The sequence below is a fragment of the Dendrobates tinctorius genome, unplaced genomic scaffold, assembly GCF_039654945.1.
Source record: "Dendrobates tinctorius isolate UK_male_01 unplaced genomic scaffold, ASM3965494v1 ptg000203l, whole genome shotgun sequence".
Classification (NCBI taxonomy): domain Eukaryota; kingdom Metazoa; phylum Chordata; class Amphibia; order Anura; family Dendrobatidae; genus Dendrobates; species Dendrobates tinctorius.
In genome coordinates this window covers 20,888,491-20,960,579 of record NW_027361870.1, presented here as the reverse complement: position 1 = coordinate 20,960,579, position 72,089 = coordinate 20,888,491, and the positions used below count along the sequence as shown (strand labels likewise).

General features: G+C 45.8%; 1 long non-coding RNA gene across 1 annotated transcript; it reads left to right on the top strand.

Annotated features, from left to right (window-relative positions):
* The first annotated feature begins 16,259 nt into the window (after positions 1–16,259).
* On the top strand, positions 16,260–54,939 carry LOC141057216 (uncharacterized). The gene is made up of 6 exons (XR_012222010.1): positions 16,260–16,455; positions 34,632–34,711; positions 39,635–39,771; positions 50,446–51,186; positions 51,275–51,438; positions 53,606–54,939. It is a non-coding gene; the product is annotated as an uncharacterized lncRNA (long non-coding RNA).
* Positions 54,940–72,089: the final 17,150 nt, after the last annotated feature.

The window sequence follows — 72,089 nt, the reverse complement described above, 5'->3', positions numbered from 1 at the left end:
GGAAGCAGCACCCTCTTGCCCCAATGGATGCCAATCTGGGTCAACAACTGGGTCATCAATCACCTCCTCTTCTATGTCATGTGCACCTTCCTCTGTGTCAAAGTGTATGGTGGTATAGTGTACGGGAAGGGGCACCTGAGTCTCATCAGGGTCAGAATCTGGCTCTGTACACTGCGAGGACAATGTAGTGCTCTGAGTGAATGTACCAGCAGAATCATCCATCAGCGGCTGTGCATCAGTGCACTCCATGTCAGATTCATCTTGGCCTGGGTAATTCACCATTTCACTTGATAATCCAGGCATGGTATGTGAAAACAGCTCCATGGAGTAATCAGTAGTATGGCCTGCGTCATCCTTCAATCTTGGTTGGGGTGAAGGACACAAGGAAAGGTGTGGTTCATGAACATGAGCCTCCAATGACGACTCAGTGCTTTTACTTTTTACAACTGAAGAAGAGGAGGTGATAGAGCTGGAGGCTGAGTCAGCAATGTAAGACAAAACTTTTTCCTGATGCTCTGGCTTTAAAAGCGGTTTGCCAACTCCTAGAAAACTAAGCCTTCGAAGCCTTATGGAGCCAGACGATGACGCAGGCTCAACACCTCCTGCATTCGGTCCTATTTTGCTCTTGCCACTACCATCAGATCCACCACCAACACCATCATTACCAGCTGCCAACCCCCGCCCAATTCCACGGCCTCTTCCACCAGCCTTCCTCATTTTTGGTAGAAATGTAGACAAAATCCAACAAACTATATAGTAATGTAAAACAAGGTACAAGGTGTCTATAGGACAGGGGAGATTTTGAATTTCTGCACACACTAGTGGACACTGGACACTTTTGGATTGTGTGAGGCCCACTTAATATCTGAGCGCTATGTCACAGGCTCGATGGCACAGCTGTGACCAAAGTGACTAGAGGATAAGGGAGATTTTGAATTTCTGCAGACACTTGTGGACACTGGACACTTTTGGATTGTGTGAGGCCCACTGAATATCTGAGCGCTATGTCACAGGCTCGATGGCACAGCTGTGACCAAAGTGACTAGAGCAGGGGTCCCCAACCGCCGGTCCGTGGCCCAGCATCGGGCCGCTGCAGTGCCCTTGCCGGTCCGCGGACACAAGGTGAGCCAGGGGCGGTCAGTGGCATAGCGGGGGCTGGGGCGGCGCGCAGCAGCTCTTAGCGGCGGCCAGGGAGCGATCAAGCAGCTCCGCTGCCTGCAAGAGGGAATAGCAGGAGCGGAGCTGCAAGGACCCGTCCAGCTTCCTGCCCGCCGCCCGCGCTTCCTGTCTCTGGCTGACACAGAGAGGAGCGCGGCCGCTGCTGTGTCAGTGCGAGGAAGAGCGGGCGGCGGGCAGGTGAGAGGAGAGAGGTGGTGTCTGTGTGTATATGTATGTCTGTCTGTGTGTGTGTGTATAATGTGTGTACATGTATGTCTGTGTGTGTGTTGGTCTGTGTTTGTGTAGCCTGGCCCTGGAGGAGATGGGGACATGAGGAGAAGGCCATGAGGGGAGTGATGGGGTGAAGGCAATGATGGGGAAAGGGGAGTGATGGGGTGAAGGCAGTGATGGGGAGAAGGGAGTGATGGGGTGAAGGCAATGATGGGGAGAAGGGAGTGATGGGGTGAAGGCAGTGATGGGGAGAAGGGAGTGATGGGGTGAAGGCAATGATGGGGAGAAGGGAGTGATGGGGTGAAGGCAGTGATGGGGAGAAGGGAGTGATGGGGTGAAGGCAATGATGGGGAGAGGGGAGTGATGGGGTGAAGGCAATGATGGGGAGAAGGGAGTGATGGGGTGAAGGCAATGATGGGGAGACGGCAGTGATGGGGTGAAGGCAATGATGGGGAGAAGGGAGTGATGGGGTGAAAGCAATGATGGGGAGAAGGGAGTGATGGGGTGAAGGCAATGATGGGGAGACAGCAGTGATGGGGTGAATGCAATGATGGGGAGATGGCAGTGATGGGGTGAAGGCAATGATGGAGAGATGGCAGTGATGGGGTGAAGGCAATGATGGAGAGACAGCAGTGATGGGGTGAAGGCAATGATGGGGAGATGGCAGTGATGGGGTGAAGGCAATGATGGGGAGACAGCAGTGATGGGGTGAAGGCAATGATGGAGAGATGGCAGTGATGGGGTGAAGGCAATGATGGAGAGATGGCAGTGATGGGGTGAAGGCAATGATGGAGAGATGGCAGTGATGGGGTGAAGGCAATGATGGGGAGAGGGGAATGATGGGGTGAAGGCAATGATGGGGAGAAGGGGGTGATGGAGCACTTATTCAAAACCTATGGTGAGTTGAGTCACATTATAAATGTTATTTAATTATAAGTATGCACTGCTACACTACAACCGTGTCCATAGCCCCGCCCCCTTATGACCAAAGCCCCGCCCCTGCCACACCTCCATCCCCGCCCTGCCGGGCCATGGAAGAATGGTCTTGCTTGAAACCGGTCCCCGGTGCAAAAAAGGTTGGGGACCACTGGACTAGAGGATAAGGGAGATTTTGATTTTCTGCTCACACTAGTGGACAATGGACACTTTTGGATTGTGTGAGGCCCACTGAATATCTGAGCGCTATGTCACAGGCTCGATGGCACAGCTGTGACCAAAGTGACTAGAGGATAAGGGAGATTTTGAATTTCTGCACACACTAGTGGACACTGGACACTTTTGGATTGTGTGAGGCCCACTTAATATCTGAGCGCTATGTCACAGGCTCGATGGCACAGCTGTGACCAAAGTGACTAGAGGATAAGGGAGATTTTGAATTTCTGCAGACACTTGTGGACAATGGACACGTTTGGATTGTGTGAGGCCCACTGAATATCTGAGCGCTATGTCACAGGCTCGATGGCACAGCTGTGACCAAAGTGACTAGAGAATAAGGGAGATTTTGATTTTCTGCTCACACTAGTGGACAATGGACACTTATGGATTGTGTGAGGCCCACTGAATATCTGAGCGCTATGTCACAGGCTCGATGGCACAGCAGTGACCAAAGTGACTAGAGGATAAGGGAGATTTTGAATTTCTGCTCACACTAGTGGACAATGGACACTTTTGGATTGTGTGAGGCCCACTGAATATCTGAGCGCTATGTCACAGGCTCGATGGCACAGCTGTGACCAAAGTGACTAGAGGATAAGGGAGATTTTGAATTTCTGCTCACACTAGTGGACAATGGACACTTTTGGATTGTGTGAGGCCCACTGAATATCTGAGCGCTATGTCACAGGCTCGATGGCACAGCTGTGACCAAAGTGACTAGAGGATAAGGGAGATTTTGAATTTCTGCAGACACTTGTGGACACTGGACACTTTTGGATTGTGTGAGGCCCACTGAATATCACAGCGCTATGTCACAGGCAGAAATTGGCTAGTGTATCACAAACTACAAGGTGTATGTAGAATTGGGCAGAATAGGAATCTCCCTAGAGTGCAGGTCTGTAAGAACGGAACATGTCCTCGACTTATTCTCACAGAGTGACACACTGATAGCTTCACTATGGCTATGATAACAGCCGTTACACGGTACTGTGTGAGGAGCGTACACCGCTGTATGGTGTGAAAAAATGCACGCTCAGTACCTCAGCAGGACAAAAAAAAAAATTGGGATTGCTTTTAAAAAAGCAGTTTGCAGAGCAGTGGGTAAACAGCAATGCAGGAATGTCAGGAAGCCTTAGAAGGCAGCCCAACAACCAACACCACTGATACACCACAATATAGCCTCCCCTTGCACTGCACACACATTGACTGGTGTGTTGTACAGGCAAAATCGCTAGCAGCAGAGCAGTTTTTTTTTCTTCTTCCCTGCCTAACGCTCTCCCTACAGAATCAGCAGCAACCTCTCTCTATGCTAAGATCGGCAGAAGTAAGATGTCACTGTGGCTATGATAACAGCCGTTACACGGTACTGTGTGAGGAGCGTACACCACTGTATGGTGTGAAAAAATGCACGCTCAGTACCTCAGCAGGACAAAAAAAAAAAATTGGGATTGCTTTTAAAAAAGCAGTTTGCAGAGCAGTGGGTAAACAGCAATGCAGGAATGTCAGGAAGCCTTAGAAGGCAGTCCAACAACCAACACCACTGATACACCACAATATAGCCTCCCCTTGCACTGCACACACAGTGACTGGTGTGTTGTACAGGCAAAATCGCTAGCAGCAGAAGCAGTTTTTTTTTCTTCTTCCCTGCCTAACGCTCTCCCTACAGAATCAGCAGCAACCTCTCCCTATGCTAAGATCGGCAGAAGTAAGATGTCACTGTGGCTATGATAACAGCCTGTTACACGGTACTGTGTGAGGAGCGTACACCGCTGTATGGTGTGAAAAAATGCACGCTCAGTACCTCAGCAGGACAAAAATAAAAAAATTGGGATTGCTTTTAAAAAAGCAGTTTGCAGGAATGTCAGGAAGCCTTAGAAGGCAGTCCAACAACCAACACCACTGATACACCACAATATAGCCTCCCCTTGCACTGCACACACAGTGACTGGTGTGTTGTACAGGCAAAATCGCTAGCAGCAGAAGCAGTTTTTTTTCTTCTTCCCTGCCTAACGCTCTCCCTACAGAATCAGCAGCAGCAACCTCTCCCTATGCTAAGATCGGCAGAAGTAAGATGGCGGTCGGCGTGCACGCCCTTTTATACCCCCTGTGACGCCCACCAAAGCAAGCCAATCACTTGCATGCCCTTCTGAAAGATGATGGTGACCCGTGCCTATGTCATCACGTTGCCCACAGTGTCCGTGGATCCTGATTGGCTGAAAAAGAGCGCAAAACAAACTTTTGAAACGCGACTTTGGCACGTAAGTCGCCGACCTCGTGGCCGACCTCATCCTAGGGTCGGGTTTCGTTTCATGAAACCCGACTTTGCCAAAAGTCGGCGACTTTTGAAATTTTTCGACCCGTTTCGCTCAACTCTATACCTGAGTGCTGATATAGTTTTTGAAGCCTAGCTGCTTCAGGGCCTTTTTCCATATCAGCCTGTTGGCTTATGTCTTTTCAGGGTTTTTGCAGATTGCAGACAGCTCCTATCCTATCCTGTCCTATTTTAGTGAGTTTGTCACTTTTGAAATTTTTCGACTCGTTTCGCTCAACTCTTGTACGTTATACAGGTGAAATTGCAAGTGCTGTATATACATGAAAAAAGTTTTAATCTTGGTACTCACCCAGGTCCCTGAGATGGGGGGAGGATGAAGAGATGAGGCAAATCCTGTCCAGCCAGCGCTGGAGGTGCTTAGGACTCGGACGAATGCCGGGGATTGGTGAGGAGACCCTGTTCTCTGATGCTGGTACTAGCAAGTGTCAGAAAGAGAGAGACTCAGGCATCCTGTATGCGCCACGGCGGGTGCATTTTCAATTTACTTCATAGGCCCTGTGTGCGTACGCTCTCCTGCTTGCCCACACCAGTCACTGTGTGTGCAGTGCAAGGGGAGGCTATATTGTGGTGTATCAGTGGTGTTGGTTGTTGGACTGCCTTCTAAGGCTTCCTGACATTCCTGCATTGCTGTTTACCCACTGCTCTGCAAACTGCTTTTTTAAAAGCAATCCCAATTTATTTTTTTTGTCCTGCTGAGGTACTGAGCGTGCATTTTTTCACACCATACAGCGGTGTACGCTCCTCACACAGTACCGTGTAACAGGCTGTTATCATAGCCACAGTGACATCTTACTTCTGCCGATCTTAGCATAGGGAGAGGTTGCTGCTGATTCTGTAGGGAGAGCGTTAGGCAGGGAAGAAGAAAAAAAAACTGCTTCTGCTGCTAGCGATTTTGCCTGTACAACACACCAGTCACTGTGTGTGCAGTGCAAGGGGAGGCTATATTGTGGTGTATCAGTGGTGTTGGTTGTTGGGCTGCCTTTTAAGGCTTCCTGACATTCCTGCATTGCTGTTTACCCACTGCTCTGCAAACTGCTTTTTTAAAAGCAATCCCAATTTTTTTTTTTTGTCCTGCTGAGGTACTGAGCGTGCATTTTTTCACACCATACAGCGGTGTACGCTCCTCACACAGTACCGTGTAACGGCTGTTATCATAGCCACAGTGACATCTTACTTCTGCCGATCTTAGCATAGGGAGAGGTTGCTGCTGATTCTGTAGGGAGAGCGTTAGGCAGGGAAGAAGAAAAAAAAACTGCTTCTGCTGCTAGCGATTTTGCCTGTACAACACACCAGTCACTGTGTGTGCAGTGCAAGGGGAGGCTATATTGTGGTGTATCAGTGGTGTTGGTTGTTGGGCTGCCTTCTAAGGCTTCCTGACATTCCTGCATTGCTGTTTACCCACTGCTCTGCAACCTGCTTTTTTAAAAGCAATCCCAATTTTTTTTTTTGTCCTGCTGAGGTACTGAGCGTGCATTTTTTCACACCATACAGCGGTGTACGCTCCTCACACAGTACCGTGTAACGGCTGTTATCATAGCCACAGTGAAGCTATCAGTGTGTCACTCTGTGAGAATAAGTCGAGGACATGTTCCGTTCTTACAGACCTGCACACTAGGGAGATTCCTATTCTGCCCAATTCTACATACACCTTGTAGTTTGTGATACACTAGCCAATTTCTGCCTGTGACATAGCGCTGTGATATCCAGTGGGCCTCACACAATCCAAAAGTGTCCAGTGTCCACAAGTGTCTGCAGAAATTCAAAATCTCCCTTATCCTCTAGTCACTTTTGTCACAGCTGTCCCATCGAGCCTGTGACATAGCGCTCAGATATTCAGTGGGCCTCACACAATCCAAAAGTGTCCATTGTCCACTAGTGTGAGCAGAAAATCAAAATCTCCCTTATCCTCTAGTCACTTTGGTCACAGCTGTGCCATCGAGCCTGTGACATAGCGCTCAGATATTCAGTGGGCTTCACACAATCCAAAAGTGTCCAGTGTCCACAAGTGTCTGCAGAAATAAATTTAAAATCTCCCTTATCCTCTAGTCACTTTTGTCACTGCTGTGCCATCGAGCCTGTGACATAGCGCTCAGATATTCAGTGGGCCTCACACAATCCAAAAGTGTCCAGTGTCCACAAGTGTCTGCAGAAATTCAAAATCTCCCTTATCCTCTAGTCACTTTGGTCACAGCTGTGCCATCGAGCCTGTGACATAGCGCTCAGATATTCAGTGGGCCTCACACAATCCAAAAGTGTCCATTGTCCACTAGTGTGAGCAGAAATTCAAAATCTCCCTTATCCTCTAGTCACTATGGTCACAGCTGTGCTATCGAGCCTGTGACAAAGCGCTCAGATATTCAATGGGCCTCACACAATCCAAAAGTGTCCAGTGTCCACAAGTGTCTGCAGAAATTCAAAATCTCCCTTATCCTCTAGTCACTTTGGTCACAGCTGTGCCATCGAGCCTGTGACATAGCGCTCAGATATTAAGTGGGCCTCACACAATCCAAAAGTGTCCAGTGTCCACTAGTGTGTGCAGAAATTCAAAATCTCCCTTATCCTCTAGTCAATTTGGTCACAGCTGTGCCATCGAGCCTGTGACATAGCGCTCAGATATTCAGTGGGCCTCACACAATCCAAAAGTGTCCATTGTCCACTAGTGTGAGCAATAAATCAAAATCTCTCTTATCCTCTAGTCACTTTGGTCACAGCTGTGCCATCGAGCCTGTGACATAGCGCTCAGATATTCAGTGGGCCTCACACAATCCAAAAGTGTCCAGTGTCCACAAGTGTCTGCAGAAATTCAAAATCTCCCTTATCCTCTAGTCACTTTTGTCACAGCTGTGCCATCGAGCCTGTGACATAGTGCTCAGATATTCAGTGGGCCTCACACAATCCAAAAGTGTCCATTGTCCACTAGTGTGAGCAGAAATTCAAAATCTCCCTTATCCTCTAGTCATTTTGGTCACAGCTGTGCCATCGAGCCTGTGACATAGCGCTCAGATATTCAGTGGGCCTCACACAATCCAAAAGTGTCCAGTGTCCACAAGTGTCTGCAGAAATTCAAAATCTCCCTTATCCTCTAGTCACTTTGGTCACAGCTGTGCCATCGAGCCTGTGACATAGCGCTCAGATATTCAGTGGGCCTCACACAATCCAAAAGTGTCCATTGTCCACTAGTGTGAGCAGAAATTCAAAATCTCCCTTATCCTCTAGTCACTTTGGTCACAGCTGTGCCATCGAGCCTGTGACATAGCGCTCAGATATTCAGTGGGCCTCACACAATCCAAAAGTGTCCATTGTCCACTAGTGTGAGCAGAAATTCAAAATCTCCCTTATCCTCTAGTCACTTTGGTCACTGCTGTGCCATCGAGCCTGTGACATAGCGCTCAGATATTCAGTGGGCCTCACACAATCCAAAAGTGTCCAGTGTCCACAAGTGACTGCAGAAATTCAAAATCTCCCTTATCCTGTAGTCACTTTGGTCACAGCTGTGCCATCTAGCCTGTGACGTAGCGCTCAGATATTCAGTGGGCCTCACACAATCCAAAAGTGTCCATTATCCACTAGTGTGAGAAGAAAATCAAAATCTCCCTTATCTTCTAGTCACTTTGGTCACAGCTGTGCCATCGAGCCTGTGACATAGCGCTCAGATATTCAGTGGGCCTCACACAATCCAAAAGTGTCCATTGTCCACTAGTGTGAGCAGAAATTCAAAATCTCCCTTATCTTCTAGTCACTTTGGTCACAGCTGTGCCATCGAGCCTGTGACATAGCGCTCATATATTCAGTGGGCCTCACACAATCCAAAAGTGTCCAGTGTCCACAAGTGTGTGCAGAAATTCAAAATCTCCCTTATCCTCTAGTCACTTTGGTCACAGCTGTGCCATCGAGCCTGTGACATAGCGCTCAGATATTAAGTGGGCCTCACACAATCCAAAAGTGTCCAGTGTCCACAAGTGTCTGCAGAAATTCAAAATCTCCCTTATCCTCTAGTCACTTTGGTCAAACATCAAAAGAGTTGCTGGACAGCTTGTCCAGAGGGTCAAAAGATCACAGCGTGCTAGGCCGCAAAATGTCTGCCAAAGTAGGAAGAGTGCAGTGTGGCACTTTTTTGAACAAAATCCTCATGATCAGGCCAAGGTTATCTGTAAGAAGTGCGCAAAGACCTTTAGCCGAAGGAAAAATCTGAAAAATTTGAATACCAGTTGCATGCTTAGACATTTAACCAGCATGCACTTGCAAGCGTGGACACAACACCAAACCTCAAGTGCCACATGTGCAACTGATCACAACGAAGGTAGTCAGCAACGCTACATTGTTTCCCCCACTGTAAGCCCACCGGTTAGCACAGCAGCAAATGTTGAGGTGTCGTTGCAAGGCCACAGCAGTCAGGGAATCCCACTGTTATATCAACGAAAGACTGATTCTAGGCCATCAGAAAGAACAACAACTCCATCACCATCATCAACCCTCTCTCAGTCCGCCCTGTCCACCGCTACTTTCACCATATGCAGCTCTCAAGTCCAGCTCACCCTCCCAGACACTATGAGTAGGTCAAGAAAGTACTCAGTCTCTCATCCGCGTACACTGGGTTTGAACGCCCACATTGCCAAACTAATCTCGTTTGAGATGATGCCCTTTCGGTTGGTGGAAAGCACAGCTTTCCGCGAACTCATGGCCTATGCAGTACCACGCTATGACCTACCCAGTCGCCACTTCTTCTCTCGCAAAGCCATCCCAGCCCTCCACCATCATGTGAAAGACCGCATTGTCCATGCACTCAAGCAGTCAGTGAGCGGAAAGGTGCACCTCACAACTGATGCATGGTCCAGTCGGCATGGCCAGGGCCGTTACGTGTCCATCACTGCGCACTGGGTTAATGTGGTGGATGCAGGGTCCACAGGGGACAGCGGTGGTGGGACAGTGCTGCCTAGCCCACGGTATAGGAAACAGTTGGCTGTAGGCATTCGACCCTCCTCCTCCTCCTCCTCCAGAAGCGAAAGCTCGTCCACAGATCGCAGTCGTACGAGCACTCCATCTGCAGCTGCCACTGTTGCACACGATGTGTCCCCCTATCGAGCAGCTAGTGGAAAGCGTCAGTAGGCTGTGTTGCAGATGATGTGTTTGGGCAACAGACACACCGCCGAGGTGCTGGCCGAGTACTTGAAGCGACAAACTGAGTCATGGCTGGGCAGTGTACATCTTGAGGCAGGCAAGGTAGTTAGTGATAACGGCCGTAATTTTGTGGCAGCCATAGCCCTTTCAAAACTCAGCCACATACCTTGCTTGGCTCACACCTTGAACCTGGTGGTGCAGTGCTTCCTCAAAAATTATCCGGAGTTAACTGCCCTGCTCCTGAAGGTGCGAAGACTGTGCGCGCACATCCGCCGGTCGCCTGTACACTCCGTTCGTATGCAGAAGCTGCAGCGATTGCTCCACCTTCCCAACCACCGCCTCATTATCGACATTGCAACAAGGTGGAACTCCACCCTGCACATGGTGGAGCGGCTGTGCGAGCAGAGGCAGGCCATAATGCATTTGTGGGAGGATACACGGACAGGCACTTTGAGAGCAGACATGGAGTTGACAGGTGTGCAGTGGTCGAAGCTGAAAGACCTCTGTAAAGTCCTTCAGTGTTTTGAGGAATGCACACGGCTGGTAAGCGCAGACGACGCCATCCTAAGCATGAGCATCCCACTTATGCGTCTGCTCATGCAAACTTTGACGCACCTTAAGGACCAGGCTTCTGCAGCCAATGTTGATGAGGAGGAAGAGGAGGAGGGAATCCTCGATGACATTCAGCCATTGTCTGCTCAGTGTCCTCTCCTGGACGAGGTGGAGGAAGAAGAGGAGGAGGAGGAGAAGGATGATGGGGATGATTACTTAGGGGAGGAGGATGCATCTCGTGGGGCAAGTGAAAATGTTGGCGTGGCAAGTTCTGGTACAGGGTTTGTGCGTGACTGGAGGGATGTGGATTTGCCAGAAAGTGCTCCTCCAACCAGCACTCGCAGTGCATCATTGACACCAGGAACATTGGCCCACATGTCAGATTATGCCTTGCAGATCCTAAAAAAGGACCCACGCATTGCCAAAATGATGAACGATGACGACTACTGGTTGGCCAGCATCCTGGATCCACGCTATAAAGGCAAATTACAAAACATCATGCCACAGGAGAACCTTGATCTAATATTGGCTAATAAACAAGCAACTCTGGTAAATCGGTTGCTTGAGGCATTCCCAGCACACAGCAGCGGTGATGGTTCTCACACGAGCCGTACGGACCGGGGTCAGCTTGGCAGAGGTGTTCGTGGTGCACACAGCAGAAGTGGTGTTGGAGACAGGGGTTTCATGACAATGTTGTGGACTGATTTTTCAAGTACCGCTCACACAACTGGTAATACTGCATCGATGGAAAGTGACAGGAGACAGCAGTTGTCAACTATGGTTACAAACTACTTTTCCTCCCATATCGATGTTCTCCCACACAGGTCATTCCCCTTTGACTATTGGGCCGCTAAACTGGACACCTGGCCTGAATTGGCACAATATGCCTTACAGGAGCTCGCTTGCCCAGCTGCAAGTGTGCTATCGGAAAGAGTCTTCAGTGCAGCTGGATCAATCCTGACAGAAAAAAGGACCCGTCTGTCAATCCAAAATGTGGATGATCTAACCTTCATTAAAATGAACCACGCATGGGTTTCCAAGGATTTTGTCCCACCTTCCCCTGATGACACATAGGGTGACAGAAAAATGGCTTGCTTTGGTCCACCTCTTCCTGGGACTTGACCTATTTCACCTTTTGCATCAGCTGAATGTCCAACATCAACATATGCCACTTTCTAAAACTCCCTAACTGTGCTGCCTCCCCCCCCATGGCATGGGGTCACCACCTAGCGCACGACACCGTGCGAGTGCCGTTGCCCTGGACAGGCGGGTAGGCTGACTCTTGGGCGCGGGCACTGGCACAGGGTCCCTCATAGTGCAATCAAGTGTCTCTGACGGTGGTGGTGCACACCCGCCGTCAGACACACCGCCGTACTATGAGGGGCCCAGTGCCAGTACCGACGCCCACGAGTGGGCCCCCCTTGCTTGGGCAGGGCCCCAGCATTTGCAATCTTTACCTCTCCCTGCTCCTCCGCTGTGTAGTCTGGGCCGTCAAATCCATACTGTGCCTGACACCGTTTGAGCCTGCCTCCTGATGTATAGACATATATTTTGAATGTGTACGCTATCCATACATGTTATCTGGGGATACGGTACCCTTTCTAACCTTTGTGCAATCACGTGCAATCCATACTGGGCCTAACACCGTCTGAGCCTTCCTCCTGATGTATAGACATATATTTTGAATGTGTACACTATGCTATCCATACATGTTATCCGGGGATACGGTACCCTTTCTAACCTTTGTGCAATCACGTGCAATCCATACTGGGCCTATCACCGTCTGAGCCTGCCTCCTGATGTATATACATATATTTTGAATGTGTACACTATGCTATCCATACATGTTATCTGGGGATACGGTACCCTTTCTCACCTTTGTGCAATCACGTGCAATCCATACTGGGCCTAACACCATCTGAGCCTGCCTCCTGATGTATAGACATATATTTTGAATGTGTACACTATGCTATCCATACATGTTATCCAGGGATACGGTACCCTTTCTCACCTTTGTGCAATCACGTGCAATCCATACTGGGCCTAACACCGTCTGAGCCTGCCTCCTGATGTATAGACATATATTTTGAATGTGTACACTATGCTATCCATACATGTTATCCGGGGATACGGTACCCTTTCTCACCTTTGTGCAATCACGTGCAATCCATACTGGGCCTAACACCGTCTGAGCCTGCCTCCTGATGTATAGACATATATTTTGAATGTGTACACTATGCTATCCATACATGTTATCTGGGGATACGGTACCCTTTCTCACCTTTGTGCAATCACGTGTAATCCATACTGGGCCTGAGAACGGCTGGCGAGCTGTTAAGCAAGCTACAGCACCTGTGGTTTGCACACGTAAGTTTTTCATTTTTTCAGGAATGACGGTTAGGCCTAATTCCGGAACTGCAGTTGACCTGCACTTACTGGGAAATCATCGTTCGCGGGTAATAATTGTAATCACAGATCCCCATCACTAACGTTGTTCAGTGGGTTATCTTCACCTGTAAGCGACAAACGCTGGCCTTTTCAGTGTAGTGCACATGCAGCCACGGACATGTAAGGGCATGACACACCAGTTATTGGCCAATCTCATGTGCCAGAGCCTCACGTGTCCCTCTAGTAAGCCGGACTCGGACCGCGGGGCATGACGGAGTCTCGTTCGTTAACGGAATTAAGCTTGCAATGTGTGCATCTTTTCTGTAGCTTGCATGGTTGAGGTTTCCCAGGTGGAGTCGAATTAAACCGTAGGCTCCACTCCTGGTGGTGCCCTTCTGGACATTCCTTTAAGGTTCAGCTTTGCTACCATACTGCCCACGTAAAACAAACACTTTGCCTTCATGAACGCTGTTTGGAGGGTCATGACTCGTGGGAATAATGCCGCCCAATCAGTTAACCTGCTAGAGAGATCCTTTGTTGCTCCCAAGCATGACATCACACTCCCTAGGAGGAAGGTAATGCCACTGTGGCGACCGTACTCCTGGGGGCGACACAAGTGCACTGATGCCCAGCCACTGCTCGATGAATCTGCTGGTACATTGACCCAGACCACTACATTCCCCTCGCACGCTACACGGCCTGAATCTGACCCTGATGAAACTCAGGTTACCCTTCCCATATACAGTTCCATCTTACACGGTGACAAAGAGGAAGCTGCAGATGAAAGTGCAGGTTCGGCCCACCCGCCATCAGACACACCACCGTACTATCAGGGGCCCTGTGCCAGTGCCGTCGCCAACGAGTGGGCCCCCCCTGCTTGCTCAGGATCACAGCACTTGCAAGGTTGAAATACTGTGCAGTGAGATGGAAGATGGGGACGACGAGGAGTCCAGACTAGTAAAGGGATTCCCTAGCGAGGAGACTTATTTGATTGTTTTCAATGTTGGGACAGTAATTTTTGGGGAGCACTATACTCTGGAGAATGATAGATGGGGCCCACCATACACTGGAACATTCCAAAGGTGGACATCAGACACTGGAGCAGCATTTACAGGGCCCATTATACACTAGAGCATTAGAAATGGGGCCCATTATGTTTGGAGCATTATTTGGGCCCATAACACAGTGGAGCTTCATCCATGGGGACCAACATATACTGTAGCATTATGTGGAGCTCATCATATACTGTTTCAAACATTATATGGGACCAATGATTCTGTATGGAGAAATAGATGGGCCTCGTCATGAGATGTAAAAAGTGAAGTATTTTTCATTGTACTATACCGCTATTTCTCTGCCGTATCGGAGCATGATGAGTTGTGGTATGTGTTAAAGGGGCGCTCTTTCACCCAGGGCACATGAAAACCTGGAGCCAGCCCTCCCCCCCCACAACTTTAGCCAAATAACCCCCATTTTTCAGTGCGTAACTTGTATTATGAAGTTAATTAAGGTTGACAAGCTTAAGTAAGAAGAATTGATGCTTTTGGCATTCAAATGGGCACTGTAGGTGTGTTTCCTGTCCTCCTCTCACTGCCGACTTTTATTCCCCATTGACTTACATTGGGTTTCGTGTTTCGGGACGACCCCGACTTTTCCCTATAATCGGACGATCTTCCTCGACCCGACTTTTGGAAAAGTCGGGTTTCACGAAACGAAACTCGACCCTAAAAAACCAAAAGTCGCTCAACTCTAATATAGACTGCTGTATATACAATATATACTGTAGGTGCTACTGCTGTATACAATCACTGTATCACCTATATAATGTATGTACAGCAGTCTATGTACGTTAGATAGATGATACTGCAACTGCTTTGTATATATACGTTATATAGGTGATACTGCTGTATATATACTGCGACTATACAGTGCAATCACAGTATTATTATTTCTTTATATAGCGCCATTAATTTCATGGTGCTGTACATGAGAAGGGGGGTTACATACAAAGTTATAGATATTGTTAACAGTAAACAAATTTACAATGACAGACTGATACAGAGGGGAGAGGACCTTGTCCTTGCGAACTTACATTCTATGGGATAGTGAGGAAGAGACAGAAAGGTCAGTTGTGCAGCAGCTCTGGTGGTGATGAGGTGGCAGCTCAGGCGGTGGTGAGGTGGCAGAATGGTTATTGCAGGCTGTAAGCTTTCCTGAGAAGATGAGTTTTCAGGTTCCGTTTGAAGGATCCGAGGGTGGTGGATAATCAGACGTGTTGAGGCATGGAATTCCAGAGGATGGGGGATATTCGGGAGTAATCTTGGAGGCGGTTGTGTGAGGAACGAATAAGTGTGGAGGAGAGTAGGAAGTCTTGGGAGGATTGAAGATTATGTGAGGGAAGATATTGGGAGATTAGTTCAGAGATATAGGGAGGGGATAGGTTGTGGATGGCTTTGTAGGTCAGTGTTAGTAGTTTGAACTAGATGCGTTGGTGAATTGGGAGCCAGTGGAGGGATTTGCAGAGGGGAGAGACAGGGGAGTAGCGAGGAGAGAGGTGGATTAGTCTGGCAGCAGAGTTGAGGACAGACTGGAGTGGTGCAAGAGAGTTAGCAGGGAGGCCACAGAGGAGAGTGTTGCAGTAGTCAAGGCGGGAGATAATGAGGACATGTACAAGAGTTTTAGTAGATTGAGAGCTGAGGAAGGGACGGATTCTGGAAATATTTTTGAGTTGGAGGCGACAGGAGGTGGCAAGAGTATGTATGTGTGGTTTGAAGGACAGGACAGTTTGAAGGACAGGGCAGAGTCGAGAGTTACTCCGAGGCAGCGGATTTCAGGTGCGGGAGAGAGTGTGATGCCGTTTACCATAATAGATAGATCGGGTTGGGAAGATACGTGAGATGGGGGAAAGATAATGAGTTCAGTTTTGTCTACATTGAGTTTTAGGAAGCGAGAGGTGAAAAAGGAGGATATGGCTGATAGACACTCCGAATTCTGGACAGCAGAGAGGTGATATCTGGGCCAGAGAGGTAGATCTGAGTGTCGTCTGTATACAGGTGGTACTGGAAGCCATAGGACTTTATGAGTTGTCCTTGGCAGGGCCGGATTATAGGCAGGGCAGGCGGGGCTTCAGCCCCGGGGCCCCCACCACAAGAGCTTCTAAGGGGGCCCCCACCACATTCCTGCTGGCTGCTGCAATGGCACTCCATCTTCTCCCCACCTAAAAGTGAGTGACCGTGGGGGCGGCATTATGTGCTCTGCTACCAGCAGCATCTACAAGTAGCGTGAACGCTGGTGCTGCTGGTAGCGTGCAAAGGCTTGTGATGAGATCACAGGAGGTAAGGTGTCAGGGCCCCCGATCATGTGACCCCTGTCTCCTCCCCTCCTGTGACCTCATCACAGGTCCTGTGCGCACAGCACAGAGCACTGAGAGCAGCCATGTATGTGGAGTGCGGCTCTGCGGGTGGAGGTCGGTGCTGGAGGCCCCATTATTCTCTATGTGGAGTGCGACTCTGTGGGTGGAGGTAGGTGCTGGAGGCTCCATTATTCTCTATGTGGAGTGCGGGTCTGCGGGTGGAGGTCGGTGCTGGAGGCTCCATTATTCTCTATGTGGAGTGCGGCTCTGCGGGTGGAGGTCAGTGCTGGAGGCTCCATTATTCTCTATGTGGAATGTGGCTCTGCAGGTGGAGGTCGGTGCTGCAGGCCCCATTATTCTCTATGTGGAGTGCGGCTCTGCGGGTGGAGGTCGGTGCTGGAGGCCCCATTATTCTCTATGTGGAGTGTGTCTCTGCGGGTGGAGGTAGGTGCTGGAGGCTCCATTATTCTCTATGTGGAGTGTGGCTCTGCGGGTGGAGGTCGGTGCTGGAGGCCCCATTATTCTCTATGTGGAGTGCGGCTCTGGGGGTGGAGGTCGGTTCTGGAGGCCCCATTATTCTCTATGTGGAGTGCGGCTCTGCGGGTGGAGGTCGGTGCTGGAGGCTCCATTATTCTCTATATGGAGTGCGGCTCTGCGGGTGGAGGTCAGTGCTGGAGGCTCCATTATTCTCTATGTGGAGTGTGGCTCTGCGGGTGGAGGTCGGTGCTGGAGACTCCATTATTCTCTATGTGGAGTGTGGCTCTGCGGGTGGAGGTCGGTGCTGGAGGCTCCATTATTCTCTATGTGGAGTGTGGCTCTGCGTGTGGAGGTCGGTGCTGGAGGCTCCATTATTCTCTATGTGGAGTGCGGCTCTGCGGGTGGAGGTCGGTGCTGGAGGCTCCATTATTCTCTATGTGGAGTGCGGCTCTGCGGGTGGAGGTCGGTGCTGGAGGCTCCATTATTCTCTATGTGGAGTGCGGCTCTGCGGGTGGAGGTCGGTGCTGGAGGCTCCATTATTCTCTATGTGGAGTGCGGCTCTACGGGTGGAGGTCGGTGCTGGAGGCTCCATTATTCTCTATGTGGAGTGCGGCTCTGCGGGTGGAGGTCGGTGCCGGAGGCTCCATTATTCTCTATGTGGAGTGCGGCTCTGCGGGTGGAGGTCGGTGCCGGAGGCTCCATTATTCTCTATGTGGAGTGCGGCTCTGCGGGTGGAGGTCGGTGCCGGAGGCCCCATAATTCTCTATGTGGAGTGCGGCTCTGCGGGTGGATGTCGGTGCCGGAGGCTCCATTATTTTTCTATGTGGAGTGCGGCTCTGTGGGTGGAGGTCGGTGCCGGAGGCTCCATTATTCTCTATGTGGAGTGCGGCTCTGCATGTGGAGGTAGGTGCTGGAGATTCCCCATTACTGGGCAGAGGGGGCAGTAACCTTTTCAGAGCTGAGACTATCTTGGTGCTTTTTTGTTGTCACTTTCTAAGAATCATAGCATTTTGTTCCTTGTACATGTGACCCAAGTATGGAAAACAGGAAGTAACAAAACACATATTGCAATGTCCCTTTCCTGTCCCCACATACAGTATAATTTTCCCACAGTATCACGTCCCCACATACAGTTTAATGTTCCCACAGTATCACCATCCCCCCACATACAGTATAATGTTCCCCACTACCGTCACCCCCACACAGTATAATATTCACACAGTATAATATTCCCACAGTACTGCCATCCCCCACACAGTATAATGTTCCCCCAGTACCGCCATCCCCCCATACACAGTATAATGTTCCCCCAGTACCCAGTATCAGCCCTTGGTTTATGCAGGACTCTGCTGTCTGTGCTGGTTCTCATCGTCCTGGATGAGGTGAAGTTTTTGTGGGGTCAGGGAGGGTTTACAGGGTGGATATAGCAGAGACGTGTGTGTACAAGGTGTACGGAGCGGAGCCGTGTGTGTGTATGAGATGTACGGAGCAGAGCCGCGAGTGTGTGAGGTGTACGGAGCTGAGCCCCACGTGTGTGTATGGAGCGGAGCTGCGTGTGTGCAAGGTGTGTGGAGCGGAACCGCATGTGTACAAGGTTTGCGGAGTGGAGCCATGTGTGTACTGAGTTGAGCAGTGTGTGTGTGCAAGGTGTACAGAACGGAGCCGTGTGTATGAGGCATAAAAAGCAGAACCGTGTGTGTATGATGTATGCGGTGCCATACAAGGTGTATGGTGGGGAGCATTCATACCTCCCAGCGAGACAGTCCCGATTTTGAGAGAGATACTGCCCTGGCTGGGATCTTACTTTTCGTGCGGACACAGGAGTACACGGCGGAGCCCCTAGGAGCACTTTAAAATTCGCATGTGACGTTCCACCGGAAGTGACGTGCTAGAAGCTGACCGGAAATTAGGTAATTTCGGGAGGAGATTGTGACGGAACCATGGAGGCACTTTAGGGAATGCTTCAGATCCATCACCATGTCCTCCTCCAACAGCGCGGACAGCAGGATCGCCTTGAACTTGGGGATGTCGGCCATGTGAGCGGATCGTTATATTTCCTGCATCGGGAGGCTCAGGTGGGCACTACAGTGGGAGCCGGGCTGCTATAGTATCTTTATAGAATCTTTCTATCTCTGTTTCTTTATCTCTCTAATCTTTCTTTTTTTTTTTTTTTCCTCTCTCTCTCTCTCTCTCTGTTCTTTCTTCTTTCTTTTCTTTCTTTCTTTCTCTGTTCTTTCTTTCCATTCTTTCTCTCTCTCTGTTCTTTCTTTCTCTATTTTCTTTTTTCTCTTTTCTTTCTGTCACGCCTCCTCTCCTGTCACGCCTCCTGTCCTGTGGATCTCCTCTGCCTGCTCGCCGCGTTCACGAGCATCGTGCGCCCGCCGCCTGCTGTGTACCCGCCAATCAACTCTGCAGCGCCACGGTGATTAACCCCCTTGCCTCCAGGCTCCAGCTAGCTATATATTGATCGGGGGAGCTGTATGCGCGAGAGGGGAGCTGTACATTTGGGCCTGTATACCTGGAGGAGGGAACTGTATAAAGACGAAACATTGGAGAACTGTATAACCTTGGGGGGGGGGGACAGCTGCCTGTATACCCTTGTAGGGGGCAAGAGCTGTATACCCGTTGGGGGGGAGTTGTATTCCCATGGGGGAGAAAGCTGCCTGTATACCCTTGTAGGGGGCAAGAGCTGTGTACCCTTGCGTGGGGGGGGGGAGCTGTACTCCGGAGATAATACAATAGAGAGCATATTGTTATACAGTAGTTAGCACCAATTGCTGCTGGTGAAAACTTTCCCTTTCTGCATTTTTATTATTCCTTGGCTGTCTTAACATTGGGTTCAATAAAAAAAATGTGAGTAACTCTTTCTGTCTATAATTGGACTGCTTTGAGTTATCCTGGACTGTATCGCTATTGTAGTACTGTAAATCTGAATGTGGCAGAACAAGAATAGGAAGCATTTAAAGAAACCAGGATGGATGAACACAGAACTTAAGCACATGCTAAAAAGGAAGAAAAAAATGTTTATAAAATGGAAAGAGGGAGGCATATCTAAAGAAGAATATAATGCTGTCTGCAGAACCTGCAGGGCACAAATCAGATTATCCAAAGCTGAAAATGAATTGAGGCTTGCAAGAGATGTCAAAAGCAATAATAAAGGATTTTGGGGATATGTCAAAAGTAAAAGAAAAGTCAAAGATGCTATAGGGTTTTTACAGGATGAAAATGATGAAATGGTAAGACAGGATGTTGAGAAGGCTGAACTTTTAAATTCCTATTTTGCATCTGTTTTCTCACAGAAAGGAAATGTAACATCAACTGTTATTCACTGTCCTATTAAGGGAATAGAAGAATCCAGGATATCTATAAACAGAAAGATAGTGAGGAAACACTTAGCTAACCTAAATGTATTCAAGTCTCCAGGTCCAGATGAATTACACCCCAGAGTACTGAAGGAGATAGCAGAAGAAATTTTTGAACCCCTCTCTATAATCTTTGAAAATTCTTGGAGAACAGGAGAAGTGCCAGAAGACTGGAGAAGAGCAAATGTTGTTCCTATCTTCAAAAAGGGGAAGAAGGTGGACCCAGGCAACTATAGGCCGGTGAGTCTGACTTCTATACCAGGAAAGATCTTTGAACAAATTATTAAACAACATGTATGTCAATACCTGGATAAGAATGAAGTGATTAAACAGAGTCAGCATGGGTTTGTAACTAATAAGTCATGTCAGACTAACTTAATTTCCTTCTATGACGGAATCACTGATTGGGTGGATCAGGGAAATGCTGTAGATATAGTATATCTTGACTTCAGCAAAGCATTTGACAAAGTCTCTCATACAATCCTTATTGAAAAAATGACTAAGTATGGAATGGACAAGGCAACTGTTAGGTGGATTCATAACTGGCTTAGTGATCGGACCCAAAGAGTGGTCGTAAATGGCTGCACATCCAGTTGGAAGAATGTCTCAAGTGGGGTACCACAGGGCTCTGTCCTGGGCCCTGTATTGTTCAACATCTTTATCAACGATTTAGATGAAGGAATTGAGGGTAAACTGATTAAATTTGCTGATGACACAAAGCTAGGAGGGATAGCTAATACTAGAGAAGAGAGAGAGAGGATTCAAAAAGATTTAAATAAACTGGAGAAGTGGGCAGCAACTAACAGAATGGTTTTTAACAGGTAGAAATGCAAAGTACTACATCTGGGCAATAAAAATGAAAAAAGCATATATAGAATGGGAGGAATAGGACTAAGTGACAGCACATGTGAAAAAGACTTGGGTATACTAATAGATCACAGACTGAATATGAGTCAACAGTGTGATGCAGCAGCAAAAAAGGCAAATGCAATTCTAGGATGTATTAACAGAAGCATACAGTCTAGATCACGTGAAGTCATTATTTCCCTCTACTCCTCTTTGGTCAGACCTCATCTGGAATATTGTGTCCAGTTTTGGGCACCACATTTTAAAAAAGACATCAACAAACTGGAGCAAGTTCAGAAAAGAGCGACCAGAATGGTGACCGGTCTGCAAACCCTGTCTTATGAGGAAAGGTTGCAGGATTTGGGAATGTTTAGTTTGCAAAAGAGAAGACTGAGAGGAGACTTAATAGCTGTCTACAAATATCTCAAGGGCTGTCACATTGTAGAAGGATCAACTTTATTCTCATTTGCACAAGGAAAGACTAGAAGCAATGGGATGAAACTGAATGGGAGGAGACACAGATTAGATATTAGAAAAAACTTTTTGACAGTTAGAGTGATCAATGAGTGGAACAGGCTGCCACGAGAAGTGGTGAGTTCTCCTTCAATGGAAGTCTTCAAACAGAGGCTGGACAGACATCTGACTGGGATGATTTAGCGAATCCTGCTTTGAGCAGGGGGTTGGACCAGATGGCCCAGGAGGTCCCTTCCAACTCTACGATTCTATGATTCTAAGAGGATAAGATTAGATTGTACATCTGAGTGCTACAGTTCGCGCTCTACTGTTATGGCTAAAATGTTAATGATATGGGGGCCCCCACCAGATTTTCTGCCCAGGGGCCCCCACCAACCTTAATCCGGCCCTGGTCCTTGGCCAAGACTATAGATGGAAAAAGTAGGGGCCCCAGGAAAGAGCCTTGGGGGACTCCAACAGATAGAGGGCGGGGTGAGGAGGTAGTGTGGGAGTGGGAAGCGCTGAATGTGTGGTCAGAAAGGTATGAGGCAATCCAGGACAGGGCAAGGTCTTTGATGCCAAGGGAAGAAAGAATTTTTAGCAGTAGGCAGTGGTCAACTGTGTCAAAGGCAGAGGACAGGTCGAGAAGGAGGAGGATGGAGAACTGTCTGTTAGCGTTGGCTGTGAGTAAGTCATTAGTATTTTTGGTCAGGGCAGTTTCAGTGGAATGGTGGGGACGGAAGCCAGATTGGAGGATGTCAAGGAGGGAGTTTGATGAGAGGTGGGAGGAAAGTTGAGCATGGACATGCTGTTCAAGTATCACTTGTATAATGTAGATATACTGCTATATATACAATACATACGTGATACTGCTGTATATAATCACTATATCACCTATATAATGCATACACATCATTCTATATACATTATATAGCTGATACTGTGACTACTGTGTGCATATGATGTATAGGTGATATTGCTGTATATGTGAGCATGTTGCGGGATGCAGTGACAGACAGAAGGCAGAGCAAGAGTTAATAACTTTACTTTAACAGGGGAATATTCTATACAGGGAGATAAACAGTTAAGTGAAGGAATAAAAGGATCAATTGCAAAGGATATGCAGAGTTAAAGAACAATGAATCAGGCAGTTCTTGTGAACCACTTAACGTGTCAGAAGTTCCTCAGACTGTGACTCCTGCTGGGAAGTCAATAGCACCATCAACGGCTGGCGGGGTGCTTATCCAGGAAGGTCCTGTAGGCAAAGAGGATCTGTCTTCTGGCGACAGCGGTCGGTCTCAGATACCTTCCGCTGAGCCCCTAGTCCATAAGTTGATGCAGCCAAGTCAAGGCCGCAGCGCTGTCCTAGTCCAATGTAGACCGGCAAGTATCAACTGGCAAATCAGGGTGCAAGTGTCTGTCCCGTACCCAGTTTCTCTTATGTGGCACGTGCGCTGTACTCACGGACACAGAACGTGCGGCACTTTGCTCTCTGGTAGTCTCCGGGCACCCTGCACCTCTCTCTCAAGTCCCCACAGTTGGCAGCGGGGGTTAATGGACGCAGCCTGCGCAGCACCGGTACTCTGGGAATGGAGCACTCCTCTCAGCCTGCTGCACGCCATCTGTATGTACCAAAACTGTCTCTATGCCACCAGGACTGTCTGCTGCAGTCCATCGCAGCGCCGGCAGTTCAGGTGCGGCTGCTCGCATGCTGACGGCGGGGGCCTCTCTGCAGCTTTGCGCACTTTCTACCTCAGCTTCTGGACAAGTTCTCTGACTAAACACGCCCCCTCTTCCGGGGTCATGGGGCCTGTCCAGTTCCCTATTTCTTCACCCAGGACACAGGGAAGGCAGCCTCAACAGTTCCGGTCCCAGCAAGCAGGTACCCGCAGCCCGGTCTTCTCCCTTATATATATACTGCGACTTTACACTGCAATCACAGTATCACCTGCATAATGTAGACTGCTGCATATACAATATATAACTGATACTGCTGTATATCATTGCAGTTTCACCTACAGTCATATGTAAAAGTTTGGGCACCCCTATTAATGTTAACCTTTTTTCTTTATAACAATTTTGGTTTTTGCAACAGCTATTTCAGTTTCATATAGCTAATAACTGATGGACTCAGTTATATTTCTGGATTCAAATGAGGTTTATTGTACTAACAGATAATGTGCAATCTGCATTTAAGCCAAATTTGACCGGTGCAAAAGTATGGGCACCCTTATCATTTTCTTGATTTGAACACTCCTAACTACTTTTTACTGACTTCCTGAAGCACTAAATTGGTTTTGTAACCTCATTGAGCTTTGAACTTCATAGCCAGGTGTATCAAATCATGAGAAAAGGTATTTAAAGTGGCCACTTGCAAGTAGTTCTCCTATTTGATTCTCCTATGAAGAGTGGCATCATGGGCTCCTCAAAACAACTCTCAAATGATCTGAAAACAAAGATTAATCGGCTGATTTTATTCGCCATAAGCATGGCATGGAGCGGTACATCTCGATAAAGTCCCGCATGAACTCTTGCTTATCAGCCATCTGCAATAAAAAAAAGGATTATGTGAGAATGGCACAATACAAGTAACATTTGTTTTAATGAAAGGTATAAAAAATTAAAATGCGTAGATAGCCTACAACTTATAACCTATAACACAGGTAGGATCATAAAATGAGGGAGTTGGCCACGGCTGAAACTAAAATGGCTGCCCTACTAACAAAATGGTGATGGACAACAATAGTGTACACAGCTGGATAAAATGGTGGTGCTGGGCACGGCAGAAACCAAAATGCCTACCCAAAAAAACAAATTAGTGATGGACAACATCGGTTAACACAGCTGCATAAAATGGCGGCGCTGTACGCGGCTGAGACTAAAATGGCTGCCCCACCTTAAAAAAAGAATGGTGATGGACAAGTACAGTGTACACAGCTGGATAACATGGTGGTGCTGGGCGCGTCAAAAAAAAAAATGGCTACCCCCAAAAGAAATTAGTGATGGACAACATCGGTTAACACAGCTGCATAAAATGGCGGCGCTGTACGCGGCTGAGACTAAAATGGCTGCCCCACCTTAAAAAAATGAATGGTGATGGACAAGTACAGTGTACACAGCTGGATAACATGGTGGTGCTGGGCGCTGCAAAAAAAAAACGGCTACCCCCAAAAGAAATTAGTGATGGACAACATCGGTTAAGCTGCATAAAATGTCAGAGCTGGGCGCGGCTGAAACAAAATAAAGCTGTCCAAAAAAAAACAGAGATGGCCAACAACTGTCAACACAGCTTTGAAAAATGGCTATCGTGGACGTGCCAGAACAAAAACGGCTGAACCCAAAAAATCCAGAGATGGCCCACAAGTGTTAAGACTGATGGCAAACAAAAAATTTCATGGTGGGCGCGGCAGAAACAGAAATGTCAGAAAGATGTGAGAGCAGAGGGCGGTGGGAGGGAAACTACCAATGCTGCTGTATATAAAGACAGTTAAAAATAGTAAATATAAAAGAAAGTTCAAAAAATGATACACAATAAATATCGTTACATAGGATAAATCAATGCCTACCTTACAATACTGTATATAGATCCTGATGAAATCTGTAAATCAGGGCCAAACGCAACAGCGCCACAGAATGGATCGCCACAGGTCACAGGAGCTGCAAAGCACAGAAGAGTAGCTGGACGCAATATGGATCGCCGCTTGAAATCTGTATGCACCACCGCGCTCTGGAACAATTGAAGGGAGCGCTACTACGTTGTCCTTCTATTGCGCGGTCATCCAATTACCAAGCAGGAGAGCTGTGACAGGAAACTGTCATGCCATACACTGACCACCCATCTGTGCAGAGGGGTGTGGAAAAGGTTGTGCTCTATCACGCCTATCTAGGTCGGGGTCTCTTAACAATATATGCAGTGTGACAGGTCCCAACGACCGCCGAGGTCGTTATACAGATCGCTTATCGCTGATGTGTCGTTAATGAGATTTTCGTGTTTGGAAGCTAACTAGCGACCATATAGCGATGTACTAACGATCTCTGCCAGGTCGTGTCATTGTCGTCATCGCTGGTGCGATCGCTTAGTGTGACAGTACCTTAAGAGCCGGGTATTTGTTTCAAACCAAGTGCTACAAAACAAGTGCTGCACTTGTTGTCCATTCGAGTGAAACACACAAAGTGGGGCCCTAGAGAGAAATTCATTAAAAGTTCATGGACAAAGCCTGTTTGGTGGATCAAAACCACCATTGGTATCCCATAAAAGTGAACTCTTAACGCTCATCATGGGTTGGTATAGAAAAAAAAGGACTTATTTATTGTTATTGTCAACAACAAAATTACATGTGCATACTTACACAAGAAAGAATATTTATACAAAGAGATGCCATTATAAAGATACAAAACTAGCTAGTGCAAAGTGCCCAGGATTTAATCAACACATAAAAGTGCTGCACTTGTTATCCATCCGAGTGCAGTCAACACATAAAAAGTGCTGCACTTGTTGTCCATTCGAGTGTAATACACAAAGGGAACACTCCAAGATGGTCCGTTAGAAGTAAGTAAAGCCTGTTTATTAAATCATATACCTAGGGATGTGTGATTTTGCCGCCTAATCAGTGAAAATAAACGCCAGTCAGACACAGATCATTTAACCATGTCGATATAGATATAGTGGTGCGTAACGAAAAATCTTAAAATACAATCCCTGATTCATTTTTATCAGAGAATTCTACAAAACACCCCTATTATAAGGTATAGGGGATAATAGGCCCCAATATATAAGTACAATGGCGTACAAGTGATAACAAATACTTCATCATCTCGTATATGAAGATTCAATGTGCTAATAACCCTACAGGCTTGTACAAAAGATAACTCTATAAAAAGAAAATGTCTTAACAAGGCATATACATAATTCCCAAGCTCAGTGTTAGTGTTGTAGCCCATAATGAAACACAAGAAAAGGCCTGGTTGTTTAATGTCATGTATGGACAATAATATCACATGAACACTGCTCAGTGGATAGATTGAAAGTCCATCAGACTCAAAAAATAGCATCGTAAAAGTGTGATTTATACAATATTGAGTCCAAAATCTTCATCCTGAACTTTAATGCAAAAACTTCATCCATAACAGACTGTATCTTTTCCAGCTTGGCCTAGACAAAAGCCTGAAAATAAAAGGAGAGATCCATAAAAGAGCCAAGAAAGAAAGAGGAGGAAGAGGGAGGGGGGAGAAAAAGAGAGAAATGCATATATGCGCCCAGCAACTTGATGCTGCCGCGCACTGGTCCCTCAGAGAGGAGCAGTGGCATCTATAGCCTCCTATAGAAACCAGTGTAGAGCAATTCCTCATTGAGGCCGGCCGGTGAAAGGCAGCCCAAATCATAGATCCATCTAGCTTCCCGCCGAAGGAGTTCGTCTGTTGCATTACCCCCTCTGATATTGATATGTATCCCATCCAGGCCCATCACTCTAAGGGGAGCTGAGGAACCCCCATGATGGTCCAAAAAATGAGCAGCTACCGAGGTGATGGGTTTACCTTTGCCCTTATCGGAGCTGGCAGTTGATATATTTGAAAGATGTTGTTGCGTTCTGTGTCGCAATTCCTGCGTTGTCTGCCCAACGTAGATTTTCTTACATCCACAGATTAAAGCGTAAATCAGAAGAGACTGCGAGGCGGGATCTCGGGCCCGCGTCCACGCAGGCGCGATAAGAAAGACATCATGTGATGTCATAGGACGGGCAGCGCTAACTGCGAATGCCCAAGAAAAAATATTACAGCGCAGGCTCCAGGAAAAGAAAAGAACACAGAGGAGGCGGCGCCAAATTCGAAAGGAGGACATGACTGATAGATGTGAGGCGTCTGTGTCCGGGGGGGGGAAGACCTGCCCCCCGGACAAACTACAGGTATGATGGACAAATTTTAAAAACACTTATTTCTGCGGTGGAAGGGACGCCAAATAAAAGAGCCACCTTGACAGGATGCAGCATTAGTGCTGCACAAGGTGGCTCTTTTAGTTAAAAACGCCTGGGGGGGGCAGGTTCCCTTTAAGCTATTTGCATGGTCCCAATTGGTAGCTTTTGTGGCAGTTTAACTTACTTCACGGGGGACTAAGGCGTTTAGGTTAGGTATGTGTTAGGGGATTGCTCCCAGGATATATTATTATCTGACATACAGTATAATGCAACGGTGTATATATGTTGTACTGAGTGCCACAGGGTCTTTTTTGGTGTCCGGTGTAACACATCATTTTATTCATGTTTGTCTTTTAACTTTGTTATATTAATAAAGTAAATTTTATAATTTTATATTATAAAACTCCTATGGTTCTCTTGTTTTCAAAATTTAAAGGGAGTCAATATGCACAGAATGACCAAGTACAGGCGCTCAGGGCATCATGACGGGGCAATTCATTTAATTACATGTTCCCATCTGCTTGTTTTTCCTCTATCTTGACCATCCTCATCTTTGATTGACAGCTCTGGCTTTAAAGAGCCGGAGAAGGGCTGACATAGATGGAAAACAAGTAGGTGGGCAGGTGCACTTAAATGGCTGACCCCCCTCCAAAGGTGCGCCTGTACTTAGTTTGCACTCCTTGTAACAAATGTGTTGGGGTTGTGATTTTGTGGTACTTATCAATATAACTGTTACCGGTTCTCCTCCTGTACGTGTTAGTGCTGCCTTTCTCACAGACTGCACAGTTCTGCTCCATAAATTGTGAGGTAATGGAGGAGCATGTGAACAAACCGGGCCATCAGCCTCCTTCAATTGATAAAGCTTTGCAATGTGCAATGTATTTCCAATGGAGGAGGCGGATGGACAGGTCTGGTCACATCAATGTTGTTAACCTACTATTCAATTTTTCCTAGAGAACTGGGCCAATATATTCACAGATGGTGCAAAATGTTTATATTTTTCACGACCCTAAAGATCACATCCCTTAATAATGACCATGACCTCCGAATTGTCCAAAATAATACAGAATACTACACATACTGAGAACTAAATCCAGAATACATGACAGTAGGAGTGGTACTGTGCAGTATATACAGTATGCAGGTGCTTCTCACAAAATTATAATATCATCAAAACGTAAATTTATTTCAGTTCTTCAATACAAAAAGTGGAACTCAGATAGAGTAATTACAAACAGAGTGATCTATTTCAAGTGTTTATTTCTGTTAATGTTGATGATTACGGCTTACAGCCAATGAAAACCTAAAAGTCATTATCTCAGTAAATTAGAATACTTTATAACACCAGCTTGAAAAATGATTTTAAAATCCGAAATGTTGGCCTACTGAAATGTATGTTCAGTAAATGCACTCAATACTTGGTCGGGGCTCCTTTTGCGTCAATTACTACATTAATGAGGTGTGGCATGGAGGCGATCAGCTTGTGGCACTGCTGAGGTGTTATGGAAGCCCAAGTTGCTTGGATAGCAGCCTTCAGCTCGTCTGCATCGTTGGGTCTGGTGTCTCTCATCTTCCTCTTGACCATACCCCATAGATTCTCTATGGGTTAAGGTCAGGCGAGTTTGCTGGCCAATCAAGCAAAGTGATACTGTTGTTTTTAAACCAGGTATTGGTAATTTTGGCAGTGTGGGCATGTGCCAAGTCCTGCTGGAGAATGAAATTTCCACCTCCAAAAAGCTTGTTGGCAGAGGGAAGGGTGAAGTGCTCAAATATTTCCTGGTAGACGGCTGCGCTGACTTTGTTCTTGATAAAACACAGTGGACCTACACCAGCAGATGAGATGGCTCCCCAAACCATCACTGATCGTGGAAACTTCACACTAGACCTCAAGCAGCTTGGATTGTGGCCTCTCCACTCTTCCTCCAGACTCTGGGACCTTGATTTCCAAATGAAATACAAAATTTACTTTCTTCTGAAAGCAACACAAGCGACAGTCCAGTTTTTTTTCTCCATGGCCCAGGCAAGGTGCTTCTGGTGTTGTCTATTGGTCATGAGTGGTCTGACACAAGGAATGTGACACTTGTTGTCTATGTTCTGGATACGTCTGTGTGTGGTGGCTCTTGAAGCAATGACTCCAGCAGCAGTCCACTCCTTGTGAACCTTCCCCAAATTTTTGAATGGCCTTTTCTTAACAATATTTTCAAGGCTGCAGTTATCCCGGTTGCTTGTGCAACCTTTATCTACCACACTTTTTCCTTCCACTCAACTTTCCATTAATATACATGGATACAGCATTCTGAACAGCCAGCTTCTTTAGCAATGACCTTTTGTGGCTTAAGGCCCCTTTCACACTTCAGTTTTTTGCATCAGTTCAAATCCGCCAAAAAGGCAGACGAGAGAGAGAGAGAGAGAGAGAATATTTTTTTTTTTTTGTCCGGCACTCAGAAAGAATGTCGGGTTAATTGAGTGTCTGGAGGATCCGCCAGAGAAAAAAACGTTACAAGCTCCGTTTTTCAAATCTTTGAGGATGGTGACGGACAGCAACTTTTGGCGGATCCTCAAAAAAAACGGATGCAATGGACGGCAATCCGTCACAAACCGCCATTAATGCAAGTCAATGGGGGAAAAAACGGATCCTCAAAAAAAAATTGCGGATCCGTTTTTTTTCAAAACCTGGCGGATTGTGACTGATTGTAAAAAACTGAAGTGTGAAAGAGGCCTTACCCTCATTGTGGAGTGTGTCAATGACTGCCTTCTGGACATCTGACAAGTCAGCAGTCTTCCCAATGATTATGGAGCCTATTGAAACAAACTATGGGACATTTTTAAACGCTTAGGAAGCCTTTACAAGTGTTTTTTGTTAATTATTCTAATTTACTGAGATAGGGACTTTTGGGTTTTCATTGGCTGTAAGCCATAACATTAACAGAAATAAACACATGAAATAGATCACTGTTTGTAATGACTCTATATAATATATGAGTTTCACTTTTTGTATTGAAGAGCTGAAATAAATTATTATTATTATTATAGCGCCATTTATTCCATGGTGCTTTACATGTGAGGAGGGGAATACATAATACATTCAAGCACAGTAATCTTAATCAATACAAGTCACGACTGGTACAGGATGAGAGAGGACCCTGTCCGCGAGGGCTCACAATTTACAAGGGATGGCTGACGATACAGTAGGCGAGGGTAGAGCTGGTCATGCAGCGAGTTGCTGGATGGGTGGTTACTGCTGGTTCTAGGCTTGTTGGAAGAGGTAGGTCTTCAGGTTCTTTTTGAAGGTTTCCATGGTAGGCAAGAGTCTGATATGTTGTGGTAGAGAGTTCCAGAGTAGGGGGGATGCGCGGGAGAAGTCTTCTATGCGATTGTGGGAAGAGGAGATAAGAGGGGAGTACAGAACATATTGATGATATTCTAATTTAGTGAGAAGCACTTGTGTGTATATATATTGTGAGGTAGCGCTGTCATTCAAGGTTGGGGGACACTCGCTTGGCAGCCACACAATCCAATCCAGCTCGGGTTTTTCCATAAAACCATATCATAGTCCTTGCGGTTTATTCATTCTCATAAACCATGGCAGCAATACACAACATTACAGGATATGTCAGCATAGCGTCCATTAAGCAGGCTATTCAGCCCCCAGTGTTATCTCACCCGTCAGGGTTCTCTCATGGCTGCTTCCCCCAGGCTGCAGATATCCCCTCACTCCTCAGGGACTCTCAGACCCTGAGTTCACCCATCACACACACAGCCGCTCCACAGGCTGGTAGTGAGGAGATCCTTCTCCTCACGGGACCTTCCGCTCTGGACCAACCAGGTCCCTGCATTCACCCTATGTGACCTACCCTAGCCACATTATATCGTCTATAGTCACGCCCACCGGGTCACGTGACTATGACCTCATCACAGGTCCTTCACCTATTCACATAGCCTTTTACTATAGGTGCTATCAGACACACCCCTGGGTGGATTTGTAGGCAGCTAGAACCCGCCCATCTCTACAGCTGCCTGAAGGCTTCTCCCTAAAGGTACTGTCACACTTAGCGATGTACCAGCGATCCCGACCAGCGATATGACGCGGTCAGGATCGCTGGTACATCGCTAAGTGGTCGCTAGTGAGCTGCCACACAGGCAGATCTCACTAGCGACATCGCTGGGGACGGGGATCGCTACTTACCTGTCACACCAGGCGATCCTGCATCCTCACGGCAGGAAGCACCACAGGAAGCTGACGACGAGAAACAGTCCTGAACGTTCTCGCGCGATCAGCGATAACCAGCGGGGGAGCCGGTCGTAGGTAAGTATCAGACACAGAGATATCGCTAGCAATATCGCTATAACGTCACTAGTTATAGCGATATTGCTAGCGATATCTCTTAGTGTGACATGCCCTTAACACAAAGGCACGAGAGATCAGCTCTGCTGATCAGCATATGACCAAGCCTTCATCTCAAAGCCACCCACTTTGAGATACACAATGGCCACTCAGTATTCTGCCACTCATCCTCTCTCTTGGGACATCCACACAGCGCCCCCTAGCGGACACAGTAGTCATTACACCACTATATATATATACAGTGGGGAAAAAAAGTATTTAGTCAGTCAGCAATAGTGCAAGTTCCACCACTTAAAAAGATGAGAGGCGTCTGTAATTTACATCATAGGTAGACCTCAACTATGGGAGACAAACTGAGAAAAAAAAATCCAGAAAATCACATTGTCTGTTTTTTTCATTTTATTTGCATATTATGGTGGAAAATAAGTATTTGGTCAGAAACAAGCAATCAAGATTTCTGGCTCTCACAGACCTGTAACTTCTTCTTTAAGAGTCTCCTCTTTCCTCCACTCATTACCTGTAGTAATGGCACCTGTTTAAACTTGTTATCAGTATAAAAAGACACCTGTGCATACCCTCAAACAGTCTGACTCCAAACTCCACTATGGTGAAGACCAAAGAGCTGTCAAAGGACACCAGAAACAAAATTGTAGCCCTGCACCAGGCTGGGAAGACTGAATCTGCAATAGCCAACCAGCTTGGAGTGAAGAAATCAACTGTGGGAGCAATAATTAGAAAATGGAAGACATACAAGACCACTGATAATCTCCCTCGATCTGGTGCTCCACGCAAAATCCCACCCCGTGGGGTCAGAATGATCACAAGAACGGTGAGCAAAAATCCCAGAACCACGCGGGGGGACCTAGTGAATGAACTGCAGAGAGCTGGGACCAATGTAACAAGGCCTACCATAAGTAACACACTACGCCACCATGGACTCAGATCCTGCAGTGCCAGACGTGTCCCACTGCTTAAGCCTGTACATGTCCGGGCCCGTCTGAAGTTTGCTAGAGAGCATTTGGATGATCCAGAGGAGTTTTGGGAGAATGTCCTATGGTCTGATGAAACCAAACTGGAACTGTTTGGTAGAAACACAACTTGTCGTGTTTGGAGGAAAAAGAATACTGAGTTGCATCCATCAAACACCATACCTACTGTAAAGCATGGTGGTGGAAACATCATGCTTTGGGGCTGTTTCTCTGCAAAGGGGCCAGGACGACTGATCCGGGTACATGAAAGAATGAATGGGGCCATGTATCGTGAGAGTTTGAGTGCAAACCTCCTTCCATCAGCAAGGGCATTGAAGTTGAAACGTGGCTGGGTCTTTCAACATGACAATGATCCAAAGCACACCGCCAGGGCAATGAAGGAGTGGCTTCGTAAGAAGCATTTCAAGGTCCTGGAGTGGCCTAGCCAGTCTCCAGATCTCAACCCTATAGAAAACCTTTGGAGGGAGTTGAAAGTCCGTGTTGCCAAGCGAAAAGCCAAAAACATCACTGCTCTAGAGGCGATCTGCATGGAGGAATGGGCCAACATACCAACAACAGTGTGTGGCAACCTTGTGAAGACTTACAGAAAACGTTTGACCTCTGTCATTGCCAACAAAGGATATATCACAAAGTATTGAGATGAAATTTTGTTTCTGACCAAATACTTATTTTCCACCATAATATGCAAATAAAATGAAACAAAAAAAACAGACAATGTGATTTTCTGGATTTTTTTTTCTCAGTTTGTCTCCCATAGTTGAGGTCTACCTATGATGTAAATTACAGACGCCTCTCATCTTTTTAAGTGGTGGAACTTGCACTATTGCTGACTGACTAAATACTTTTTTTCCCCACTGTGTGTATATATATATATATATATATATATATATATATATATATATATATATACACACATACATATATTGTTATATTTACTCATTAACTTATATAAACTTATGTCTGGTTTGATTTTTTCTAAAATTGTTTTGTTTTTTCTTTTTGCCATCCATTGTTAGGCGTTGGGTTTCTGTGTCTGCTCTGCAGGAATCCAGACCCTCACATTCTGCGGTCTCTTGCTGTTTATCTACCGCAGAGGAGTTTGCCTTGCAGCAAATCTCTCCAGGGGCTAAGTCCCTCTGTCCTCCTACTGAGCATGCTCATGAGACGATTTCCCATTGGAGATCGGGAGTCATGTGCTCAGGTCCTGCTCCAGATCTCAGTGGTCCATCTCAGAGATCTGGAAGCGTCCGGAAGGTCCCAGCTGCTATAAAAAGCGCGCATGGCTGTTCCGCCATGCGCTAGTATAGTCTCTAGTTGCTACTGTGTGAATGATGATGGATGTATGATTCTGGTGAATGACACATTTGAAAGCCCTTCCCTCGGATATTCCGTATGTGGACAGGGACTAAGTTTAGAGTCAGCGCCTGCGCACCACTACTACATCATCCACAGTTGCTAGCGTCTGACATTGCGCTTGCGTACTAGCTTTGTCGTCTAGCAGCAGTGTTCTACGCCGCGCTGCAGTTGCAGCCCTCCTTGGCATCCACAGTTGCGACGCCGCACGCAAGGTAGGTCTAGACGGACGCAGTTCCGCTGTCTTTGGCTCTGCTCCTGTGACCAGATACCGTGTGCGCATTTCCCCTGAGTACTGTGACTCCAACAGTCTCAGCCTTTTTGTATTTGTCTTTGTTGGCACCTCTGTGACTTAACAGAGATTGCTCTGCGCACCTGGGTGACGTTTAACCCACGTGCGCATTTCCGCCATATTGTTTGCCTGCCACCACTTAGCAGCGGTCATATCATCTACTGCATGGTGGACCCTGAGCGGCGAACGCACTTTATTATTATTTTTATTTAGTGTGTTCCGCTGTTCCTACCATCCATGGCATTAATAACCTCTTTCTCCAGCACCATATTTCAAAAGTGTTGATTTTTCTCCTGTTTGCTTGTTTATCTTCCAGATTTCTCATGTAAAGAAATTTTCCCATGGCGCTCGAGCTGACATCAGGTGAAGTGAGTTCATTGGCCGTGAACTCCCAGCGTAAGAACTTTCTCATGCTCGCAGTGACATCAGACAGGTTGAGTTCACCGCGAGACACTGGGCATCGGTTGGAGACGCTGCTCAGTGTCTCTGCTGGATGTCTGACTGTATGGTCACATCATGCAACCATGCAGCCTGCCATCTAGATGTAGCAGAACTAGACCTATCGTGGGACAAATAGATTATTATCTTCTCTGTGGACATGTGAGGAATATTGTTGTTTGCTGTTTTAATTATTTTGCATGGGACAATGGCATCACTGGAAAGTATGGTTTAATTAAGATTTATTAAAGGAGTTTGTCATTCTTTCAATTAAATGACTTTATTCTGGGCGTGTGTGTTTTTATACAATATGACTATGGGGTTAGTAATGGTGGCGTCTTATTGACACCTCTCCATTGCTAAACTCTGGGCTTTATGTCACCTGACAATACAAAGGTGGCATCAATCAGCCCATCTATTACCCCACTTGCCACCGCATCAGGGCAAGTGGGAAGAGGGAGGCTAAGTGCCGGAATTGATACAACTTATAGATGTGCCTTTTCTAGGGCAGCTTAGAGCTGATGTTTTTAGCCTGAGGGGGCCAGTGTCCATGACCCCTGCCTACGCTATTAGTATCACCCCACAGCTGTCTGCCTAGCCTTTGCTGATTATTAATTATAGGGGGACTCTGCATTATTTTTTGGGGGGTCCCCCATTTTAATAACCAATAAAGGCTAAGTATACAATTGTGAGCTGATATTAATAGCCTGGGAAGCTCCATGGGTATTACCCCCTTCCCAGACTATAAACCTCTGTACCTAGATGTCGGCTTTCCCTCTGCTGGTTAAGAAAATTATGCAGAAGCCCACTCCATTTCTTTCAGAAACATTATCTTTTATTAATTAAATACATGTACAGTAAGCTGCACACACTGTACTAATTGTATATGTCACTGACATTTCTACATCTATGTATTTTATGTGTATATACTGTATGTAATCCATCTATTCTATCCTGTCGGGTCCTGCTGTGATATTTCTGTAGGCCGCAGATGAATTGCCGAATTTTATTCTATCTATTATATATATACAGTGGGGTAAAAAAGTATTTAGTCAGTCAGCAATAGTGCAAGTTCCACCACTTAAAAAGATGAGAGGCGTCTGTAATTTACATCATAGGTAGACCTCAACTATGGGAGACAAACTGAGAAAAAAAAATCCAGAAAATCACATTGTCTGTTTTTGTTTCATTTTATTTGCATATTATGGTGGAAAATAAGTATTTGGTCAGAAACAAAATTTCATCTCAATACTTTGTGATATATCCTTTGTTGGCAATGACAGAGGTCAAACGTTTTCTGTAAGTCTTCACAAGGTTGCCACACACTGTTGTTGGTATGTTGGCCCATTCCTCCATGCAGATCTCCTCTAGAGCAGTGATGTTTTTGGCTTTTCGCTTGGCAACACGGACTTTCAACTCCCTCCAAAGGTTTTCTATAGGGTTGAGATCTGGAGACTGGCTAGGCCACTCCAGGACCTTGAAATGCTTCTTACGAAGCCACTCCTTCATTGCCCTGGCGGTGTGCTTTGGATCATTGTCATGTTGAAAGACCCAACCACGTTTCATCTTCAATGCCCTTGCTGATGGAAGGAGGTTTGCACTCAAAATCTCACGATACATGGCCCCATTCATTCTTTCATGTACCCGGATCAGTCGTCCTGGCCCCTTTGCAGAGAAACAGCCCCAAAGCATGATGTTTCCACCACCATGCTTTACAGTAGGTATGGTGTTTGATGGATGCAACTCAGTATTCTTTTTCCTCCAAACACGACAAGTTGTGTTTCTACCAAACAGTTCCAGTTTGGTTTCATCAGACCATAGGACATTCTCCCAAAACTCCTCTGGATCATCCAAATGCTCTCTAGCAAACTTCAGACGGACCCGGACATGTACAGGCTTAAGCAGTGGGACACGTCTGGCACTGCAGGATCTGAGTCCATGGTGGCGTAGTGTGTTACTTATGGTAGGCCTTGTTACATTGGTCCCAGCTCTCTGCAGTTCATTCACTAGGTCCCCCCGCGTGGTTCTGGGATTTTTGCTCACCGTTCTTGTGATCATTCTGACCCCACGGGGTGGGATTTTGCGTGGAGCACCAGATCGAGGGAGATTATCAGTGGTCTTGTATGTCTTCCATTTTCTAATTATTGCTCCCACAGTTGATTTCTTCACTCCAGGCTGGTTGGCTATTGCAGATTCAGTCTTCCCAGCCTGGTGCAGGGCTACAATTTTGTTTCTGGTGTCCTTTGACAGCTCTTTGGTCTTCACTATAGTGGAGTTTGGAGTCAGACTGTTTGAGGGTGTGCACAGGTGTCTTTTTATACTGATAACAAGTTTAAACAGGTGCCATTACTACAGGTAATGAGTGGAGGAAAGAGGAGACTCTTAAAGAAGAAGTTACAGGTCTGTGAGAGCCAGAAATCTTGATTGCTTGTTTCTGACCAAATACTTATTTTCCACCATAATATGCAAATAAAATGAAAAAAAAACAGACAATGTGATTTTCTGGATTTTTTTTTCTCAGTTTGTCTCCCATAGTTGAGGTCTACCTATGATGTAAATTACAGACGCCTCTCATCTTTTTAAGTGGTGGAACTTGCACTATTGCTGACTGACTAAATATTATTTTGCCCCACTGTATGTCACTGACATCTTTATATCTATCTATTCTATGTGTATATATGTATTCTATGTATTCTATTCTAACCTGTCATGCTGTGATTTTACTGTAAGCGGCAGATGAATTGACGGCTTTTCAAAGGACATCGGTGTGTAAAAATCGGACAGCACTTGCTGTGCAATTTTTTATTTGAACCTTTGACTTGCACTGGCGAGTCTCGGACGATATATGCGTACAATCGCAGCATTCTGAAATTTTACATGCACACTGACTATGCCTGAGAAAAAAAAATACACTGATCTGAGCTGCCCCATAGAGTAACTCTGGGCCGAGTGCTATGCAATGTTTTATTGCATAGCACTCGGCCGTATTGTACAGTAGTATGACTCTGGCCTAATACAGATACTGAGAATTACACCCAGTATTCAGGACAGTAAAAGTGGTATTGCACAGTGTATATATACAGAATAGTGCAGATTCTGAGAATTACTTCCAGTATACAAGACAGTAAAAGTGGTATTGCACAGTGTATATATACAGACAGTAAAGGTGGTATTGCACAGTGTACAGTGGGTACGGAAAGTATTCAGACCCCTTTAAATTTTTCACTCTTTGTTTCATTGCAGCCATTTGGTAAATTCAAAAAAGTTCATTGTTTTTCTCATTGATGTACACTCTGCACCCCATCTTGACTGAAAAACCCCCCCAGAAATGTAGAAGTTTTTGCAAATTTATTAAAAAAGAAAAACTGAAATATCACATGGTGTTAAGTATTCAGACCTTTTGCTCAGACACTCAGATTTAAGTCACATGCTGTCCATTTCCTTGTGATCCTCCTTGAGATGATTCTACTCTTTCATTAGAGTCCAGCTGTGTTTATTTAAACTGATAGGGCTTGATTTGTAAAGGCATATATCTGTCAGACCAAATGGGAATCATGAGGTCAAAGGAACTGGCCAAGGAGCTCAGAGACAGAATTATGGCAAGGCACAGATCTGGCCAAGGTTACAAAATTTCTGTAGTACTCAAGGTTTCTAATAGCACAGTGGCCTCCATAATCCTTAAATGGAAGAAGTTTGGGACCACCAGAAGTCTTCCTAGACCTGGCTGTCCAGCCAAGCTGAGCAATCGTGGGAGAAGAGCCTTGGTGAGAGAGGTAAAGAAGAACCCCCAAATCACTGTGGCTGAGCTCCACAGATGCAGTAGGGAGATGGGAGAACGTTCCACAAAGTCAACTATCACTACAGCCTCCACCAGTGGGGCCTTTATGGCAGAGTGGTCCAACGGAAGCCTCTCCTCAGTGCAAGACATATGAAAGCCAGCATAGAATATGCTAAAAAACACATGAAGGACTTCCATACTATGAGAAATAAGATTCTCTGGTCTGATGAGACGAAGATAGAACTTTTTGGTGATAATTCTAAGCGGTATGTGTAGAGAAAGCCAGGCACTGCTCATCTCCTGCCCAATACAATCTCAACAGTGAAACATGGTGGTGGCAACATCATGATATGGGGGTGTTTTTCAGCTGCAGGGATAGGACAACTGGTTGCAATTGAAGGAAACATGAATGCGGCCAAGTACAGAGATATCCTGGATGAAAATCTCTTCCAGAGTGCTCTTGATCTCAGACTCAACTTCCAACAAGATAATGACTCTAAGTACACAGCTAAAATAGCAAAGGAGTGGCTTCAGAACAATTCTATGACCATTCTTGACTGGCCCACCCAGAGCCCTGACTTAAACCCAATTGAGCATCTCTGGAGAGACCTGAAAATTGCTGTCCACTAATGTTCACCATCCAACCTGACGGAACTGGAGAGGATCTGCAAGGAAGAATGGCAGAGGATCCCCAAATCCAGGGGTGAAAAATTTGTTGCATCATTCCCAAGAAGACTCATGGCTGTACTAGTGCAAAAGGGTGCTTCTACTCAATACTGAGAAAAGGGTCTGAACACTTATGACCATATGATATTTCAGTTTTTCTTTTTTAATACATTTGCAAAAATTTCTACATTGCTGTTTTTTTTCAGTGAAGATGGGGTGCAGAGTGTACATTAATGAGAAAAAAATGAACTTTTTTGAATTTACCAAGTGGCTGGAATGAAACAAAGAGTGAAAAATTTAAAGGGGTCTGAATACTTTCCGTACCCACTGTGTAAATGTCCTTACATCAGTTATTCTAATGCAATCTGTTATTATTCTGGAATATGAAACTTTGGGACTATTACATGCATTTTAAACAAGCTATCTATTTTTTACAGGTTGCTGCAGTGTAAAAGAAATTGACAAATCTTTTGTTCGAGAAGACCAATTTCTTTCCAAAATGTAGACTACTGAATGGAAGCGAGAAGCTTGGTCAGGAAAAGTTATGTGGAACGTGAGACTCATCTAACTGAGGGTGAAAATAAGCAAAAAGAGACACTGTAGTATTTTATGTTATAAATAATATATTGTTATAATTCATCTTTGGAGTATTCTTTGTGTATTTTGAAAAAAAGAATCAAACCATGAAACTACTGAATATATTGCTACTGTTTTGGCTCATATATTTTCTTTTATGAACTGTTAACCTGGTGTGTAATATGGATTTAGGATGTATTACAATGTCTTAAAGAGATTGTGTGATTTTAAACTACAAGTCTGCAGTCTATGCATGTGCACTGCGTGCTATGAGGATTCTCCGGAGTCAGCGCCAGGAGCAGCGGTCATGTGATATGCTTACTCAAGTATTGGATATGCTTACTCAAGTGTGCAATATGCTTACTCCCGACCACATTTCGGCTAGATTGTTTCCAGCATCACTCAATACACTTGTATTGAGCGAGGTTGGAATGTGGCCAGGAGTACACATACTTGCGATCACGTGTCCCCCTTTCCCAATGCTGACACTGGAGAATCATCACAGTACGCAGTGCGCGCGATGTGAGGATTCTTAAGTCTGTAGTCACAGAGAGTGACTGCAGACTTGTATTTTAAAACAGGACAACCGCTCTAAGAGGGTATAGCTAACTACTGCTAATGGAAACTTCCTTTTCTGGTTGGGTAAAAGGAAGAAAATGGCATGAAATAATACAAAAAGCATTAGTTAATGGGTACCTGTCACAGTAGATGATGCAAATTATCCTGGCTGACTTACTGAAAGTGCAGCTCCTGGGGAAAATCAATCCTGTCCCTAAACAACAAACACTTTACTCACTGTCCTTGGGCCCAGTTTGAGTCTCCACCACTGCTCCGATGTCTGTTATTGTCTGCAGAGCTGACAACAAATCTACAGCGCTGCAGCTAATAACTAAGCCACTGCTAAGAGACGCTGAGCCACTGATTGGCTACAGCACTACTACAAATCTACAGCGCTGCAGCCAATAACTGAGCTGAGCACTGCTAAGAGACGCTGAGCCACTGATTGGCTACAGCGCTACTGGGAACAAATCTACAGCGCTGCAGCCAATAATGGAGCTCAGCATTGCTAAGAGACGCTGAGCCACTGATTGGCTACAATGCTACTACAAATCTACAGCGCTGCAGCCAATAATGGAGCTCAGCATTGCTAAGAGACAATGAGCCACTGATTGGCTACAGTGCTACTATCAACAGATCTACAGAGCTGCAGCCAATAACGAAGCTCAGCACGGCTAAAAGATGATGAGCCACTGATTGGCTACAGCGCTACTACAAATCTACAGCACTGCAGCTAATAACGAAGCTCAGCACAGCTAAAAGATGTTGAGCCACTGCTTGGCTACAGCGCTACTGACAACAAATCTACAGCACTGCAGCCAATAACAGAGCTCAGAACTGATAAGAGACACCGAGCCACTGATTGGCTACAGCGCTACTATCAACAAATCTACAGCGCTGCAGCCAATAATGAAGCTCAGCACGGCTAAAAGACGCCAAGCCACTGATTGGCTACAGCGCTACTACAAATCTACAGCACTGCATCCAATAACGAAGCTCAGCACGGCTAAAAGATGTTGAGCCACTGCTTGGCTACAGCGCTACTACAAATCTACAGCACTGCAGCTAATAACGAAGCTCAGCACGGCTAAAAGATGTTGAGCCACTGCTTGGCTACAGCGCTACTGACAACAAATCTACAGCACTGCAGCCAATAACGAAGCTCAGCACGGCTAAAAGACGCCAAGCCACTGATTGGCTACAGCGCTACTACAAATCTACAGCACTGCAGCCAATAACGAAGCTCAGCACTGCTAAAAGACACCAAGCCACTGATTGGCAACAGTGCTACTGACAACAAATCTACAGCACTGCAGCCAATAACGAAGCTCAGCACGGCTAAAAGATGCCAAGCCACTGATTGGCTACAGCGCTACTACAAATCTACAGCACTGCAGCTAATAACGAAGCTCAGCACGGCTAAAAGATGATGAGCCACTGATTGGCTACAGCGCTACTGGGAACAAATCTACAGCGCTGCAGCCAATAACAGAGCTCAGAACTGCTAAGAGACGCTGAGCCACTGATTGGCTACAGCGCTACTACAAATCTACAGCACTGCAGCCAATAACTGAGCTGAGCACTGCTAAGAGACACTGAGCCACTGATTGGCTAAAGCGCTACTACAAATCTACAGCGCTGCAGATGGTCCAGCTCCACGGAGTAAAATTCTTTTTTATTAGTGGATATTGTCAGCAAGAGAGTGAGGTTAAAAGCATGTCAAAATAATTACAAGTGCACAGTCCATGTCTGGGCGATCAGAGACCTGCCGGGCGATCACTATCTTGCTGACATGATTCACTAACAATGAAGAATTTTACTCCGTGAAAATTCTGGATCTTCTTTTAACTGCTTCTATTGCGGCAAGGCAAAGACATCTGTCTGTGCTCTGGAACATACAAAACTTAGATGATGGTGCACTGGTTTTTCTTAATTTCATATAGACAGTAACAGATACTGTGAGCAGCAGAGGAGGCTCAGCACTGGACCTGGGGAGGGTGAGTAAAGAACAGTTTGTTATTTAAAACAAATTACAGCCAGGAGAGAGGAGTTTTATGAAGATGGAAAACGCCTTCATTGAGTCACTGTATTTTTTTCCCAATTTTTGACAGGGCCTGAAATGTCCCGCAGGTAGATGGGGTCTTGACCCAGTCCGATTATCAGGGGTGGGCTGGGGCGGTGCCCAGGGGCTGGCTGGCAAATTTTAGCCTGGGGGAAGCACAATGCAGTGGCCCACTGTGACGCGGGCCGCGGCCCATCTTAAGGTTTGGGTTTCCTGAGGTAGCACTTGAATATAGCACATGTGTGACAGAGGTGCACCTTCTAACAACCCATTTCATAAAAATGGTTGAGGAACAATAAATACTTATCAATAGAAAAAAGGCTCTGTTAGTGTATCACCACTGAAAACATAAGTAAGTGCTCAATTAACAAATTTCTTTCTTTCATTTGCTTCATATCAGCGTGTCAGCCAGGGGTCCACAGCATACCATAACACTGATATCAGCACAAATCCTGCCTTGCTGCAGGTCCAGCTCTCTGAACCCTCGGCACGCTACACCACCACCGTCAGTACATGGTAATGCTACCATAATTTTACTAAATTATTGGTAGTGGTTGTAGTAGTGCCGATACAACCAGCCGATATCTCAGCCCCATATTTTCAGAGCGGTGATATATATATATTTATTAAAAAAAAATTAAGAGACCACCACATCAAATCCCTGTCATAGGCAGCCCATTCTCCAGACCTGAACCCCATTGAAAACCTCTGGAATGTAATCAAGAGGAAGATAGATAGTCACAAGCCATCAAACAAAGAAGAACTGCTTACATTTTTGTACCAGGAGTGGCATAAGGTCACCCAAAAGCAGTGTGAAAGACTGGTGGAAAGCATGCCAAGACACATGAAAGCTGTGATTAACAATCATGGTTATTCCACAAAATATTGATTTCTGAACTCTTCCTGAGTTAAAACATTAGTATTGTTGTTTCTAAATGATTATGAACTTGTTTTCTTAGCATTATATGAGGTCTGCAAGCACTGCATTTTTTTTTCTAATTTTGACCAATTCTCATTCTCAAGAAAAAAAAGCAATTTACATTTAACTCAAAAATATAAAGAGAAAAATCAGACAAACTGAAAATTTTAAAGTGGTCTCTTGATTTTTGCCAGAGCTGTATATACTGTATATATAGTCTTTACAATCAGCTATAGTGTGCTATGCGCTACAGTATTGAAGCACCCTCAGGGATAGCACCCATTTGTCAAATAGGGATAATATTGGACGTGGACACCACTTACCGCAGGGCGCAGGCACTGGGCAGCAGGGACTGGAGTAGGAGTGGGACTCAGACTGACCTGTGGCACACTGTAACCTAGAGGGTCACATTCATATTCCAGATGTTGAAATCCACATTACAGCGGGTCACATCCACATTACAGAGGGTCACATCCACATTACAGAGGCTCACATCCACATTATAGAGCAGACCTGGGCAAAGTGCGACCCGGGGGCCACATCTGGAACGAGACAGCTGTGAGGCTGGAAATCAGAGGTCCACGGGCCGCACGATGCCCGCCTGGCCTCTCGCTGTTTCCATGTGCTCCGCGGTGCTGCTGACTCCTTTGGTGGAGGAGGGGCCTCTGGCCACTTCCTCCACCAGAGTGTGAAACAGCTGAGAAGATGAAATGACATCATCGCGCCAGCTGTTTACTCCGGAGAGTCCGCGCACCGGAGGCAGCGAGAGAAGCATAGTGACAGGGAACGGGACAAGGTGAGTATGTGTTGTTTTTTTTCCTTATGTGTATGGGCCATTTGGGTGGGCATGGGGAGGCTATAGGGGTGACGACATGGTGCAGCACACCTGGGGTGGGTGACGACATGGTGCTGCACACCTGGGGTGGGTGACGACATGGTGCTGCACACCTGGGGTGGGTGACGACATGGTGCTGCACACCTGGGATGGGTGACGACATGGTGCTGCACACCTGGGGTGGGTGACGACATGGTGCTGCACACATGGGTTGGGTGAAAACATGGTGCTGCACACATTGGGTGACATGAGGGGGTGATATGGTGCTGCTGCTGCACATGGTGTATATAGAGAGGCTGTGTGGGGCTCATGCCGCATATGGGGTAGGCTATGTGGGACTCATGCAGTATATAGGGAGGCTGTGTGGGGCTCATGCAGTATATGGGGAGGCTGTGTGGGGCTCATGCAGTGTATATAGGGAGGCTGTGTGGGGCTCATGCAGTATATAGGGAGGCTGTGTGGGGCTCATGCAGTATATGGGGAGGCTGTGTGGTGCTCATGCAGTATATGGGGAGGCTGTGTGGTGCTCATGCAGTATATGGGGAGGCTGTGTGGTGCTCATGCAGTATATGGGGAGGCTGTGTGGTGCTCATGCAGTATATGGGGAGGCTGTGTGGTGCTCATGCAGTATATGGGGTAGGCTGTGTGGGGCTCATGCAGTATATAGGGAGGCTGTGTGGGGCTCATGCTGTATATATAGGGAGGCTGTGTGGGTCTCATGCCGCATATAAGGGGCTGTTGGGGGGGCTCATACAATATAATGAAGGGGCTGTGCTCGGGTTCAAATGATATAGGGGGGTGTCGGCATTCTTAATTATGCTCAATATATAATTCTGATACAATTAATATTAATAAAATTATCAATAATATAAAAATTATAAAATATCAATATTAATATTGATAAGAATTAATTTTGGTCTATTCGTTCGGCCCTCCATGACAGTCATGGTCTCTCATGTGGCCCCTCAGGAAAATTAATTGCCCACCCCTGTTATAGAGGGTCACAACCACATTATAGAGCAGACCTGGGCAAAGTGCGACCCGGGGGCCACATCTGGAACGAGACAGCTGTGAGGCTGGAAATCAGAGGTCCACGGGCCGCACGATGCCCGCCTGGCCTCTCGCTGTTTCCATGTGCTCCGCGGTGCTGCTGACTCCTTTGGTGGAGGAGGGGCCTCCGGCCACTTCCTCCACCAGTGTGTGAAACAGCTGAGAAGATGAAATGACATCATCGCGTCAGCTGTTTACTCCGGAGAGTCCGCGCACCGGAGGCAGCGAGAGAAGCACAGTGACAGGGAACGGGACAAGGTGAGTATGTGTTGTTTTTTTTCCTTATGTGTATGGGCCATTTGGGTGGGCATGGGGAGGCTATGGGGGTGACGACATGGTGCAGCACACCTGGGGTGGGTGACGACATGGTGCTGCACACCTGGGGTGGGTGACGACATGGTGCAGCACACCTGGGGTGGGTGACAACATGGTGCAGCACACCTGGGGTGGGTGACGACATGGTGCAGCACACCTGGGGTGGGTGACGACATGGTGCTGCACACCTGGGGTGGGTGACGACATGGTGCTGCACACCTGGGTTGGGTGAAAACATGGTGCTGCACACATCGGGTGACATGAATGGGTGATATGGTGCTGCTGCTGCTGCTGCACATGGTGTATATAGAGAGGCTGTGTGGGGCTCATGCCGCATATGGGGTAGGCTATGTGGGACTCATGCAGTATATAGGGAGGCTGTGTGGGGCTCATGCAGTATATGGGGAGGCTGTGTGGGGCTCATGCAGTGTATATAGGGAGGCTGTGTGGGGCTTATGCAGTATATAGGGAGGCTGTGTGGGGCTCATGCAGTATATGGGGAGGCTGTGTGGTGCTCATGCAGTATATGGGGAGGCTGTGTGGTGCTCATGCAGTATATGGGGAGGCTGTGTGGTGCTCAAGCAGTATATGGGGAGGCTGTGTGGTGCTCATGCAGTATATGGGGAGGCTGTGTGGTGCTCATGCAGTATATGGGGTAGGCTGTGTGGGGCTCATGCAGTATATAGGGAGGCTGTGTGGGGCTCATGCTGTATATATAGGGAGGCTGTGTGGGTCTCATGCCGCATGTAAGGGGCTGTTGGGGGTGCTCATACAATATACTGAAGGGGATTTGCTCGGGTTCAAATGATATAGGGGGGTGTCGGCATTCTTAATTATGCTCAATATATAATTCAGATACAATTAATATTAATAAAATTATCAATAATATAATAATTATAAAATATCAATATTAATATTGATAAGAATTAATTTTGGTCTATTCGTTCGTCCCTCCATGACAGTCATGGCCTCTCATGTGGCCCCTCAGGAAAATTAATTGCCCACCCCTGTTATAGAGGGTCACAACCACATTATAGAGCAGACCTGGGCAAAGTGCGACCCGGGGGCCACATCTGGAACGAGACAGCTGTGAGGCTGGAAATCAGAGGTCCACGGGCCGCACGATGCCCGCCTGGCCTCTCGCTGTTTCCATGTGCTCCGCGGTGCTGCTGACTCCTTTGGTGGAGGAGGGGCCTCCGGCCACTTCCTCCACCAGTGTGTGAAACAGCTGAGAAGATGAAATGACATCATCGCGTCAGCTGTTTACTCCGGAGAGTCCGCGCACCGGAGGCAGCGAGAGAAGCACAGTGACAGGGAACGGGACAAGGTGAGTATGTGTTGTTTTTTTTCCTTATGTGTATGGGCCATTTGGGTGGGCATGGGGAGGCTATGGGGGTGACGACATGGTGCAGCACACCTGGGGTGGGTGACGACATGGTGCTGCACACCTGGGGTGGGTGACGACATGGTGCAGCACACCTGGGGTGGGTGACAACATGGTGCTGCACACCTGGGATGGGTGACGACATGGTGCAGCACACCTGGGGTGGGTGACGACATGGTGCTGCACACCTGGGGTGGGTGACAACATGGTGCAGCACACCTGGGGTGGGTGACGACATGGTGCAGCACACCTGGGGTGGGTGACGACATGGTGCTGCACACCTGGGGTGGGTGACGACATGGTGCTGCACACCTGGGTTGGGTGAAAACATGGTGCTGCACACATCGGGTGACATGAATGGGTGATATGGTGCTGCTGCTGCTGCTGCACATGGTGTATATAGAGAGGCTGTGTGGGGCTCATGCCGCATATGGGGTAGGCTATGTGGGACTCATGCAGTATATAGGGAGGCTGTGTGGGGCTCATGCAGTATATGGGGAGGCTGTGTGGGGCTCATGCAGTGTATATAGGGAGGCTGTGTGGGGCTTATGCAGTATATAGGGAGGCTGTGTGGGGCTCATGCAGTATATGGGGAGGCTGTGTGGTGCTCATGCAGTATATGGGGAGGCTGTGTGGTGCTCATGCAGTATATGGGGAGGCTGTGTGGTGCTCAAGCAGTATATGGGGAGGCTGTGTGGTGCTCATGCAGTATATGGGGAGGCTGTGTGGTGCTCATGCAGTATATGGGGTAGGCTGTGTGGGGCTCATGCAGTATATAGGGAGGCTGTGTGGGGCTCATGCTGTATATATAGGGAGGCTGTGTGGGTCTCATGCCGCATGTAAGGGGCTGTTGGGGGTGCTCATACAATATACTGAAGGGGATTTGCTCGGGTTCAAATGATATAGGGGGGTGTCGGCATTCTTAATTATGCTCAATATATAATTCAGATACAATTAATATTAATAAAATTATCAATAATATAATAATTATAAAATATCAATATTAATATTGATAAGAATTAATTTTGGTCTATTCGTTCGTCCCTCCATGACAGTCATGGCCTCTCATGTGGCCCCTCAGGAAAATTAATTGCCCACCCCTGTTATAGAGGGTCACAACCCCATTACAGACGGTTACATCCACATTACAGTGGGTCACAGCCACAATACAGAGGGTCACATCCACATTATAGAGGGTCACGTCCACAATATAGAGGGTCACATCCACAATATAGAGAGTCACATCCACAATATAGAGGGTCACAAACATTATAGATGTGTTGTGAGTTCGTTTTCCCCTTCACCAGTGAGGTCTGATGAAATCCCTCTTCTGGTGAAGGAAGGTAGTGAGGCTGATTACAGGGCACCTGAGCAGAATCATGATGACTGGCTGCCTGGGATCGCCGACTGGATATAAGTCAGCCGCCGCCCGTCTGCCTTGCAGGTTATTCCTCTCAGGGATTCTTGGAGACCATATTACACAATTCTTCTAGCTAATTATAGCAGAAAGAAACAACGAGTCTTTAGAAAAAAATATATAAATTTTATTAGAGATGTATTAAAAATATACATATTGAACAGAGTTCCCCACTATGCAGGCTAATAAGGGGTTAATCCAAAAATAAACCGTACAGATAGTGTAAAATAGCTGTAGCCATGTATCAGCATACTGGTATCCTAAGATATTTTAATATTAGCATACATATTGTAAATTTTCAACTTTATGAATAGGCTCATTACATAATGAAGGTTTAAAGTGCAAAAAGTGCTTTTATAATGCAAAAAGAACTAATCAGTAGTAAGGGATTACCTAAGCCCACCACCCCATAAAGTATCATACAATCTTCCAGTGCTAGCAAATAAGCAATACAAACTGGATGATGCCATTTAGACCATTGTAAATAAACAATTATGTGCTGCTGCCAGTACTTAAGCCATGGCCCAATTAGTGACACATGTAAATAAACTAAACACTGTACTTACATCTAATATGTAAAGAGGGATTCCCCAAGCCTGCCGCCCCAACGCGCGTTTCACTGCTTCTTCCTCAGGAGGCATGGCCTATAACGGCCTCGGTGTTAGTATTTATAGGAAGTACATTTATGGTGCATGGGATTTTGTGGATGAGTCCCCAGAATTTGAAGATAGAGAAGAATGAGTTTCCTTATTTGGACCTCTTCTAAAGGGGAAATCTCGTCTAGAAGAAAGGACTGGTTGTCTTATCACTGTTTTGCATGTTTTTCGTGTAAAATAATAACATTTTTGCACATAACTTAGAATATCATTATTTGATATATATTTATTTTTATGTGTTTGTATGTTAAAAAAATTTTTTTTCATATGTATGTTTCTCATATATTCATATCACTTTATAATATCAATTGTTTTGGTTTATAATTGTTTAGCATTAGTATAATGCATTATGTATTGATGGGATATAATTCTTATCACTTTAATAGTCTTCACTGTTAGTTTATGAATGGGATATAAGTTTGTCTTATGCGGCCCATAAAGTATCAATTTTGTCTGTAACATTCACTATCACTATACACATTCATTCACATTCATGCATTTACAGTCCGTTTTTTCAGAAGGCTATAAGCACCTTTAATGTTAGTTTTTAAGGTGGTCTAGTGCGCATGCCCAGAACTGGCACTGTCAGGGTTTCCTCTAGGCGCTCGACGGGAATTGCGGGCGACTTTGGTTGCTAAGCAGCACCAGGTTGCTTGCGTTCCATGAGCGCGATGAGGAAGTCCCAGATTGATGACAGCCTTGAATCTGCGCATGCGCCGTCATGTGACCTAGCTTTGATTGCTTGTTAGCACTCTTGACATCATTTCCTATAAATACTAACACCGAGGCCGTTATAGGCCACGCCTCCTGAGGAAGAAGCGGTGAAACACGCGTTGGGGCGGCAGGCTTGGGGAATCACTCTTTACATATTAGATGTAAGTACAGTGTTTAGTTTATTTACATGTGTCACTAATTGGGCCATGGCTTAAGTACTGGCAGCAGCACATAATTGTTTATTTACAATGGTCTAAATGGCATCATCCAGTTTGTATTGCTTATTTGCTAGCACTGGAAGATTGTATGATACTTTATGGGGTGGTGGGCTTAGGTAATCCCTTACTACTGATTAGTTCTTTTTGCATTATAAAAGCACTTTTTGCACTTTAAACCTTCATTATGTAATGAGCCTATTCATAAAGTTGAAAATTTACAATATGTATGCTAATATTAAAATATCTTAGGATACCCGTATGCTGATACATGGCTACAGCTATTTTACACTATCTGTACGGTTTATTTTTGGATTAACCCCTTATTAGCCTGCATAGTGGGGAACTCTGTTCAATATGTATATTTTTAATACATCTCTAATAAAATTTGTATATTTTTTTCTAAAGACTCGTTGTTTCTTTCTGCTATAATTAGCTAGAAGAATTGTGTAATATAGTATTGTATCTGGAGTTAAAGAAGTGATATTGTTATATCCAATTTTTTGGGAACATTTGTTATAATATTGTATATTCTGTTTTACAACAGTTATTGATCCCTGGACATGGATTTGAAAGCCAAAGAAAAGGCTTGGCAGGATAAAGCATCAGATCTTTTCAAACAGAGTGTTTCCACTAATTTTAATTTTACCCATGATGATTTTAAGGACCTAATGTTGAAATATAAAAATCTTGTACATAAAAAAACTCGTGTATGGTGGACCAAAGCCTCTTTGGAGAATTATATCAGACAAAAAATTGTACCTCGTGGCTTAAGAGTACAGTTGTATCCTACGTTTGATCTTAAGATGTAGATCTTATGACAAGATGGGAAGCAGCTTCTTCTATTTGTTCTCTGTCTTTCATGGAAATAATAAATTTAAAAAACATATCTATGTTAGACGAGATTGATAATGAACTCAATCAGTTACAAAAAGATTTAACAGCTAAAATGAATGGGGAACAACTTGATAAGTTCCTTTTAAATGTAAACCAGGATTTAGAAAAGTGGGAGCAACAAATCAGTACAGCAAAAATAAAGAAGCTACAGAGAGATTTACAGGATTATGAGCAGAAAAAAGTATATCGTTGGCAAACTAGGATTCCGGGTAAAAATAAACATTCCATATCTCGAAGTCCTTCGGTACCTTCTGCGTCTTCTGTTTCCAGCGCAATTACCCCAGCATATGAGATTGAACGTTTTAATCCCAAACGGATGAAAACTAGGTTTGGGGCAAGAGATAGAAGTACTTCTTGGCAGAATTCAAAGAGGAGGAATGATCACCCTAAGGTAATCAATCTATCTTCTCATGTGTTATCTTATGAACAGGTTGAATTGTTGGATAAGGGTTTATCCTTTTCTCCTCCACAACCTTTAGACACATTCACGGCCATAAAGGACGTTCATCTCTTTGCAAGAAAATTGATTTTGAAGAGATTTCATGAAAAAAATAATATGGGGTTACCGCTGGAAACAGAGGAGGAGAAAGAGGCTATTGCAATTCTTGAATCTTTGGCTGAGGACAACCATGAATCAAAAGCGGTGAGTTCATTCCCCTCTTTTTTGTTCAATAAATCCAAAAAAATTTCCTAGTATTAATACCTGTCCATCTGTTGATGTCTTTGTGAAATTGGTCACAAAAGATATTGAAAAAATTAAAAATGATTTTCATCCCAGTCCATATTGTAAAAAAGAAAGGGCTATTATAAAAGAAATGCAGAATTGGGACGATGTGATATTTAAGAGGGCCGATAAAGGGGGCAATTTAGTTATTTGGCCTCGGGATATGTATGTTCGACAGGCCCATAAGTTGCTCATGGATCCTAATTGTTATCAAAAATTAACGTATATCCCACTTATACAATATCAAAAAGAACTAGTGGACATTATGATGGGAGCTTGGGAAGAAGGACTAATTCCAAAAAAATTATTGGAAACTATTGAAAATTTGAAACCTAAGTTACCTACATTTTACCTTATCCCCAAGGTGCACAAAAATGTGTTAGATCCCCCGGGTCGCCCTATAGTCTCGGGGAATGAGGGTTTGAGTGAATTGGTGTGTCAAATTATTGACCACTATTTAAAACCTCTTGTAATTTCACTACCCACTCATATCCTCGACACTACTGCGGCATTGAGGAGGTTAGATCAACTAAACCTTGGGGATAATATGATCCTAGTCACGGCGGATGTTGAGGCTTTATACACCTCTATTCGCCATGCACAGGGTCTAAAGGCTATTGCATGGTTTCTTAATAATAGCAATTTGGATTTTTCAATGTCGAGATTTATCTTGAATCTTCTAGAATTCATCCTAACACATAATTGTTTTACTTTTGATCATCAGGTGTACCTCCAATTGCAAGGTACGGCAATGGGGGCAGCTTTTGCCCCCTCCTACGCCAATTTGTTTTTGGGATTTTGGGAGAGGGAAATTTTTCAAAGCTCCCCATTGCCGGCATAGAAAAAATTTGTGATTGGATAAGGTACATCGATGATGTGATGTTTGTTTGGGATGGTTCTGTTGATGAACTTCATGAGTTAATGGCGACATTGAATAAAAATGATCTAAATATTCATTCAACTTATACATTTGGAAGAAAAGTTAATTTTTTGGATATAGATATTACGGTACAGGATGATGGGTCAATTCTTACTGACATCTACCGTAAATCTACAGCGACTAATTCGATCATCCATGCTGAATCTTCACATTTAAAATCTACTATTCGGTCTATTCCGGTAAGTCAGTACCTTAGGGCAAAGAGAATTTGCTCTACAGAACAAGCCTTTCAGAAACAGGCCAAGGACTTATACTCTAGGTTTCGAGAAAGGGCTTATGGTCATAGGCAAATAAGGTACGCTTATAAAAGAGCTCAAGATACTTCGCGTAATCAACTTTTGTATAAAAAGAAAGAAGTTCGGGATGTTGACTGTAAAACAGTCAGGTTGATTACTCCTTTTAATGAGCAGTGGAAACAACTCTCTCGTGTCATCCATAGTCATTGGGGAATTCTATTAACTGATCCAATTTTAAATAAGACGTTATCTAGCAAGCCATGCATCACTGCTAAGAGGTCAAGGAATCTATTGGATTTGTTAGTCCATAGTCATTTTTCATCAAAAAAAGAACAGAAAGGTTTTTTGGGTGATATCCAGGGCTTTTTTCCTTGCAGGAAATGTAAGGCTTGTGCTAACACTATAAGAGGAAAGGAATTCCAAAATACGGATCAAACTAGAACATTTACCATTAGAAAGTGCTTGACTTGCTCCTCCAAGGGAGTTATTTATTTGGCAAATTGCCCTTGTAACAAAATATATATTGGGATGACTACAAGAGAGTTGTGAATACGCATACGAGAACATATCCGAGATATTGAGAGGTCAAAAGAATCTGAAGAGGGAGAGCAATTAAAAACCCTACCTCAACATTTTAAGAAGTGTCATAATTCGGATACGAATGGTCTCCGGATAATGGCCATTGATCAGGTATCATTGGGAATGAGGGGAGGAAATTTGTTCAAAAGATTATCGCAAATCGAAAGTAGGTGGATCTATAGACTTAGTTCAATGGTCCCTGGGGGTTTGAATGAGAGTCACGGATTTGGGTCCTTTTTATAAAGGATATGGGTAATTTTAGTTGGGGTGTTTTTATTCATTTTTTATTTTGTATTTTTCATTTTTATTACCATTTGCATTTCTATTACAGTAATTTCTTTCCAAGTACATTTATGGTGCATGGGATTTTGTGGATGAGTCCCCAGAATTTGAAGATAGAGAAGAATGAGTTTCCTTATTTGGACCTCTTCTAAAGGGGAAATCTCGTCTAGAAGAAAGGACTGGTTGTCTTATCACTGTTTTGCATGTTTTTCGTGTAAAATAATAATATTTTTGCACATAACTTAGAATATCATTATTTGATATATATTTATTTTTATGTGTTTGTATGTTAAAAAAATTGTTTTTCATATGTATGTTTCTCATACTGTATATTCATATCACTTTATAATATCAATTGTTTTGGTTTATAACTGTTTAGCATTAGTATAATGCATTATGTATTGATGGGATATAATTCTTATCACTTTAATAGTCTTCACTGTTAGTTTATGAATGGGATATAAGTTTGTCTTATGCGGCCCATAAAGTATCAATTTTGTCTGTAACATTCACTATCACTATACACATTCATTCACATTCATGCATTTACAGTCCGTTTCTTCAGAAGGCTATAAGCACCTTTAATGTTAGTTTTTAAGGTGGTCTAGTGCGCATGCCCAGAATTGGCACTGTCAGGGTTTCCTCTAGGCGCTCGACGGGAATTGCGGGCGACTTTGGCTGCTAAGCAGCACCAGGTTGCTTGCGTTCCATGAGCGCGATGAGGAAGTCCCAGATTGATGACAGCCTTGAATCTGCGCATGCGCCGTCATGTGACCTAGCTTTGATTGCTTGTTAGCACTCTTGACATCATTTCCTATAAATACTAACACCGAGGCCGTTATAGGCCACGCCTCCTGAGGAAGAAGCAGTGAAACGCGCGTTGGGGCGGCAGGCTTGGGGAATCACTCTTTACATATTAGATGTAAGTACAGTGTTTAGTTTATTTACATGTGTCACTAATTGGGCCATGGCTTAAGTACTGGCAGCAGCACATAATTGTTTATTTACAATGGTCTAAATGGCATCATCCAGTTTGTATTGCTTATTTGCTAGCACTGGAAGATTGTATGATACTTTATGGGGTGGTGGGCTTAGGTAATCCCTTACTACTGATTAGTTCTTTTTGCATTATAAAAGCACTTTTTGCACTTTAAACCTTCATTATGTAATGAGCCTATTCATAAAGTTGAAAATTTACAATATGTATGCTAATATTAAAATATCTTAGGATACCCGTATGCTGATACATGGCTACAGCTATTTTACACTATCTGTACGGTTTATTTTTGGATTAACCCCTTATTAGCCTGCATAGTGGGAAACTCTGTTCAATATGTATATTTTTAATACATCTCTAATAAAATTTGTATATTTTTTTCTAAAGACTCGTTGTTTCTTTCTGCTATAATTAGCTAGAAGAATTGTGTAATATAGTATTGTATCTGGAGTTAAAGAAGTGATATTGTTATATCCAATTTTTTGGGAACATTTGTTATAATATTGTATATTCTGTTTTACAACAGTTATTGATCCCTGGACATGGATTTTAAAGCCAAAGAAAAGGCTTGGCAGGATAAAGCATCAGATCTTTTCAAACAGAGTGTTTCCACTAATTTTAATTTTACCCATGATGATTTTAAGGACCTAATGTTGAAATATAAAAATCTTGTACATAAAAAAACTCGTGTATGGTGGACCAAAGCCTCTTTGGAGAATTATATCAGACAAAAAATTGTACCTCGTGGCTTAAGAGTACAGTTGTATCCTACGTTTGATCTTAAGATGTAGATCTTATGACAAGATGGGAAGCAGCTTCTTCTATTTGTTCTCTGTCTTTCATGGAAATAATAAATTTAAAAAACATATCTATGTTAGACGAGATTGATAATGAACTCAATCAGTTACAAAAAGATTTAACAGCTAAAATGAATGGGGAACAACTTGATAAGTTCCTTTTAAATGTAAACCAGGATTTAGAAAAGTGGGAGCAACAAATCAGTACAGCAAAAATAAAGAAGCTACAGAGAGATTTACAGGATTATGAGCAGAAAAAAGTATATCGTTGGCAAACTAGGATTCCGGGTAAAAATAAACATTCCATATCTCGATGTCCTTCGGTACCTTCTGCGTCTTCTGTTTCCAGCGCAATTACCCCAGCATATGAGATTGAACGTTTTAATCCCAAACGGATGAAAACTAGGTTTGGGGCAAGAGATAGAAGTACTTCTTGGCAGAATTCAAAGAGGAGGAATGATCACCCTAAGGTAATCAATCTATCTTCTCATGTGTTATCTTATGAACAGGTTGAATTGTTGGATAAGGGTTTATCCTTTTCTCCTCCACAACCTTTAGACACATTCACGGCCATAAAGGACGTTCATCTCTTTGCAAGAAAATTGATTTTGAAGAGATTTCATGAAAAAAATAATATGGGGTTACCGCTGGAAACAGAGGAGGAGAAAGAGGCTATTGCAATTCTTGAATCTTTGGCTGAGGAAAACCATGAATCAAAAGCGGTGAGTTCATTCCCCTCTTTTTTGTTCAATAAATCCAAAAAATTTCCTAGTATTAATACCTGTCCATCTGTTGATGTCTTTGTGAAATTGGTCACAAAAGATATTGAAAAAATTAAAAATGATTTTCATCCCAGTCCATATTGTAAAAAAGAAAGGGCTATTATAAAAGAAATGCAGAATTGGGACGATGTGATATTTAAGAGGGCCGATAAAGGGGGCAATTTAGTTATTTGGCCTCGGGATATGTATGTTCGACAGGCCCATAAGTTGCTCATGGATCCTAATTGTTATCAAAAATTAACGTATATCCCACTTATACAATATCAAAAAGAACTAGTGGACATTATGATGGGAGCTTGGGAAGAAGGACTAATTCCAAAAAAATTATTGGAAACTATTGAAAATTTGAAACCTAAGTTACCTACATTTTACCTTATCCCCAAGGTGCACAAAAATGTGTTAGATCCCCCGGGTCGCCCTATAGTCTCGGGGAATGAGGGTTTGAGTGAATTGGTGTGTCAAATTATTGACCACTATTTAAAACCTCTTGTAATTTCACTACCCACTCATATCCTCGACACTACTGCGGCATTGAGGAGGTTAGATCAACTAAACCTTGGGGATAATATGATCCTAGTCACGGCGGATGTTGAGGCTTTATACACCTCTATTCGCCATGCACAGGGTCTAAAGGCTATTGCATGGTTTCTTAATAATAGCAATTTGGATTTTTCAATGTCGAGATTTATCTTGAATCTTCTAGAATTCATCCTAACACATAATTGTTTTACTTTTGATCATCAGGTGTACCTCCAATTGCAAGGTACGGCAATGGGGGCAGCTTGTGCCCCCTCCTACGCCAATTTGTTTTTGGGATTTTGGGAGAGGGAAATTTTTCAAAGCTCCCCAATGCCGGCATAGAAAAAATTTGTGATTGGATAAGGTACATCGATGATGTGATGTTTGTTTGGGATGGTTCTGTTGATGAACTTCATGAGTTAATGGCGACATTGAATAAAAATGATCTAAATATTCATTCAACTTATACATTTGGAAGAAAAGTTAATTTTTTGGATATAGATATTACGGTACAGGATGATGGGTCAATTCTTACTGACATCTACCGTAAATCTACAGCGACTAATTCGATCATCCATGCTGAATCTTCACATTTAAAATCTACTATTCGGTCTATTCCGGTAAGTCAGTACCTTAGGGCAAAGAGAATTTGCTCTACAGAACAAGCCTTTCAGAAACAGGCCAAGGACTTATACTCTAGGTTTCGAGAAAGGGCTTATGGTCATAGGCAAATAAGGTACGCTTATAAAAGAGCTGAAGATACTTCGCGTAATCAACTTTTGTATAAAAAGAAAGAAGTTCGGGATGTTGACTGTAAAACAGTCAGGTTGATTACTCCTTTTAATGAGCAGTGGAAACAACTCTCTCGTGTCATCCATAGTCATTGGGGAATTCTATTAACTGATCCAATTTTAAATAAGACGTTATCTAGCAAGCCATGCATCACTGCTAAGAGGTCAAGGAATCTATTGGATTTGTTAGTCCATAGTCATTTTTCATCAAAAAAAGAACAGAAAGGTTTTTTGGGTGATATCCAGGGCTTTTTTCCTTGCAGGAAATGTAAGGCTTGTGCTAACACTATAAGAGGAAAGGAATTCCAAAATACGGATCAAACTAGAACATTTACCATTAGAAAGTGCTTGACTTGCTCCTCCAAGGGAGTTATTTATTTGGCAAATTGCCCTTGTAACAAAATATATATTGGGATGACTACAAGAGAGTTGCGAATACGCATACGAGAACATATCCGAGATATTGAGAGGTCAAAAGAATCTGAAGAGGGAGAGCAATTAAAAACCCTACCTCAACATTTTAAGAAGTGTCATAATTCGGATACGAATGGTCTCCGGATAATGGCCATTGATCAGGTATCATTGGGAATGAGGGGAGGAAATTTGTTCAAAAGATTATCGCAAATCGAAAGTAGGTGGATCTATAGACTTAGTTCAATGGTCCCTGGGGGTTTGAATGAGAGTCACGGATTTGGGTCCTTTTTATAAAGGATATGGGTAATTTTAGTTGGGGTGTTTTTATTCATTTTTTATTTTGTATTTTTCATTTTTATTACCATTTGCATTTCTATTACAGTAATTTCTTTCCAAGTACATTTATGGTGCATGGGATTTTGTGGATGAGTCCCCAGAATTTGAAGATAGAGAAGAATGAGTTTCCTTATTTGGACCTCTTCTAAAGGGGAAATCTCGTCTAGAAGAAAGGACTGGTTGTCTTATCACTGTTTTGCATGTTTTTCGTGTAAAATAATAATATTTTTGCACATAACTTAGAATATCATTATTTGATATATATTTATTTTTATGTGTTTGTATGTTAAAAAAATTGTTTTTCATATGTATGTTTCTCATACTGTATATTCATATCACTTTATAATATCAATTGTTTTGGTTTATAACTGTTTAGCATTAGTATAATGCATTATGTATTGATGGGATATAATTCTTATCACTTTAATAGTCTTCACTGTTAGTTTATGAATGGGATATAAGTTTGTCTTATGCGGCCCATAAAGTATCAATTTTGTCTGTAACATTCACTATCACTATACACATTCATTCACATTCATGCATTTACAGTCCGTTTCTTCAGAAGGCTATAAGCACCTTTAATGTTAGTTTTTAAGGTGGTCTAGTGCGCATGCCCAGAATTGGCACTGTCAGGGTTTCCTCTAGGCGCTCGACGGGAATTGCGGGCGACTTTGGCTGCTAAGCAGCACCAGGTTGCTTGCGTTCCATGAGCGCGATGAGGAAGTCCCAGATTGATGACAGCCTTGAATCTGCGCATGCGCCGTCATGTGACCTAGCTTTGATTGCTTGTTAGCACTCTTGACATCATTTCCTATAAATACTAACACCGAGGCCGTTATAGGCCACGCCTCCTGAGGAAGAAGCGGTGAAACGTGCGTTGGGGCGGCAGGCTTGGGGAATCCCTCTTTACATATTAGATGTAAGTACAGTGTTTAGTTTATTTACATGTGTCACTAATTGGGCCATGGCTTAAGTACTGGCAGCAGCACATAATTGTTTATTTACAATGGTCTAAATGGCATCATCCAGTTTGTATTGCTTATTTGCTAGCACTGGAAGATTGTATGATACTTTATGGGGTGGTGGGCTTAGGTAATCCCTTACTACTGATTAGTTCTTTTTGCATTATAAAAGCACTTTTTGCACTTTAAACCTTCATTATGTAATGAGCCTATTCATAAAGTTGAAAATTTGCAATATGTATGCTAATATTAAAATATCTTAGGATACCCGTATGCTGATACATGGCTACAGCTATTTTACACTATCTGTACGGTTTATTTTTGGATTAACCCCTTATTAGCCTGCATAGTGGGGAACTCTGTTCAATATGTATATTTTTAATACATCTCTAATAAAATTTATATATTTTTTTCTAAAGACTCGTTGTTTCTTTCTGCTATAATTAGCTAGAAGAATTGTGTAATATAGTATTGTATCTGGAGTTAAAGAAGTGATATTGTTATATCCAATTTTTTGGGAACATTTGTTATAATTCTTGGAGACCAGTCTGATTCCTGCTCCTCTGAAAGCTAAGTTTTTCTGCTCTACTTTTTGCATTTGTGTTTTGTTTTGATTTTGCTTTGTTGGTCTGGATTTCTGCCTCTCCCTGCTGGGTGAGCTGAATTCCCTTTGCTCTGTCTTCAGATATTTCCAGAACACTGATATAGTTTTTGAAGCCTAGCGTCTTCAGGATTTTTTTCCCTATCAGTCTGTTGGCTCTGTTTTTGAGAGGGTTTTGGCGGATTGCAGACAGCAACTGTCCTATCCTATTCTATCTAGTTAGCTTGGGCCCCAACATTTGCTCAACCTATCTTTCTGTCTGTGTAAGTGTATTTTCCATCTCGCTTCACCGTCATTATATGTTGGGGGCTGCCTGTTGCTTTGGGGTCTGCTCTGGGGCAGTTTAGATTTCCCTTTTCAGTCTTTAGGCTATGTAGCCCTCCGGCTGTGATCGAGGGGTCTAGGGCACCGTAGGAACCCCCCACGGCTACTGCTAGTTGTTGTTGTTAGATTCAGGGGTCTGCAATCCGATAGCTGCCAACTTCTCTGGGTTTCTGGACTTAGCTAGCAATTCTGTTTTTGCCTCCTACGGTTACTCAGTCACAACATAGATGGTCACATCCACATTGTAGAGAGTCACATCCACATTGTAGAGGGTCACATGATGTGACCCTCTACAATGTGGATGTGACTCTCTACAATGTGGATGTGACCCTCTACAATGTGGATGTGGCCCTCTAAAATGTGGATGTGACCCTCTAAAATGTGGATGTGACCCTGTGTAATGAGGATGTGGCCCTCTAAAATGTGGAGAGAGAAAGAACAGAGAGAAAGAAAGAACAGAGAAAGAGAGAAAAGAAAGAAAGAACAGAGAGAAAGAAAGAAACAGAGAGAGAAAAAGAAAGAACAGAGAGAGAAAGAAAGAGGGGAAAGGAAGAAAGAACAGAGAGAGAAAGGAAGATGGAAAAGAAAGAAAGAAAGAACAGAGAGAAAGAAAGAAAGAACAGAGAGAGAGAAAGAAACGGAGAGAAAAAGAAAGATTATGTAAAGATACTATAGCAGCCCGGCTCCCATTGTAATGCCCACCTGAGCCTCCCGATGCAGGACATATCATGGCCGACATCCCCGAGTCCAAGGCGATCCCGCTGTCCGCGCTGTCGGAGGAGGACATAGTGATGGATCTGAAGCATTCCCTAAAGTGCCTCCATGGTTCCGTCACAATCTCCTCCTGAAATTACCTCATTTCTGGTCAGCTTCTAGCACACCATTTCCGGTGGAACGTCACGTGCAAATTTTAAAGAGCTCCTTGGGGCTCCGCCGTGTACTCCTGTGTCCGTGGGGAAAGTAAGCTCCCAGCCGGGGCAGACTCCCTCTCAAAATCGGAACTGTCCCGCTGGATCTGGGACGGTTGGGAGGTATAAATGCTCCCCACCAAACACCTTGTACACGCATGGCTCCGCACACCTCATACACACACCCTTCTGCTTTCAATGCCTCATACACACACGTCTCCACTCCGTACACCTCGCACACACATGGCTTCACTCCGTAAACCTCATACCCATGCGGCTCTGGGGAATTGACTCTAGGGGCCCACCCTAAGTCTACCATAAACGTTTTTATTACGTGTTCATTTTTTGGCCTCTCCCACTAAGCTGTACAGTGTGCAAAAGAGTACGCTCTCAACCTCCTATATATTGTACAGATCACACTCTCAGCCTGCTATATATCATACAAACCGCACTCTCAGCCTCCTGTAACAGATACTTTCTTTCTAGGATGTATTAACAGAAGCATACAGTCTAGATCACATGAAGTCATTATTGCTCTCTACTTCTCTTTGGTCAGACCTCATCTGGAATACTGTGTCCAGTTTTGGGCACCACATTTTAAAAAAGTCATCAACAAACTGGAGCAAGTTCAGAAAAGAGTGACCAGAATGGTGACCGGTCTGCAAACCTGTCTTATGAAGAAAGGTTGCAGGATTTGGGAATGTTTAGCTTGCAGAAGAGAAGACTGAGAGGAGATTTATTAGCTGTTTACAAATATCTCAAGGGCTGTCACATTGTAGAAGGATCATCTTTATTCTCATTTGCACAAGGAAAGACTAGAAGCAATGGGATGAAACTGAATGGGAGGAGACACAGATTAGAAATTAGAAAAAAACTTTTTGACAGTGAGAGTGATCAATGATTGGAACAGACTGCCATGAGAAGTGGTGAGCTTTCCTTCAATAGAAGTCTTCAGAGGCTGGACAGATATCTGTCTGGGATGATTTAGCGAATCCTGCTTTTGCACAGGGGGTTGGACCAGATGGCCCAGGAGGTCCCTTCCAACTCTACGATTCCATGATTCTATAAGAGGTTGAGAGTGTGGTATGTACAGTATATAGGATGCCGATATTGTGGTATGTACGGCATATTGACCTCGTATATGACATACAGGCTGTCGGCCTCCTATAAGACATACAGACTGTCGGCCTCCTATTAAACCTCCTATGAGACATACAGACTGTCGTCCTCCTATTAGACATACAGACTGCCAGCCTCCTATTAAGCCTCCTATGAGACATACAGACTGTCGGCCTCCTATGAGACATACAGAGTGTCGGCCTACTATTAGGCCCCCTATAAGACATACAGAGTGTCGGCCTCCTATTAGGCCCCCTATAAGACATACTAAGTGTCGGCCTCCTATTAGGCCCCCTATAAGACATACAGAGGGTCGGCCTCCTATTAGGCCCCCTATAAGACATACAGACTGTCATCCTCTTAGATACTGTACAGACCGCTCTCTCTGCCTATGTACGGCATACAGGAGGATGATAGTGCGGTCTGTATGGTCGGTATACAGGCCTTATATGACATATTAGGCCATATAAGAGTGTGGTGTGTATCTTATATAGGAGGCAAAAATGGGGTCCCAAATGCTAACATATTGCACATCACACAGAAGCATTTCTATTGCATTTACATGCGCTGAGTTCAGGACGCTAAATAAGTGTGATCGACAATATTGAAGTCGTTTAACACTTGTTTCCCGGCCTATTTCCACTGTCTGAAAAAGAATGATGGGGACAGAACAATCACTAATGGATCAATCTGTCCCCATACAGTATCATGATATCAGCAGAACATCTACAGTTTACACCCCATAGTCCTCCATATAATATAATGTGCCCCATAGTTGTCCATATATTATAATACACTCTTCAGTCCTCCATATAGTATAATACAATCCCCATAGTCCTCCATATAGTCTAATACACTCCTCATAGCCCTCCATATATTAAAATACACTCAGTCCTCCATATAATATAATACACTCCTCCATATATTAAAATATAAATATATATATATATATATATATATATATATAGCCGTGCGCTGCCGGGACCTTCCAGATCTCTGAGATGGACCATTCAGATCAGGAGAATGACCTGAGCACGTGACTCCCGATCTCCAATGGGAGATCATCTCTTGAGCATGCCCAGTAGCGGGACGAGAGGACTTAGCCTCTGGAGTGGCTTGTTGCAGGACAGCCTGCGCTGCTATTGCTGACCCAGAGGTGGCAGCAACAACCATCCTACAGAGCCGGTCTGAGCAAAGCGTCTGGGATGCTGAGATTGCTGTGCAGGTTCCCGAGCGGTCAGTGGAGAATCGGAGACTACTGGATGCAAGGCTCTGGATTCCCGCTGTGCAGCTGCAGGAACCCGACGCCTAACATTTATATAGTATAATGTAGCCCCTCCATAGAACACAATGTAGTCCTCCTCATATAGTATAATGCAGCCCCAATAGAATATAATGTAGCCCCCTCATAAAGTATAATAAAACCCCCATACAATATAATCTAGCCCCCCCATAAAATGCGGACGCCGGTAAATGTTGCTGAATGTAGCGCGGTGACAGAGACAGCTGGAGAGGCGCACTGTCGGACGCTAGTACTGAGGTGGATGAGGATTGTGGCCTGTAGCTTGCCACTGACTGGCGCTGACTCTAAGATAAGACCTTATCCACATTCGTAATATCAGAGGGAAGGGGTTTCATAATGAGTCATTTGCAAGTCCATACATCCATCATCATACACACAGTAGCAAACTAGAGTCTATACTAATGCATGGCCGAGCGGCCTTTTACAGCCGTGCACTGATCTCTGAGATGGACCAATCAGATCAGGAGAAGGACCTGAGCACGTGACTCCCGATCTCCAATGCGAGATCGTCTCATGAGCATGCCCAGTAGCGGGACGAGAGGACTTAGCCTCTGGAGTGGCTTGTTGCAGGACAGCCTGCGCTGATATTGCTGACCCAGAGGTGGCAGCAACAACCAGTCCTACAGAGCTGATCTGAGCATCTGGGACGCTGAGATTGCTGTGCAGGTTCCCAAGCGGTCGGTGGAGAATGGGAGACCACTGGATGAAAGGCTCTGGATTCCCACTGTGCAGCTGCAGGAACCCGACGCCTAACATTACCCCCCCTAGGCCCCCCCCTCTGAGCCTCGCTACGCTCAAAGGCCGCGATCATGAGCAGAGCGTGGATGTTCTCCACTGGCTCCCAGGTCCTGGCCCCTGGTCCATGACCCTTCCAGTCCACCAAAGAAAACTTTTTGCCACGCACAATCCTGCGTCCCACAATGGCGTTAACCTCAAACTCATCCGAAGACAAGTCTGCTGACCCGGCAGATGACTCAGAGAACTGGGCCATGTGAACAGGTTTGAGAAGGGAGACGTGGAAGATGTCAGAGATGGCTAAATGTGGTGGAAGAGCCAGGCGGTAGACCACCGAGCTGATTCGCTCGAGAACCTTAAAAGGTCCGATGTATCGTGGCGCGAACTTGGTGGACTCGGCCCGCAGCTTGATATTTCGAGCAGAGAGCCACACCAAGTCACCGGGGGAAAAGGTTGGAGCGGGGCGCATTTGTGTGTCGGCGGACACCCTCATTCTTTCTTTAGAGGCTCGAATAGCATCCTTGGTGCGATCCCATATGTCACGAGCCTCCACTGACCAGTCTGCCACCCTGGAATCAGCGGAGGACACTGGCATCGGGACAGGGACGTGTGGGTGCTGGCCGTAATTAAGAAGGAACGGCGTCTGCCCAGTGGAATCAACCACTGCATTATTCAGGGCAAATTCAGCCCATGGTAGTAAGGATGCCCAGTCATCCTGTCTGGCAGAGACAAAATGTCGCAGGTACGTGACCAGAGTTTGGTTGGCTCTCTCTAATGCAAGGTGAAGCGGAAGCGGGACAAGAAGAGTGACCACCTAGCTTGACGAGAGTTCAAGCGCTGGGCCGTTTGTAAATAGACCAGGTTTTTATGGTCCATATACACCTGGAAGGGAAACCGAGCTCCCTCCAAGAGATGTCTCCACTCTGAAAAGGCCAACTTCATTGCTAGCAGCTCCCTGTCCCCGATGGAGTAGTTCTTTTCCGCCGGTGAGAAGGTCTTTGAGAAGAAAAAGCATCCTTCTGGAAAAGGACTGCTCCTGCACCGATGGAAGAAGCATCCACCTCTAGGATAAAAGGTTTATCCACATCGGGACGGTGTAAGATGGGAGCGCCGGCGAAATAGGTCTTTAGTGACGAGAAGGCCTTGGAGACTTGTTCTGACCAAGCCTTGGGATTAGCTCCTTTCTTAGTGAGGGCAATTAGAGGAGCTACCAGTGTGGAGAAGTGGGGAATGAACTGGCGGTAATAGTTGACGAACCACAAAAAGCGCTGCATCGCCTTGAGCGAGTGGGGCTCCTGCCAGTCCATTACTGCTTGCAGTTTGGCAGGATCCATAGCCAACCCCTGGGCCGAGATGATGTAGCCCAGGAATGGCAGGGACTCCTGCTCAAACTGGCACTTCTCCAGCTTGGCGAAGAGAGAGTTCGCTTGCAGACAGTCGAAGACCCTGCAGACGTCTCTCCGGTGGGAGGTCAAATCTCGCGAAAAGATGAGAATGTCATCCGGATAGACCACCACTGATGTAGAGAGCATATCATGGAAGATGTCGTTAACAAAATCCTGGAAAACAGCAGGCGCTTTACAGAGGCCGAAGGGCATGACCAGATATTCATAGTGGCCATCCCTGGTATTATAGGCTGTCTTCCACTCATCTCTTTCGTGAATGCGGATCAGGTTGTACGACCCCCATAGATCTAATTTTGTAAAGATCGGGGCCCCTCGCAACCTGTCAAATAACTCAGAGATCAACGGAAGAGGGTACTTGTTTTTAACTGTTATGGCGTTGAGACCTCTGTAGTCAATGCAGGGACGTAACTCTCCACTCTTCTTCTGTACGAAGAAAAACCCTGCACCAGCTTGCGACACCGACTTTCTGATAAAACCTCTTGCCAGGTTCTCCCGGATATATTGAGACATAGCCTCCTTCTCGGGGAGTGATAGCGGATACCTGGCATTCCGTACCTGGCAATAGATCTATTGGACAATCGTAAGGACGGTGCGGCGGAAGCGTCTCCGCAGACTTTTTAGAGAAGACGTCCGCGTACTGGTGGTATGGTTTAGGAAGCACGGAGAGTTCCGCGGGCACCTCAGTGGAGGCTACCTGAACACTGCCCCTCAGACACCTTCCCTCACAGTCCTTGCTCCAACCCAGTATATTCCCCGAAGCCCAATCAATATGAGGGGAATGGCAACGGAGCCAGGGAACTCCGAGAAGCACCTGATCGATGCCATCTGGCAAAATGAATAGGGACAAATTCTCACGGTGGGATGGTGAGATTGAGAGCCCGAGTGGTGCTGTCTGGTGGGTAACCCGAGATGGTAAAGGTGCACTATTAACCACCCTGATGGTCAAGGGTTGGGGCAGTAACACCAGTGGAATAGCGTGCTTTTGGGCAAAGGACGAGGACATAAAGTTCCCTTCTGCCCCGGAATCCACGATGACCTCTGCCTCCCACATGGAAGCTCCACTATCTAAGGTCCCATGGAATACCGGTTTGGGAGAGAAAGGTTTCATATCTGAAAGACCCCCACCTATGACCACGGGACGTGATCGTTTTTTCAACCGCAGTGAACACGTGTTAGCCGAGTGACAAAACTGCCGGCACTGGTAACAAAGTGCGAAGCTTCGCCCCGGACGCTGCTTGGAACTGGCGCAAGACACCTCCATAGGTTCAGAAGGTATCAGTTCCTGAGTGGGAAATTTTAGCGGCTTGAGAAGGTGGGAGCCAACATAATCCTTCGTCTGGATTGCGCACGCTCCAGTCCGCGCTCCGTAAACCGGAGGTCAATGTGGGTGGAAATGGCAATCAACTCCTCCAGAGTTGTGGGGACCTCTCTAGTTGCTTGAGCATCCTTGACATGCTCCACTAACCCTCTCCAAAACACAGGGACGAGTGCCTTATCAGGCCACTCCAGCTCGGAAATTGGACAGTGTAATGCCAGACCGAGAGGGACCCCTGTGTTAGGGCTAATAGTTGGAGAGAGGTGTCATGAGTGACCCATGGTCCCAAAAAGTCCTGCTTAATGGATGTGAGAAACTGAGCGGCGCTCAGAACCGCGGGGTCATCACACTCCCACAATGGCGTAGCCCACTCTAACGCCCTGCCCGACAAAAGGGAGACAATAAACTCCACCTTAGCCTGCTCTGTAGGGAACCTTGCGGCCAGTAGCTCAAGCTGAATAGAGCACTGGCTCACGAACCCCTACAGGTGGCACTGTCACCCGAAAACTTGTCAGGCAGCGGGAGGCGGGATAATGTCAGTGCCGGTGTGAGCGTGGGCATATGCGAGACAGCCTCTGTGACTGCCTGAACAGCGGCTGCAGTAGCATTCGCAGCTGAGGTGGCACTCTCGAGAGCCGCCAACCTACCCTCCAGCTGCCGAATGTACTGCTGCAGCTGCTGTTGGTCCACCATTACTAGCCAGACCCTGGCGCTAGTATAATGTTAGGGACGGCGGAACGCAATAAATATTAAATAGAAAGTGCGTTCGCCGCCCGGGGTCCACCGTGCAGTAGGTGTCAAGACCGCTGCTAGTCAATGGCAGATGCGCTATATGGCAGTATAATGCGCACGGGTTCTACGTCACCCGATGTGCGCAGAGCGGACTATTAACTCACAGAGGCGCTGTAACATACACATAAACATAAACACTGAGCCTGTTAGACTCACAGGTCTCAGCGAAAATGCATGCATGGTATCAGGTCACAGGACAGGGTCCAAGACAGGGGACGGTGTCCGTCTAGACCTACCGTGCGTGCGGCGTCACAACTGCGGACGCCGGTAAATGTTGCTGAATGTAGCGCGGCGACAGAGACAGCTGGAGAGGCGCATTGTTGGACGCCAGTACTGACGTGGATGAGGATTGTGGCCTGTAGCTTGCCACTGACTGGCGCTGACTCTAAGATAAGTCCCTATCCACATTCGTAATATCAGAGGGAAGGGGTTTCATAATGAGTCATTTGCAAGTCCATACATCCGTCATCATACACACAGTAGCAAACTAGAGTCTATACTAATGCATGGCTGAGCAGCCTTTTACAGCCGTGCACTGCTGGGACCTTCCAGATCTCTGAGATGGACCAATCAGATCAGGAGAAGGACCTGAGCACGTGACTCCCGATCTCCAATGGGAGATCGTCTCGTGAGCATGCCCAGTAGCGGGACGAGAGGACTTAGCCTCTGGAGTGGCTTGTTGCAGGACAGCCTGCGCTGCTATTGCTGACCCAGAGGTGGCAGCAACAACCAGTCCTACAGAGCCGGTCTGAGCAAAGCGTCTGGGATGCTGAGATTGCTGTGCAGGTTCCCGAGCGGTCGGTGGAGAATCGGAGACCACTGGATGCAAGGCTCTGGATTCCCGCTGTGCAGCTGCAGGAACCCGACGCCTAACATTTATATAGTATAATGTAGCCCCTCCATAGAATGCAATGTAGTCCTCCTCATATAGTATAATGCAGCCCCAATAGAATATAATGTAGCCCCCTCATAAAGTATAATAAAACCCCCATACAATATAATCTAGCCCCCCCATAAAATATAATGCATCCCCCCATGGAATGCAATGTAGCCTCCTCATATAGTATAATGTAGCTCCTTCATAGAGTATGGTGCGATCACCTCCCATAGAATATAATAAAGATAATACAGCCCCCCATAGAATATAATGTAGCCACGAATAGAATATAATACAGGCCACCTCCCCATAGAATATAATGTAGCCCCCCATATTACATAACACAGCCTCCCCCATAGAATATAATGTATAATGTACCCCCCATAGTATATAACACAGTCACATAGTATATAGCACAGCCACAAAGTATATAACAGCCCACATAGTATATAACACAGCATCACATGGTATGCAGCATAACACCAAGGTATACAGCACAGCCTCACATGGTATACAGCACAGGCCCATGGTATACAGGACAGCACCACAGGGTATACAGCACAGCCCCCCATTGGTATACAACACAGCCCCACATGGTATACAGCACAGCGCCATGGTATACAGCACAGTCCCACCTGCAGTGGCATAACTACAAAGTTATGGTCCCTGGTGCAAACTTTCAAATGGGGCCCCTCCATGCCAAAATACAGGCACATCTCCGCTCCGAACACCTTGTACATGCACGGTTCCGCTCCATACACCTCGCACACGTTTGGCTTTGCTCCGTACATGTGCAGCTCCGCTCCGTACACCTTGTACACACGCGACTCCGCTCAGTACATCTCGTACACACGCAGCTCCGCTCCGTACACATGTGGCTCCTCTCCGTACACTTCGTACACATGTGGCTCCGCACACACGTGGCTCCTCTCTGTCCACCTCATACACATGCGGCTCCACTCCGTACACACGCGGCTCCGCTCTGTACACCTCGTACACACACACGTGGCTCTGCTCCGTACACCTTGTACACACGCGGCTCCACTCCGTACACATGCAGCCCCTCTCTGTCTACCTCACATACATTCAGCTCTGTACACTTCTTACACACACGGCTCCTCTCGGTACACCTCGTTGTACACACTCGGCTCCGCTCCATACACCTCGTACACACGCGGCTCCGCTCCGTACACATGCGGCTACGCTTCGTACACACGCTGCTCCGCTCCGTACACCTATTTTCCTCTCATTGGGGCCCCATCAGTGAGGGTGCAGAGACAGCAGAGCAGCTCACTACGCCAGGCTAGCCATCTGTCTACACAGGGCAGGCGGCAGGGCAAGAGTCAGACAGAGGGAGCCTGGCGGAGAGCACACACCACCACACAGCCGGGCCGGCACTGCAGGACAGCGGGAGTCAGCAGAGCAGAGCTGCCTGATTCTGAGGAGGAGGACACTGGACACACTGGGCAGGCCGCAGGAGTCAGACAGGGAGCCCGGCAGAGAGCACACACCACCACCACACAGCCGGGCCGGCACTGCAGGACAGCGGTAGTCGGGAGCCGGCAGAGAATAGCTGCCTGACACCGAGGAGGAGGACACTCGACGCACTGGGAAGGCCGTAGTGCTGCAGGAGTCAGACAGGGAGCCCGGCAGAGAGCACACACCACCACCACACAGCTGGGCCGGCACTGCAGGACAGCGGTAGTTGGGAGCCGGCAGAGCAGAGCTGCCTGACTCCGAGGAGGAGGACACTGGATGCACTGGGCAGGCCACAGGGCTGCAGGAGTCAGACAGGGAGCCCGGCAGAGAGCACATACCACCACCACACAGCCGGGCCGGCACTGTAGGATAGCGGTAGTCGGGAGCCGGCAGAGCAGAGCTGCCTGACTCTGAGGAGGAGGACACTGGACGCACAGACCCTGACTCTCCCCTTCCCCTACTATTTTCTACTCACCGGACCGGAGGGCTGTGTACACACTGAGGCGCAGAGGGAGCGGGAGCAGCAGAGTGAGCACTGCAGAGCGCGACGGCGTCCTCTTGTCTGTGTGCTGGCGCTGCTACGCTATTAGCCAGGCAGCAGCCAGCTACAGAACAGGAAATCAGAGCGCGGGGCAGTTTTCACCGCCCATCAAGAACAGGCCACTGTTCTGAACTGCAGCAAGGTCACGCGGTGGACAGGGTGAGTCATCAGTCATCACAGACTGTCAGGAGCCGGAGCCAGCCAGCCAGGGGGTCACCGACCGCACACGACGCTAAGGTATGTGCACGCGAGTGGCGCGTCCTTGCAGCTCTTATAGGGCCAACACATTTAGGCTATGTGCCCACGTTAGCGTTTTAAAGCGCTTACAAAACCTGACTCCTTCCCAGAAAACGCGCATTTTATCTCCACACTTTTTTTGCGCAAAAAACACGCGTTTTTGATGCGTTTTTTTCTGCGCGTTTTCTGGGAACATTGGAGACAGCTAAAAACGCGGAAATTAATGAGCATGCTGCGTTTTTAGCCGCTAAGCATTTCCTGAGCGGAAAAAAATGCATGCATTGGCACAAAAAGCCAAAAATGCATTCAATTTAATGGGAAGCTTCTTTTAAGCGTTTCTGCAGCGTCTGATCCGGCTCAAACGCTGCGGAAACGCTTACAAAAACGCAACATGGGCACACAGCCTTAAAGGGGCAGCAATTTTAAAGGGCCCCAGCCACCCTCGGGGCCCACCAGGCATTTACCCGGTACCCCGCCAGGCCAGACCGAGCCTGCACCTCGTACACATGCGGCTCCGCTCCGCACATGGCTCTGCTCCATACATGGCTCTGCTCCGTACACACAGGGCTCAGTTTCGTACACCCCGTACACATGCGGTTCCGCTCCGTACAACCCATACACGCGCGGCTCCACTCTGTACACACACGGCTCAGCTCCGAACACACAGGGCTCCGCTCAATACACCTTGTACACACGCGGCTCCGCTCCCTACACCCCGTACATACGTGGCTTTGCTCCCTACACCTCGTACACATATATCTCCGCTCACCTCGTACACATATGGCTCTGCTCCGTACACCCCATACACACGTGGCTCCGCTGCGTACACCCCGTACACACGCGGCTCCGGTCCGTACACCCCGTGCACACGCGGCTCCGCTCCGTACACCTTCCACATACGCTGTTCCGCTCCCTACACCTTGTACACATATGGCTCCGCTCCCTACACCTCGTACACACGCTGCTCTGCTCCATACATGGCTCTGCTCTGCTCTGTACACACATGGCTCAGCTCCGTACACAGGCTCAGTTTCGTACACTCCGTGCACATGCGGCTCCGCTCTTTACAACCCATACACGCGCTGCTCCGCTCCGTACACCCCGTATACGTGGCTCTGCTCCGCTCTGTACGCACACGGCTCAGCTCCGTACAGTTTGTACACACAGGTCTCTGCTCAATACACTTCATACAAGCGCAGCTCTGCTCTGTACACCTCGCTCGTACACACACGGCTCCGCTCCGTACACCTCGCACTCACACGGCTCCACTCTGTACACACGTGGCTCCACTACGTACA